The 63261-nt window shown below is 40.4% G+C and overlaps 9 protein-coding genes across 15 annotated transcripts; 3 read left to right on the top strand and 6 right to left on the bottom strand.

Annotated features, from left to right (window-relative positions):
• The first annotated feature begins 9104 nt into the window (after window positions 1–9104).
• Window positions 9105–10728, top strand: LOC121798577 (serine carboxypeptidase-like 50). Its single transcript, XM_042197652.1, has one exon. It carries the CDS (start codon window positions 9159–9161, stop codon window positions 10461–10463), a length of 1305 nt encoding a protein of 434 aa, XP_042053586.1. The 5' UTR covers window positions 9105–9158; the 3' UTR covers window positions 10464–10728.
• A 708-nt stretch (window positions 10729–11436) lies between these two features.
• Window positions 11437–12369, bottom strand: LOC121801094 (F-box protein CPR1-like). The gene has a single exon (XM_042200553.1). It carries the CDS (start codon window positions 12367–12369, stop codon window positions 11437–11439), a length of 933 nt encoding a protein of 310 aa, XP_042056487.1.
• A 920-nt stretch (window positions 12370–13289) lies between these two features.
• Window positions 13290–23938, bottom strand: LOC121799800 (bromodomain and WD repeat-containing protein 1-like). 5 transcript variants are annotated; one of them, XM_042199282.1, is made up of 25 exons: window positions 23379–23938; window positions 21892–22243; window positions 21643–21797; window positions 21117–21356; window positions 20812–20921; window positions 20624–20701; window positions 20434–20540; window positions 20221–20315; window positions 20025–20140; window positions 19792–19895; window positions 19634–19711; window positions 19470–19548; window positions 19199–19367; window positions 18695–18765; window positions 18411–18491; window positions 18177–18247; window positions 17663–17759; window positions 17530–17589; window positions 17220–17274; window positions 16725–17116; window positions 16235–16548; window positions 14692–16144; window positions 14026–14595; window positions 13876–13934; window positions 13290–13739 (listed from the first exon to the last, which is right to left on the bottom strand). In XM_042199282.1, exons 2-25 carry the CDS (start codon window positions 22236–22238, stop codon window positions 13544–13546), a joined length of 5097 nt encoding a protein of 1698 aa, XP_042055216.1. In that variant the 5' UTR covers window positions 22239–22243; window positions 23379–23938; the 3' UTR covers window positions 13290–13543. The 5 variants fall into 5 exon arrangements, with proteins under 5 accessions (XP_042055216.1, XP_042055215.1, XP_042055214.1 ...); XM_042199281.1 differs by having other exon boundaries at window positions 14692–16548; window positions 23379–23444; window positions 23544–23938; XM_042199280.1 differs by having other exon boundaries at window positions 14692–16548; window positions 23379–23444; window positions 23548–23938.
• Window positions 23939–25412: 1474 nt separating this feature from the next.
• Window positions 25413–28271, top strand: LOC121797628. Its single transcript, XM_042196266.1, has 3 exons — window positions 25413–25548; window positions 27012–27127; window positions 27602–28271. The coding sequence occupies exons 1-3, from the start codon at window positions 25444–25446 to the stop codon at window positions 27921–27923; spliced, it is 543 nt and encodes a 180-aa protein (XP_042052200.1). The 5' UTR covers window positions 25413–25443; the 3' UTR covers window positions 27924–28271.
• Window positions 28272–29514: 1243 nt separating this feature from the next.
• On the top strand, window positions 29515–30737 carry LOC121799082 (bZIP transcription factor 53-like). The gene has a single exon (XM_042198420.1). It carries the CDS (start codon window positions 30085–30087, stop codon window positions 30520–30522), a length of 438 nt encoding a protein of 145 aa, XP_042054354.1. The 5' UTR covers window positions 29515–30084; the 3' UTR covers window positions 30523–30737.
• Window positions 30738–35843: 5106 nt separating this feature from the next.
• On the bottom strand, window positions 35844–39474 carry LOC121801093 (DELLA protein RGL2-like). Its single transcript, XM_042200552.1, has 3 exons — window positions 38617–39474; window positions 37507–37590; window positions 35844–37394 (listed from the first exon to the last, which is right to left on the bottom strand). Exons 1-3 carry the CDS (start codon window positions 39472–39474, stop codon window positions 35844–35846), a joined length of 2493 nt encoding a protein of 830 aa, XP_042056486.1.
• A 1503-nt stretch (window positions 39475–40977) lies between these two features.
• LOC121801092 lies at window positions 40978–41710 on the bottom strand. Its single transcript, XM_042200551.1, has 2 exons — window positions 41621–41710; window positions 40978–41553 (listed from the first exon to the last, which is right to left on the bottom strand). The coding sequence occupies exons 1-2, from the start codon at window positions 41708–41710 to the stop codon at window positions 40978–40980; spliced, it is 666 nt and encodes a 221-aa protein (XP_042056485.1).
• Window positions 41711–42700: 990 nt separating this feature from the next.
• Window positions 42701–44783, bottom strand: LOC121801091 (DELLA protein GAI1-like). Its single transcript, XM_042200550.1, has 2 exons — window positions 44689–44783; window positions 42701–44112 (listed from the first exon to the last, which is right to left on the bottom strand). Exon 2 carries the CDS (start codon window positions 43916–43918, stop codon window positions 42701–42703), a length of 1218 nt encoding a protein of 405 aa, XP_042056484.1. The 5' UTR covers window positions 43919–44112; window positions 44689–44783.
• A 2261-nt stretch (window positions 44784–47044) lies between these two features.
• On the bottom strand, window positions 47045–50582 carry LOC121799798 (probable LRR receptor-like serine/threonine-protein kinase At1g12460). Of its 3 annotated transcripts, none has more exons than XM_042199275.1 (3): window positions 50510–50582; window positions 48743–49966; window positions 47045–48654 (listed from the first exon to the last, which is right to left on the bottom strand). In XM_042199275.1, the coding sequence occupies exons 2-3, from the start codon at window positions 49912–49914 to the stop codon at window positions 47184–47186; spliced, it is 2643 nt and encodes an 880-aa protein (XP_042055209.1). In that variant the 5' UTR covers window positions 49915–49966; window positions 50510–50582; the 3' UTR covers window positions 47045–47183. The 3 variants fall into 3 exon arrangements, with proteins under 3 accessions (XP_042055209.1, XP_042055208.1, XP_042055210.1); XM_042199274.1 differs by having other exon boundaries at window positions 50048–50579; XM_042199276.1 differs by having other exon boundaries at window positions 48743–49941; window positions 50510–50570.
• Window positions 50583–63261: the final 12679 nt, after the last annotated feature.

The following is a 63261-nucleotide window of genomic DNA, read 5'->3' as shown; positions in this document are numbered from 1 at the left end:
TTAATTTTCTGTAACTCTATATGTATTATTTAATTTTAAAGTCATCTTCTTCCTCACAATAATCATCCACCATTGTTAATGCTCTGCAAATTTTTACTTCTTTCATTAATCTCAGCCCTTTCTATTAATTATTTCAAGATAATTTGTTCTACATTAGCATCACCTTAATAAGGGCTTAACATGATTTTTAAATTTTTTAAAAAATTTATAAATAGAAAAAAAAATGGGCAAGGGCTTAAGCCCTATCCTCTTATAGTGTAGATCCGCCCCTGCCAATGAGTATTGTTCTTTTTTTCTTAATTCGATCTTAAGAATGTTGATTAAACGTGAGATACAAGTCTTGCAGGGCGAAAAATACAAGGAAAAGAAAACAATGAAAATTACACGTTAAACAACTGAACAATTACACGGAAATATGTTGTGGAAAGCAGTAAGCCGAGTCGAGGAGTCCTCTTTCCGCAAGACGAGATACGCCCCGGTAGTCCTCTCGGTTTGGCGTGTCGTCCCCAAAGATAAAATGGCTTCGTCTCTGGAGTAGCAGCACCGCTAGCAACAGAGCTCCGGCGAACGGGAGTGAGGCGGGGGCAGAGCTTCGACGGGAAGTTATGCAGAGAGGGAGTATGCAAAAATGCTTGTGTAGTGTTATCTCTAGAATGCAGAGGATGCATGCCTATTTATAGGTCAAGTCCACCTGCAGGGCATTGATGGAGTCAACAGCCATTATGTGTGCCATGATGGCTTGACTGTAACCGCCGGGGGTTATTGACTGGTGCACTAGCCAGTGGGAGCTGAAGAGACACGACGCACCTGGACACGCTACACGACGGGATACACCATGGACCCGTCGGGGTCCATCGGGGACCTTTTGTCTCCCGTTCTGCTTCGGGGTCCAGCGGGGACCTTTTGTCTCCTGTTGTGCGTCGGGGTCCAGCGGGACCATGACGTGAACCAGGACCCGTCGGGGATAGCGTGGAGTTTGGGGTGGTCTAAAAAGAACAAGCGGGGCTCGAACCACGTTCAACGACCAGCTCCAAAGAACATCCCAAAGACCACCCAAAGACCAATTGCCAAGATCCAAGGCACAAGGCACCAGGCATCCAGTGCACGGTGCACGGGGCATGGGCACAGGACACGGGACACGGGTCACGGTGCATGGTGCGCGGGTCGCGGGCGAGTAGGCGGCGGCAGCGCGCGCGTGTGCGCGCGTGTGGGCTCTGTCACCCGTCTTATTCCACGATAATTATAACACATGATAATTCATCTGATTAAATACTTCATCAAAAAAGTCTATCATCCCCGATGTGGGATAATTAACACTTAGTTAATTAATCCCTTAGTCTTTTCACATTGCTCATTTCTAGCTTTATTGTGACCAACTTTAATATATTATTTCTCACTCACCGGGAATCGGAATTGAGAAAATGAATATACTACGGTCATCTACTCGGAACGTAGATCGACGTTATTGCATTTAATTTCACAAAAATAAATGTCTTGTAACATTTATTATTAGTCAAAAATCATTTGACCAAGCACGATTCCAACAATCCCTCACATGAGTGGAAATTGCCAAATGCATATGTATGCAGACACAAGCTCAACCCTCAAGAGGTATGTAAGCATAAGGATAGGTAGTTTTTGGCTTTGAACCATCCATAGTCAACACCATCGGATACACAGGAGGACTAGTAGCGCGTTGCTTTGAACTATTCCTCCACGGCGTGCACCGAGACAATGATGTTAACACTTAAACACCTCAACCTCATCCGTTCTCACGTTTTGTGTCCATTTCAGGCCTTGGACACCACTTTGGATTCATAAGTGTATTGTTTGAAGCGGACACCACATAGGTGATTCCTCGTTGAGTATCTTGCCATACTCGTTCTTCTTGAGAACATTATCTCAACGAGATCCTTTAGGAATCATTAAAAGTCATAGACTTAACCTCACCACTAGGCAAGTTTTTTTTTTCAACACTCTATTTCTCTCTAGGGAATAGATATAGATGAGTGTTTCACACGAACGCTCATAGCTTAGTTTTCCCATTGAACCAAGTTCTTGGGATCTCCAGTCATCATGGTTGGGTTACCACTATGACAATTCTTTAGTTTGTGGATTTCAAACCCATTCCCTCTAGCAATTTATTCATTTGATCACGATTTAACCCTTTAGTCAATTGTAATCACCCCTGTTGTGATCAAATGTCTCACGGTCTTATGTCGTCAACGAATGTGTTGAGACTTACCATTGTACAAGCCTCTGTTTGCCCTCCCAATAGCGGCTTGACTATCACAGTGAATTAACACTGGAGGCGCGGGCTTTGACCAACACGGATTATCTTCAAGGAAGTTTTTAAGCCATTCGGCTTCTTCCGCGACTTTATCTAAAGCTGTGAATTCAGATTCCATAGTGGATCGCGCTATACATGTCTGTTTCGTGGATTTCCACGAGACAGCACTACCCTCAATAGTAAAGACATATCCACTTGTTGAAAGTGAATCTTTGTTATCGGATATCCAATTTGCATCGCAGTACCCTTCAAGTACCGGGGGGTATCTCGAAAAGTGTAGCCCATGATTTTGAGTATACTTGAGATATCTCAAAACTCTTACAAGAGCTTTCCAATGATCTTCGCTTGGATTGCTCGTATAACGACTCAACTTGTTCACGGCGCAAGCAATATCAGGTCGAGTGCAATTAGTAAGATACATAATGCATCCAATGACCCGTGCATAATCTTCTTGTGAAACAGGCCCACCTCTGTTCTTGCTCAAGTGAACATTGAGCTCTATAGGCGTCTTAGCCGGGACGCCATCATAGGCGTTGAATCTCTTTAATACTTTCTCAACATAATGAGATTGTGTTAATGTGATTCCTTCGGATGTTCTTAGAATTTTCATTCTAAGAATTACATCGGCTAGACCCATATCCTTCATGTCAAAGTTTCTCTTTAACATGGCTTTCGTGTCGTTAATCACTTAGGTGTTACTACCATGATTAACATATCTTCAACATAGAGACACACTATAACATATCCATTATCAGTGTTCTTAATGTAGACACATTTGTCACATTCGTTAATTTTAAATCCATTTGATAACATCACGTTATCAAATTTTAAGTGCCACTGCAACGGTGCTTGTTTCAATCCATAGAGGGATTTAACCAGCTTGCATACCTTTTTTTCTTGTCCAGGTACTACAAAACCTTCAGGTTGTTCCATATAGATTTCATCTTCAAGGTCACCATTTAAAAATGCAGTCTTAACATTCATTTGATGAATCTCAAGATTGTGCACAACAGCAATCGCTAGAAGCACTCGAATTGATGTAATCCTTGTTACAGGTGAGTAGGTACCGAAGAAATCGTACTCTTCCTTTTGTTTAAAGCCTTTGACTACCAGTCGAGCTTTATACTTATCCACTGTTCCATCGGCCTTAAACTTTCTTTTAAGGACCCATTTGCATCCTAAAGGTTTAGCACCTTCAGGTAGATCAACCAACACCCACGTGTGGTTTAGCAAAATTGAATCAATTTCGCTTTGAACAACTTCTTTCCAATGTAATCCGTCTGGGCCTGCAAAGGCTACTTTTATCGATGTTGGTTCTTCATCCAACATAAATGCAATATAGTCAGGACCAAATGTCTTTGGTGTTCTGATCCTGCTACCACGTCTTAGTACCGCATCGTTTGGATCATGCCTTGTTCGCTTGGGCGATTCAGGCTCTTCATCCACTGATTTAGAACTAGTGGCTTCATCCTCAATTCTCGTCTCAGAATTGGGTGCAATATTTTCCTTGTCTTTGCGAGGAAATATATTTTCAAGAAATACAACATTTCTTGACTCGATTGTTGTTCCCACGGTCACAGTTGGTATTTCAGACTTGTGGACAACGAATCGATATGCACTACTATTAAGTGCATACCCAATAAAGATACAATCCACCGTTTTATGACCGATTGTAACTTCTTTGGGCGGAGGAACCATTACCTTAGCCAAACACCCCCACACTTTGAGGTATTTGTAGGATGACTTCATTCCCACAGCTCATAAGGAGTAACATCCTTACCTTTGCGTGGAATTTTGTTTAGGATGTAGTTGGCTGTCAAAACAGCTTCCCCCCACATGTTCTGGGGCATCCCCGAACTGATCAGTAACGCATTCATCATCTCTTTGAGAGTTCGATTCTTGCGTTCTGCAACACCATTAGATTGTGGTGAATATAGTGCAGTCGTTTGGTGAATTATACCACTTGCGTTGCATAATTCCTCAAACGGGGCTACGTATTCACCCCCTCTATCACTTCGAATCATTTTGATTTTACATCCAAGTTGATTCTCGACTTCGTTCTTATAATTTTTGAACGCTTCTATTGCTTCGTCTTTACTTCTTAAAAGATAGACATAATAATATCGTGTACAATCATCTATGAATGTGATAAAGTATTTTTTACCACCTCTCGTTTGCACCAATTTTAAGTCACATACGTCCGTGTGAATTAATTCAAGGGGTTTCGTGTTCCGTTCAACCGAATGAAACGGTAACTTAGTCATTTTCGCCTCAAGACAAGTTTCACATTTGTTTTGAGTTTCTACTTCATTTGCATTTAGTAAATCTAATCTTACTAATCTTTTAATGACATTTTGATTTACATGTCCCAATCTATTGTGCCACAAGTTAGAACACTCAGTCAAATAAGAAGAAGTAGATGCATTCTTATTATTAGCCAACAACTTAGGAACATGGCGTACAACTACACTAAGCTTGAAAAGTCCGTCGGTTACAAAGCCTTTTCCGAGTGACTTTCCAAACTTGTACAAAGAAAACCTATCAGATTCAAATACAGGTTTAAATCCCTTATTCACTAGTATTGATCCTGACACTGGGTTCTTGCGGATGTCCGGGACGTGCAGCACATCCTTCAAAGTGATGGTGACACCGGACGTCATCATGAGAATCACGTCTCCAATGCCGAGGACTTGAGATGAGGCTTGATTCCCCATGTTGATTTTCCTCTCTTCAACAGCGGTGTAGGAGGCGAACTTGCTCTTATCGGCACAGACGTGGGCAGTAGCTCCAGTGTCGATATACCAGCCACCTTTGTTATCAACAAGGTTGACTTCTTCCGTGACCACAGCAACAAGGTCATTTTCATCCCAGTCCTTGAACTCTTTTTCAACAACGTGGGCAGCCGGCTTCTTCTTCGGCTTGCGGCAGTCCTTGGAAAAATGGTCAGGTTTGCCACAGTTGTAGCAGTTGCCTTCAACCTTCCTCGCAAGCTGCTTCTTCTTGCCCTTGTCCTTTGCAATTGGACGGGAGCGTTTGTTGGAGGGACCGCCCCGCTCCAACAGATTGGCCTTAGCAACAGATGGGCCATGGCCCTTAGCCAAACCATCGCGTTTGCGCACGTCTGACTCGATGCGCAGCTTCACGATCAAGTCTTCAAGATTCATCTCCTTTCGTTTGTGCTTAAGGTAGCTCTTGAAGTCCTTCCAGCCGGGTGGAAGTTTTTCAATGACCGTGCCCGCCGTGAAGGCTTCAGGCAGGGCCATTCCCTCGGCGGCGAGGTCGAGGATGATCAGCTGGAACTCTTGCACTTGGTCCATGATCGGTCGTGAGTCGACCATTTTGTAGTCCAAGTACTTGGCTATTACAAATTTCTTAGTATCCGCATCATCACTACGGTACTTCTTATCTAGCATTTCCCACACTTGTTTTGATGTGGGAATAGTACAATACACGTTATAGAGACTATCATCTAAAGCACTTAAAATAAAGTTTTTACAAAGATAGTCTCCTTTGCGCCAGGCGTCATACTCGACGTACATCTCGACACGTGCCTCGTCCTCGCTTGGCGGGGTTGGCTCGTTCTCCTTGAGAAAGTTCACGACGCCCAACGGTGTTAGGTAGAACAACATTTTCTGTTGCCATCTCTTGAAGTCCGTTCTAGTGAACTTCGACGGCTTCTCGGCGGGTGGCATCATCCTTGGTGCCATTGGTGCCGAGCTTGTCCTATGAAAGAGACCAAGTCCGTTGCCCCCGTAGGAGCTAACAATTGGTTGGGGCACAGTAGCCCCCACAGTTGAGTGGAGCATGGAGCCCCCCGCATTTGTGCCGACCCCGAAGGATCCAGCACCCGTGCCGACCCCGGAGGATCCAGCACCCGCGCCGACCCCGAAGGGTCCAGCACCCGTGCTGCCCCCGAAGGAGCTAGCACCCGTGTTGACCCCGAAGAGTCCAGCACTCGTGCCGTGCCCGAAGGCCCTAACACTCGACCCAATGAAGGATCCAATGGAACCACTAAAAGTGGAACCGACCGATCCACTCGAGGTGAATCCGGTAACCGTCCCGAAGGGGTTGTCAAACACCCACGGGGTTGTTGATGAAGAAGTTGAGAAGCCAGGGGTCGGAATCATCAGAATTATAACACATGATAATTCATCTGATTAAATACTTCATCAAAGAAGTCTATCATTCCCGATGTGGGATAATTAACACTTAGTTAATTAATCCCATAGTCTTTTCACATAGCTCATTTCTAGCTTTATTATGACCAACTTTAATATATTATTTCTCACTCACCGGGAATCGGATTTGAGAAAATGAATATACTACGGTCATCTACTCGAAACGTAGATCGGCGTTATTACATTTAATTTCACAAAATTAAATGTCTTGTAACATTTATTATTAGTCAAAAATCATTTGACCAAGTACGATTTCAACAAAGAATTATAAAAGCCTCAACCTTGACTCCACCCACCCACCTCTCTCCCTCTCCACCATTGACATAATTGTAGTGGGGATGGATCACATTTCTTTCTATACTTTTATAAAGTCATTTTTGGCATGCTCCCTCAAAATTTAGCCAATAATTGCAAAAATGTCAATGTGTATGTTCCTTTAATTAATTACTATGAGAGGACTCAACCACCATGAGGGGTGATGCCTCTCCCTTTTTCTAGAAAAATTAATGCATGGTCCAAAACCGTCGGCTCAATCTCATGCTGGTCAACTTCAAAATCATTATTTTATTATTATCAACCAAACGAAATATTTAACTGAAAACTAGCACATTCTCAATCCATGAATTCGAAAATTCCATTTTCATTAAATTCATCAATCTTTCATTGAGAATTAATTCATTATAGCTGCAGTTCACGATTTTCTATATTTCAAAATAATTTTTTAGCGTAGGATAATATAGTCCTTTCTGGTTTTTAACTGGGTTAAAGATTAAAGATTTAGAAAAGAAAAAATTGAATAAGAAATGCATTAAATTTTTACTTACAACATTTTCAATGAATTTTGATACTCCCCCAGTCGTCCCTGAAGAGTATGCACTATTTCTTTTTTTATCCGTCCCTATAGGGTATGAACATTTCAAATTTAAAAATCTCTTCTCTCTAATGAGACGAAACTCATTTTCCACTAACAATACTTAAAAAACATTTTCTATATCTCTCTCTTACTTTACCAATAATGCATTAAAACTCGTGTCGAACTCAAAATTCATACTCTTTGAGGACGGAGGGAGTATATGTGAATTGCAGCACGTGTAAAATTCATTCCTTCAAGTAAATTTCAAACTAGTGACTTCTTTTCTGGAAGATATATACTGTACTAAGAATTACGATGCAGTTAATGAGGCCATAACATTACGTAAGTTGGTCAGCCCCCATTCTTTACACTTAATTAAATTTAATTCCAATTTATTGACTAATAGAACATGCATGATTGCATACCTTTCTTTAATTTTTTCCTATTCTATGTTTTTTTACAATCAACACACTCTAGTACGTCACCACTGCCGTCAATCAACGATTTTTTTTGGTTTATTTCACGCTGCACGATTTTATTAAACATATTTGTACTAATCTTATTTATAAAATACCCTCGTCCCCAAAGAATATGCACTTTGAGGTCGGCACAAGTTTTATCGTTTTAATGTAAAATTGGTGAAGTAAGAGAGAGATAGAAAGAAAAGGTAAATAAAGTATTGTTAGTGGAGAATGAGTTTTACTTCACTAGAAAGAAAAGACTTTCCAAAATTAGAAAGTACATATTCATGTGGGACGGACTAAAAATGAAATAGTGCATATATTTTAGGGACAGAGGGAGTACATACTAATTTTCTACATATAATTAGAGTTGAAATGCCTTTCAGTTTTCTTAATTAATTAGGATTTTAAGATGAGTGATGATAAACAACAAAATTTTGTACAACCAAAATAAGATTATATTAATGATTTGATGTATTAATTATATATTAAAATAATAAATATAAGTTAGTGGACAAGTTAAAAAGACTTATTAGCCTTTAATCTCATTTTCAATTTTTTATTTTTATATTTGAATTACCTCTTTATTGCTTTTCAAATTTGAATTAAAGTATGTATTAGTTATATTTTAAAGTTCCAATAAAAGTAAAAAATTTATACACAAATTATTAATACATGACCATAATATTATGCACATTCCATGTACTATATATACGTTCATATATTTTAATTAAATGCATAAATAAATCATTTTTTCTCAAATAAACCAGTTTTTAGGTGTACTAAATTTGTTAACATAAATTTACTGTTTTAAGATTGAGAAATATTGAATATAATAATTTATTAAATGTAATGAAAAACACTTCTACAGTTTTACTTACAGACTCTACACATTACTTTTCAATATTATTGTTCATTATTTCATCTGCATTCCCAAAGCCAAGTTGTTCATCAACATCATAATTTATTCTTTTTATATTTATTGCTTCGATACCGAAATCAAAGCAAAGATTTTGACATAGTACTATCACTGATTAAATGAAAAGAAAATACATGTGAATTGCCACTATTTTCAAAGGTCAACCATCTTATGCATGTGATTTCACAAATCCATTTTTCTTTATTAAAATCAATTTCCTACAATAAAATAGTCAAACCAGATCATAACTCAAAACCAAGACAGATTTTCCAAGCCTACTAAACTCATTTGAATTGTCCCAAACACTAAAAGCATACCAATTCATTAACTCTATGAAAATAAAAAAAAAAGTCAGAGACATGAAGAAGTGAAATTAAATTTGCTCTTTTAGCATACTCTATAAATTAAACCATACACCACACTTGTACCTCACTACACTCTCTCATATCCATCATCCATGGCTTCTCCACCACCACTCCTCCTCCTTCTCCTTCTCCTCATCCTCATCTCCTCCGCCTCCGCAATAACCTACCCGGAAGAAGCCCTTCCCACCAAATCCGGCTACCTAACCGTTAACTCCACCACCGGCTCCGCCATCTTCTACACATACTACGAATCCCAATCCCCTCCCAAAAACACACCAATTTCTCAAACCCCGATCTTGATCTGGCTCCAAGGCGGGCCCGGGTGCTCCTCAATGATCGCAAACTACTTCGAACTGGGCCCATGGCTCGTAAACCAACAAGTAAAGCTCGAGCCGAATCCAAATTCTTGGAACAAACAGTTTGGCCTACTTTTCCTCGATAATCCCATCGGCACCGGTTTCAGTATCGCTGCTACATCTGATGAAATTCCCCGCGACCAAAATTCCGTCGCTAACCACCTTTACGTCGCTATCACAAAATTCATATCCCTCGACAAGTCGTTCAAAACCCGGCCCATCTACATCACCGGCGAGAGCTACGCCGGCAAATATCTGCCGGCGCTGGGCTACTACATCTTGAAAAAAAATGCAATCTTGTCTTACGAAAAGAGGATCAATCTTGCCGGTATAGCCATTGGAAACGGCCTAACCGACCCGGAAATCCAAGTCCAAGACCACGCGATCACAGCCTTCCATTTGGGCCTGATCAACGAAATGCAAAAGGCCCAATTAGAAAAATTACAACTAGAAACCGTCTCTTTCATAAAGAGACGGAAATGGAGCGACGCTTCTGACACAAGAGCGGATGTGCTGGCGACGCTGACAAATATGTCGGGCCTCGCCACACTGTATGATGTCAGGAAACTGGCCCCCTACCCGAATAACGTGGTAGTCAGTTTCCTGAACGACGCGGGTGTGAAGCGGGCCCTACATGTCCCGGGCAACATCACTTTCTCCAAATGTAGCACCGCGGTGGCGGAGGCGATGCACGAGGACATAATGAAGAGTGTTAGGCCGATGGTGGAGTGGCTGGTGAGGAGGACGAGGGTGCTTCTGTATCAGGGGCAGACGGATTTGAGGGACGGGCCGACGTCGACGGCGGCGTGGGTGAGGGAGATGAGGTGGGAGGGGATTGGGGGGTATATGGGGGCGGAGAGGGAGGTGTGGAGGGTGGGTGGGATGCTGGCGGGGTATGTGCAGAGGTGGGAGAGGTTCAGCAATGTGGTGGTGTTGAATGCTGGCCATCTTGTGCCTACTGATCAGCCTTTGAATTCTCAAATTATGATGCAAGATTGGGTTTTGGAGAAGGGCTTGTTTGGTGGTGGTACAAAAGCATGATTGAATGGTATTGTATTGGAAAATTAATTACATTGAGTAGTGGGTGTTGGTAGCTTGAATAATAAGAGATATAGATTGTATGGGATTTTTGTGGTGTTTTACTATCTTGGAATGGATTTGGCTTGCAATTGTTGAATAGATTTGTAACTTTAGTAGTGGCTTAGAGTTTGTTATGACTTATGATCATGACTAAGCTTTGGATGAATGAATATTTTGGTTTGTGTACCATTTTGATGTGGGGATCAAATGGAGTAATATTTAAATATTCACAGCTTGGCATATATCTATAGGGTACGGTACTCCTATTAATAAAATTTAGAGTTACAGATTTTAAAACAACTCAAATTTGTGAACACAAACAACATACTGTCAGAAATGTCGTTGAGATCGCATATGTTATTTTGAGACTCTGATTCTTGTCCCATATGATATTGCTAAAAATTTTGTCATTTTTATTAGTACAAATTTGGACAACAATCTCCTCTGATTTACTCATTTTGACATGATATCATAACTCACTGCTTATGACAAATTTTTACATGCTTTAGCTCCGATCCAAAAAGGACTAAGCTCTAAAGCATATAATAACCTTGCCCTTTACCAGTTTATACAAAAAAATCTTTTGTTTTTAAATTGTCTTGCACAATATAATATTTTCTGAGCAAGTAGATTGATAGATAAAGCTTTCTACATAAAAAATTATCATAAAATTCTAATAATCCTATAGAAAGAGTGGTTAAAAAAGAGTTAGTAGGGGCTCGAGCCCCTCCCAACATGTGTGCCCGCCAATGTCCGCGAGACCTAAAACGAGCCCCTCCCAACATGTGTGCCCACCAATGTCCGCGAGACCTAAAACGAGCTTCCTCTGCAATAATGAATTTGTAAGATGATCATCAAAAACCAAAATTGTGCAATAAATCATAAGAGAAGTAATATCGAGAATGAAAATGAGCTAGGTAAAAATTCTTACACATTAATTGATTGGCTTTGAATCCGGTAATGCAAATCTACTCTCAACATAAGAACTAATACTCATATAACCCGGATAGTCATATATCTCAAGTTTCTTCAACTCTTTAGTAATCCAATCATAAACCACCAAATGACTTAAGTGATCACTCATTTTCCTTTCAAGAAAAAGCAACCTTCCATTCCTCAACCCCAAAGGCCTCTCCACATGATAAAGGTTAGCAACACCATACACTCTTCCCCACTTCCCCTCTCTCCACACCCAAAGCTCGAACGCCTTAGTAGAGCCCGACCTCTCGTACCCAACAGCCCCCAACGACGAGTCATCAAACTTGACAAGGTGAAAGGCACAGTCCGACCCCTCAATGTTTGGTGGCAAGGGGAAGAACGAGAACATCTCGCTAGAAAAATCAAATGACTCAACCACGACACCCGAGTCAAGGCACGCCATCCGGTAGTAACTCCCGTTGACAAATGCTGAGCCCGACTTGGGGCAAATCATGGAATGAGGGCTCTGGATCTCCTTCCATGAATTGCTTCCAAGCGAGTATAACTCGACTTTTGTCGTGTCATCGAGGTAGTGGCCTTCCTCGTCCTCCCAATAATGGAGCATGTAGGTTATGACTTTGTAGTCCTTGGATTTGAGGTCATACCCGAATCCACTGCCGTGGGAGATGGTCCGGGTTATCCCGGGAGGGCAGGGCACGTTGGAAGGGGGGAGGTGTTTCAGCTCTTGAGTTGTTAGGTTGCAAAGAACAATGTTGCCATTGAAATCATCGAAAGATAGCAAACCACCACAGCTATTGAGAGACATTGATTGGTATTTGTGCATGAAGGAAGGGTTGAAAGTTTCATGGTTTCCATACAAGATTTGGGGAGAAAGAACTGTTAGATGATGGTTGTTACCATTGAAACGTTTCACAACTAGCCTTTCCATTCTACAAAGGAATCAGAAATATGTCATTTTCTTCAACTTCAAGCATTAATAGGGTCAATTCATTATAAATCCACCAGCTATAAGTGAAAATTTCGGAATACATGAACGTGTATGTATTCAGAAATCATGGAAAAAAATAGAAATTTATTAAAAAAATAGGAGAATTTACGTCCATTTAACATTTTTTGCCAAGATGAACGTCTACGTAATTTACACAGAAAAACATGGCTAGCTTATAGGGTATCTCCTGCAATCTTCCTCCAACATCAACTTTGGATTCAAGATAGTTTTGATAATCTATTCATTCTAATTAAAAACTTAATTTTATTTCAAAAATCATATCAAAGCGCACAAATTTATGATTGGAAATTTTTATATTGTCATGCAAATCGAAGAATAAAAACAATATCATGGATTGTTAAAAATTTACTAACCTTCAAATGCAGTCTCATACTGAAATCAAACCTCACGGAATGCTTCGATCCTATCTTGTATTTTCCCTCGTTTTGAAGTTGTTTTGATTGATTTTGTTTTTCATTCTCGCAATTTGATATTGTTGCTTAAGAGAGAGCGGTGAGAAGAGAAACGGCTAAGAGAGAGAAGTAATGGTTAACAAATTTAAATTTTATTTATTCTTAAATTTCAATAATAACAACAATAGTACATTATTTTGTGTTTTTTGTCACATCCATATCATGGTAGTTTTAATTTGAGAGACATTTTTAAATACTGATAAATTTCAAGCGAATTAAGAGTTTATACGTATGAAACAACGCTAATAAAACAAACTTAAGAGAAATAGTAATGACTTGTTTTATTAAAGTTGATATGTCGTTTTAAATTTATAAATTACAGACTGCTGATAATAGTAAATTTTATTCCTCACATTCTTTGATTGTTAGAATCAAATGCTGAAATGATTCAAGACAAAAGTATGAACTAAATTAGAGAAAATGTTTAAGTGTGATCTTTAAATATTTGAGACTATACAGGAAGAAAGAACGAATCGCCTGCTATCAATTTCCAGCAGCAGTCAGTCTCTAAATTTTGGTATTCCTTCCCCTCCAATTCTATAAGATTCCTCAACTGCATACCTATTACAGAGGGAGAGAGATTATATACAAATTTATATGAGATGCTGACTACATTCTCTACAAAACTGTGCTCCGTACGACTATAAAGCTGCTAGGATCTTATGGAACCAGTCCGACAGCCGTCTCAGCTTTGACGAGAGCTCCACATTTTTCCCACTATATGACTCCGCATTCGACAGCATAACTTCAAAATCGTGTTTCAACGCATCCAAACTCCTATAGTAATTGTTCTCTAACCTCAACTCAATGACTTCAAGAGACAAGGGGACGGGGAACCTGCTGAGTGATGTCCAATTATAATACATCCAAAGGGAGCACGGGCGACCACAAACATACATGATATAGTAGCACATGGAACATAAAAGTGTATATAGGAAGTGAATACAGATGAGGTAAATAGAGAAAGACATGCCTGTTAATAAATTTAGTCTTTTGAGAAGCTTGCTTTAGCTTGTTAACCCCATAATAATCCTGCAAAGCCACAAAGGGTGTTACAATTATTTGATCCGTTCTTCTAATAAATAAATTCACTTCTTTCACATGGAAAGGAGGATCTCTCTACCTGAGATTTGTATCCGGACTTCTCCAGCTTGCTAAAAGCATTAATGAGCATTTTTCTTATACGCTCGTCAATCTGAGGCTGCTCCATGTCAGTACAGGAATCGTGGAGTTCCCAGGGACTGTGATTATGTACACCAGGTTCACTTCTGTACTTCACAGCATACTTTTCCCATGGACTGTCTGGGAATTCAGGAGATTTGGCCTTGATGCTTACAACTCGACCTTCCCACCAACTCCCATCTTCCTCACCCTCATTCTTCCACCATACTTGACATTTACTTCTAGAGGTCCAATTTCTTGCCATAGATGCATCATACCTACTTTTCTCAACCAGAAAATCCGGAAAACCAGAGATTTCTGGTAGAGTCAGATTAAATGATTGGCCATCTACATCGGAAGTAGGGTCTACAAATTTAAGGGTCATTCTGCAGCAGCTCTCTCCAGAACCAGGAAGCGTTGCATATTCGAGCTTCTCAACCTTACAAAATTCCACAGCTTGTATGTTCCGCCTAATAGTTTCCCAAGGGCCCGGATTCCTCACCTGCATGTGATCTATGTACTCTTGATGGCCCTGGAGGTAGAGTTCGGTGAGATGATTACAGAGCTATTAAGAACCAACAAATATAAATTTATAACAATGTGAGGAATAAAAGAAGTACGCATCTACCTGTCGCAAATACACAACGTCATCCCCTCGTTGAGGGATATACCGAGACCCTTCCTCATGAGCAGACAGCATTAACCAGGAGCTTCTTCCAGTCTGGTTTGATTTCCTTGGAGGACTATTGCCACAAGTATAATTGCTGCTTCTCTTGGCTCTTGTGGATCTTAATCTAGTGGAGTTTCTGGGTAATGATTTCCAGTCTCCCGAAGAGTTATCTTCGCCTCTGCTTGGAGAAGCCTTGGCAACATCATTCGATGTATCTTCAGAATTATCATGGGGTTCCATAAATGTGAAGTTGCCTACTGATGAGGCTAGATCACGAGCAGTTGATCTCACCCGGATAGACCTGGCCTTACGAATACATTCTCGAGGAACCTCAATCTCATCAAGGTTTCCAGTATTCGACGTGCTTGGTCCCATACTACCAGAGTCCCCTTCTGGATTACTCCGACCTCTTGAAGGCTTTAGCCTTCTATAAACGGCTGTAAACATCCTTTTAGGTGAATCCAATTTTGGTGAGCCTTCGAACTCAGACTTGGATGAAGATCCATTTATAGGACCATCTGATCCTAGTCCTCCATATTGATCTTTGTTTTCAGAGTAAGGCATGTCTATTTTGTCTTCGCCAGAAACTGGTACATCCAAATTATTTTCTGCATCCTTGCTTTCACATGGCATGGCAGTATCTCCTGCAATTGCTTTTCTGGGATCATTATTAATATCTATTGAAAGACTGCTAGGCTTATTATCAACAATATCTCTTGAAAGACTACTAGACTTAATTCGCAACTTTGTTGGGATTTGAACACCATTTTCCTTCAATTTGAGTCCATTCTCAGTCTCAGTCTCAGTCTCATTTATGTAGGCGACAGAAGGAATCGTTGAGCCATTGCAAACCTCATGGCACTGACTTGAGGAAGCACCACCATCGTTCACCTCATGCAATGCCAAGGGTCCCACGACATTTTCTGCTCTCTCTGAACTTCCAGGTGCACTAACCTCGCAAGTTATCTCTGTCTTATCTTCTAAACTTCCTTCATGACCTTGGATCCCAAAAGTTGGGTGCTCTGAACTATTGTCCTCTGGAAATGTTGAAAGGTCATTTGCAGTATTTTCTGTGTGAATTTCGTGATGACGAAGTGGACCAGATCTCGAAAATAAACCTGATGCTGAAGATTCTCCAATCTTCAACCTCTTAGAGGTGCGAGATCTGGCTCCTACCCAAGTAATTGAACCATCTTCGCATCCTCTAAGAAGATCCATATGGCTTCTCTTCCCTTTATGACCATCAACACCAACATAGTGACAGTCCTCTTCAGAATATTTATTTGTGTTGACTTCCTGAAAATTTCTCGATGATGAGCTTGCTACAGCGTATTGCCCATTCAACCCGATGTTGTGTTGGGAAGCAAATTTAGTTGAGTCGCGGTTTGGTAATTTCAGGATCAACTTCTTCCTGTTTCCAGGCAAATGAGATTCAGGATGAGTTTGCTCTGTGCTCACTGCATGGTTCAATGATATTTCTTTCCCCTTAAGATTTTCATACCGCTCATTTGGCAAGGATGCATCTGATTCTTCACTTTCAAAGCTTGAGTCCTGCAGTGCAGATTCACTTTCAGATGAATTGTGATCAGAGCCATTTATATCTCCATCTGTAGATGCCCCTGTTATTCGAGAGAACAAATGAAGTGCGTTTCTAGCAGCTGCTCTCTGAGGCCTTGACTTTGATGAGGACTTCTTACGTTTAGTTTTTTTTCCATTCCGTGATTTCCTAGTGCGGTTGTTCCTAATTGAACTATCATCACTCTGGTCCAAATTTCTCCGCTTCACACGCCTCCCGGAAGATGTCATAATCTCCACCTGAAAAGAATAACAAACAAAACAATTAAAAACCAAAGTGGCCACCCAAGCTCACAAACTCACATTCAGCATTTTACTTTCACAGCAAATACGTCACTTCACCCATCCTAAAGCAATAAGATTTGAAAAATAACTCAGAAGTCCTGGTCTGCATTTAGCAGAGAGATCACCTTTACCTTCTGCTTCTTTCTCTTGGATCTACGATGGTCATCTCGGAGCAAGTCCTCAACCTCACTGTTCTCGGAGCTGCTTTCTAACTCATCAGAATCCAAATTTAAACTTGCTTGCTCCCATCCAGATGAGTCGTCCTCTGCCATATTATATTCTGAATCATTATCATCACTACGAATCTCAACTGGTGGTTCCCAATCCATTGCATCAACAAACTCAGGTAGTGGAACTATTAATGTCTCCAAGTCTGCAATGGGAAGCATTTGGAAATCTGGGTCCAGAGCGAAATCTGGCCCAACAGCAAATCTTAAAGATGATGGGCGCCACTCAATTCCAAGAGCACCAAGCCGTCGTTGTTGGTAAGTACTCTGATAAGGTTCCGGATATGGTATCATACCTTATGCAGCCAAATAGAAAGAAACACGGTGAAAAGCACTACAACAATAAAATACTCATAAGTATATTATAACAAAAATGTACTATCAGAGAGGTCAGTTTACCAGAATCACACAGGAGATCTTGCATATTTCTCCGATAAGGAGCGAGCTGTGTTTCCTGTATTAATAAAGCAAGCATCACTCAATTAGCAATATAACAGTCACATATGATACATGTATTTGCGATATGAATAATGCCCACATTTAACGTCCATCAACAAAAAAAAGTTGCATGTTTTAAGGATTGCGAAAATGAGTAGAGGTTCCCTGGTAACTAAGGCAGAGTCAAGATTGAAGTGGAAAAACAATAAAAAAATATATTGAAGATAATAAGATTCCAGAAGATTGCATAGTAGAAGTTGCAGACACCAACCTGGTCAAGAACATTTCCATGTGTGTCATGAATAAGAGGCCTATAATCCCCTAGAAAGAACTATTTATGAAGAATACAGTCAGTAACTGAATCAGTTGAGGATACACAAAAAAATGTAAAATATATACAGTACCTGATCATATTTAGCATCTCTCTGTGATTCACCTTGACCAGTGCTCAAAATATATAATTGGCCAACATCATCAGACAGAATTATAGATGTCCCATCTCTGGATGACCAAAGAAAATCACATTCCAATCAGCATTTAGTAACACAGAGATGGCTGCAGGTTGTTTCATGTTTGTCACAAAACTCTAGATTCGTTGAACATAATGACAAAGCCAAAAAACATCTTCTCCAATTAATGAATTTCTAAATAAAAAAATATTTGACAACTTAACCTTGTTCAAACACACTATAGAAGTAGTAACCGGAATAAAACAAAAAGAAATAGACCAGAAACTTCTGAAGCCATCATAGCGGGCATTAAGGTATTGCAATGGGCATATGCATGTTACTTGCACAAAAGTATCTTACTTAATTTCACTCATCGTCGATGCTCTTTTTAACGATGGATCAGAACTCAGAATACACACAAAATGAATAAAAAACAAGATTTAAGTTTCTTCTAGGAATATTAACTCACGATGAAAACTTTCCATCAACTAGCTTGAATGGGCCAATTTCATATGTGCGAATTGGTGTACCTTCCCATATCTGCAGATATAAGGCAATAATAACATGAGCTGAGGTGTGAGTAGTTGGTAAAAGGAGCTTTGTGAGAAAAGATTACAAGAATATATATATATATATATATATATATATATATATATATATATATATATATATATATATATATATATATATATTTCAAACTCACATCCCATAATATTGTTTTCCCATCATATCCTGCACTCATTGCTATTCGAGGATTGAATGGGTGCACATCCAGTACATAAGTCTAAAATGAGGAACAAGATTCACATAAGATAACCATAAAATGCCCAATAGTACAGTACAATGACAATAAAAGTCAATATAGAACGAAAAGGATGTAAACAGAACACAATACGACATGAGCAACTCAGAAGCCTGCTGCAGTCAAAATACAACAACATAAGCATAAATATTATTGTTGTGGGAAGAATTAACAGCATAACTTACAGAATCAGTATGGCCAGTCAGTGAATGCACTAAGCTACCATCAACAGCATTCCATACACATATCCTGCAATCTGCATAAAAATGAAAATCCTGCATAAGCGACAATCGAACGTTGAGTATCTAGAGTGAAGCAGTACATCAACCCAGACTTCTTTAAGGATGAAATCTACTGCTTAAGAGCCAACTAAGACACCCCCAGAACAAATAAAATGAAGAAAGATGGAAAACGTCCTCTCTTAGGAATCCAGTCTAACATATATTCAAGAACAATTAGCTTAAACAACTTGAACAGTGACAGTGAGCAATGAGGATACATGAAGTCTTAAGCCAAGAACGAGTGAACATAATTATGTGAATTAATACATAGCTTCATGAATGTCTTGAAGCCATTTCATTGAGTTTGTGATGAAATCTATCAAATAAGAATTCATAACAAAATTAATAGCACCAGATACTTGTATTTTCTGATTCCACAATACAAAGTAAACCACATTACTAACATACCCATGATAGCTGCGAGAACAAAACGATTATCTAAACTCCATGCAATCATATTGACACCCCGAGGGGTAGGAAGAACTCTCTGACGTGGACCTCCTCGGGGCGCTTGAGGGGAAATTTGAGGTGGAGGAACTTTAAGGTGATATGCTCTAATCCACCTTCCAGCTTTTCCCTAAGAACGAGGTGCAATATGTCAAGTGGGTAAATAAATAACCATAACGAACTAAAGTTGAACAACACCAAGATGATACAGTTTAAATGGCTAGAAACTCACATGTGATCTCCGTGATCTTGGCATCCAAATGATTGCACTGCCATCACGAGAGCAAGTAACTATATTATCATGATTGAACCTGCAAATTGAGCAAAAGGAAAATCCTTTAGATATAAGAGAGCACTTTTCAATAAAAATGCAGTATAAAATTGGGAGACAATAACCATGTATTTTTAAATTTTGGTAATGCATCTTCCTTTGAGGTATCTGATGAGGAAAAACGAGCAGCCACTGCACAACCACTGCATTTCAGAGGGAAAAAAATCACTAAATAAAACTTGATAAATAATCCACACAAGAAAAGTTATCAACTCAAACAAACCTGAACTGTACATAATTTACATCATTCTCATGACCAGATAAGACATCTATCTCATGGTTGGGTTGCTCGGAATCATCAGTGCTGGGTTTACAGGCATTCCACACCTGAAAAGATCAGCCACCCGTAAGGCAACAGCAGATGTTTCAAGAATATTCATGTCAAGTATATTGAGCTCAATCATATTGGCCAAAGTGGTTTTCAATGGTAAGGCCAAAAACAATTTATTTATATACCCTTGCAAGAGTGTCTGAGCTGCCGGTCACAAAAACGGTTCCGCTAGCATTAAATGCACAACAGAAAATCTGGTGGGTCTGTTGAGTGATGCTGGATGTAGGAACATTGTTTCTCCCTACAGCACTCAAATTATTCCACAAATGTAATACACAGAATCTTCTCATAAAAAATAAATTCATATAAACATCAACAAACCAGCTAAAGGCTCAGGAGGCTTTGGTGAATATGTACGTGGTGCGGTATTGGAATATCTAGCATCCCAAATTCGACAAGTTCCATCATCAGAGGACCTGTCACAGAAATAAAATAATGATCAAGGTCAGTGTAATGTAAAAGGTGGGATAAAGCAATTTACTATAGAAGACTAATAAAAGGCAAAACAATCAAGATCATTAAATATGAACTTACGACAAAAGCTGATAGAAAGCGCCTGGTCTAGGACTGAAGGCAATAGCGGTGACAGCTCCTGTATGACCTCGTAATACAGAGATCGGTAACCCATCGGGCAGGCGCCACTGAAATTATGGAAAAGGTCAATGATACAGCCAGTATTGAGAAACAATAAGCGTAAAGAAAATAGCTAAAATAAAAATCTTACAACTCGAATTATGCAGTCGTTGGAAGCAGAAGCAATCAGAGTATTGTTCACATTCACAGCCAGGTCAGTTATGTCACCCTTGAAAGAAAGTTATAAATATCAATCCAATAAAAGCAAGAAGAAGAAGAGAGAGAGAGAGAGAGAGAGAGAGAGAGAATGGGACAAAAGGGTAAGAATTTAAGACTCACTTCATGCCCTCGACAGCTGGCCAAGCAATATGCAGTTTCCATTGACCAAATTTTAACAAGACGATCATCGGAACCAGTAATCACATATCTCCCAGATCGATCAAAAATGGCTGCACGCAAGAATATCTTTGAGATTGGTACTCTATATCACTGATCGCTATTTTATTGCACGTTTATGTATAATGAAACTTAAAATGTTTATGTGTACAAACAGAGAAATGAATAGATCTGATGAAAAATCTGATAGAAGTAAGAAAACTGCATAACAATAAAATGCAAAATGAAATCACTTAAAGATGACTGACCACAATAAACAGCATTACGATGTCCTCTCACACTTTTAAGATTTTGCATCTTCTGAACCATAGTGGACGGTTTTGCAATAGCATAGCAAGCAGCACGTACAGATGGCGCACGATGATGCCTAGTAAAACCACCACCAATTTCCCTTAAACTTAATCCATGTACTTGACCAGTCAATTTGTGAGGCCAGCGCATGTAGCTTGGGGGATGCCTACTTTTGTTTTCCCTCCCATTGTGATCACCTTGAGAAAGGAAAAGCAAAACCAAATGACCTAACTGTCACAAGAAAATACAGGTGTGGACAATCCTTACTACATTTACTCCTAAGAACATGCTGTAAAACACACAAGGAAAGAAATACTGTTCTCTAACAAAATTCAGTTGAATAGATGGAAATCATTGATCAGTACTGATTTTTTTTGAAACAAAACCTTGATGTTAAAGTAGCATACCCAAAGGAAAGAGAACTTGAAAACTGATGCATTAAAATTGTAAAAGAAGCATACACTACAAGCTATATATACGTACTGGCCAAAAGTGAAAAAGATCCAGTTCCTAGAAGTGTAGGAACACTAGCTGCATTCACTATATTTTCACCAATGACATCTTGTGTATGAGCAACTGCACCAAGGAGTAACTGTTTCAGAAGCTTTACCAGGTGATCTTTTTCAACATGAGGATGCCTACAAATTAGTTCAATCACACTTGTAAAACGACTCAAACCATAGTAACCCCAAGCAGGGAAAAAATATGAAAAGCTTTAAGAGCAGTAATTACCTTTCCACCAACTTATTATAACTTAGGGGAAATGATATGCCATCATCATTTTCATTTCCACTGGGCAGGCCACTACGTGAATACCATGAATGATATCTTCTAGGTAAAAGTTGGTGCTCCAACAGTTCATTCCAGAACTGCCCATAAGTCCTGTGGCATGGTCCAGCTGAGAGGAAATGCATGATAAGAAAATATACCTCTCTGAGGTCAATATCCACATCAGCTTCAGTGGGTCTTCTCTGCAAATCTGCCTCATTGGCTTTTCCAACCACCTTGTTAGAGAAACTCAAGGATTTAATATTGATAGGAGTTGCATTACCACTGGGGATATATTTCCTGAGAGCCATATGTCCTGAGAAGGTTATATGGTTATGCTCAGCGTTCTTAAAATAGCTAAAACAGTCAGGAAAGTATCAACCGTGCACCACACAATGGTAATCTACTTACTCCAAACAGCATAATGAAAGAAAATATCAAAGGGCGATAATCATAGTAAGGTAATATGGGGCAGGGAAAAAAGGATCAGGACCACTGCGTTCTTAACTACACAACATAAGTGTACATAATTTAAAAGACAAAATCTAATATTCAACAGTGATATAGGAGTAAAAGGCACAATATATATTGACCTCAAATCTATCACTCAATTAGTTGGAGAGGTACCAAAGCATAGAGGATCTGCACCAGACAGTTATTTCACCTCATTGTTATTACGTACTAACAAGAAAAGAGAAAATGGACTAGCTAGCACTGTCTCTGACAATTATAACTTAACTACTTAGATAGAGATTTCCTTATAGCTGTACTGATTCAGTCTATTACCTCACCACTGACTTATTATCTTACATTATTTCAAGTTCCAAAAAGTTTGTACAATCATAACCATTAATCTCTTGGGATCTTTGGAAATGCTATATCACTGAACAGAAGGATGACTGCAACGTCTTTAGCATCAGTGAAATGTGCATCCACTAGTAGTTAGTGCAAGTTCTTATAAATGCAACACATGTAGTTACCAGTGTTCTGTCAATCAGTTTAGCTTTTTTTTTTGCGTTCACGCCTCTTTTTGGAGAAGATATCAATATAAACCTATTGGGCCAAAAACTACTCATGTATGATAAGATTATTGGCCACAATCTAATAGTACTACATCTCACATCTCTACAACTACACAACCAACAGCTAGTAAGTAAACCAATCAAACCCGGGCCATATTACGTCAATTAATCACTGACCCTGGACCATGCTTTTGCTAGAAGCTCTCACAAAAGAATAGCATACATGGCCAATTCGGGTATATTAAGCAAAATAAACTTAACATGGGAGCATCCACAAGCATAAGAATGATAACAAACTACTACACTAGATACTTATGCCCAACAAAAACTTAAATTCCACACAATTACATGATCGAGATTGCTCAAATATAAATAAATCAAAAACATAAAACTGAAATTAACAAATAACCTAACAAAACGTAATTGTACCTGTCAAGTTCTTTAATCACTCTATAATTCCAAAACCCAGAGCAAACATCTCCCATGCGGATCACACTGTAGCATTGAGAAACAAAACCCTAAAATGTTTAGCTCTCCATGCTCCAGAATCACACAGAAAAACAAAACACGCAAACATAACACAAAAAACATCACTCAATTTATAATCCATTCTGCTCATGTAAAAAACGCCCCCGCCGAATTCTGGACACTAAGAACGTTAAATACTGAAGTTCCCCTCTTTTCTAGGGTTCGTTTGATCAAATATTCACCCGTGACGCAGTGCCAAGGCAGATGGAACAATGGAGCTTGCAACTTGAAACAAAAATAAGAATGGGGATCGAATGTGGCACGAATTCAGGCAATAAAATACAATTTCGACATCGTATTTTATACCAGAATCAAAAGGGGTTCAGGAAAAGAGGAGAAACACATAAAATTGAGGTCGGTTTATAAGATTAATTGTTAGATATTGGTGGGAGCTCTGAGTTTTTGCATAAACACTGTGTAGTTTGCTTTTGTGGGGAAGAGAGTTTGGAGAGAATTGTAGAGAGAGAGAGAGAGATAAAGTCATAAAACGAAGCGTTTGCGTATATATATATCTAGACGCCCACTCTTCGAATCGAGAAACCTTGAGTGAAGCTGTGATATTTACAACTTAGTCCTCCTACTTTCGTATACTATATTTAACTCCCTAAACTTTTGACCTTAACTGAAATTATTCCCTCTCTGATTAATACTAGTATTATTTTTCTATTTTAGATTTTAATTATTCACATAAATTAATCATATTTTACTTTTACTAAGTTTTTATCTGTAATAAAATAAATCACATTTTCCATTATAATATTTCATTCTTTAAGCTTATCAGTTATACATATTCTTTTAAACATATCAATTCCATCCTTCACTTATTAGGTTACACCAATTATTAATTCCATGACCATTAGCTTATATCAATATCAATTATTCAATTCCATCGGAATAATAATTTATTTAAAAACAAATATAAAAAAGCTAATGGTATTTATGCAAGATATTATTATTCTTCACGTATACAAAAAATTGAGGTGAAATAATAAATCATCATTGATGTCTCATGTCAAAGAAAATCTATAACGATAAAATGAAAACTTTCCGTCATCGAGATAATGAGATGTACTTTCTCGTTAGTCGATCATATCTTATTAGGCTTGTTTCAATCAAGACGTTATCTTCGTATATTAGGATAAAAAATTTATTCTCTTTTTTCATTTTGATTTTCATTCACAACAATGGCATCTAAAATTCCGTGATATATAAAAAATGACTATCTTGACTAATTGATGTGATAGACTAAATGTTAGGCATGCCCAATCATTATTAACTGATAACTCATTATTAACATTAAATAACTGATAATTATTATTTTACTGTTATTATTCTTCTTAATAATTTCAACTATTTTAGTTTTATTTTCATAGACTAATAAAATAGTAGTACTTATAAAATATCAAAATACGTGAGAATCGTTCAATTAAGAAAAAATATCTAGGAAAAAAATAGGATTGGGAAAATAAAGATCTTGAATAGTTATAAATTTTATTTTTTCTCAAGATTCTTATTACTTTCCTTGTTAAATAGTAGAACGACACATAAATATAAAATTTTACAAAATAAAAATCAGATCACTCTCCAAAGCTGCCAAACAAAGACGTTCATAAAGAATTGTACCATAGATAAATGTAGTTAGAGAAAATCAGGTAATTGAATGCGTATATATACGTATTCCGTACATATTAGAATTAACAAATGCTACTAATTCCGTACATATTATAATTAAAATCAACTTTAATAATTAAAGAATTACTAATTCCGCTCATTACATTATGGCACGGCCTATTTGCCAACTGGATTAGACCCGGCCCATTTATCAACTAATTCCGACCCGGCCCGCATTAGTCAACGATTCACGAATCACGATCACAGCCCTATTTAATCTCCGAATTCAGCTGAGTATTTCAGATAAATAAATTGATAGTAGTAATTCCGAAATCCCCAAACAAGGCCTTACGAGATGGCATCGCCGGTGATAACGCCGGAGGACGTGCTGGAGACGCTTATGAACGATGGGACCATCGACGCGATCCGTTTGAAGATAATCAACCAGCTAAAAGCCAATGTAAGATTTTGGCATGTTTGTTCTTTGATTTTTGTGATTTAAGGCATGAGGTTTTGTAATTGACGCTTCTACTATTAGTTTATTCGTGCATTGACGAACTCCGTGACTGCTAAATTGGTAATTGTTTTGGATTTTTATTTCTTTGGGTGATCTTTCGTTCGCGTTTCTAAGAATTTTTAGGGAAGCTCTATCCATGAGCAGTTAGTATTTTTCAGTGAACCTCTTTTCAAAGTTTTGGTATTTGTGAAGTGTTATTGGGAATTGCGTGAGCTCACATCTCGACTAATGAATTTTTTTATTGCTGAATGGAGATATTTTCCCTCATTTATGTTTTGGGAGTTGAGATGGAACTAGTGATGCATGGTTGTCAGTGTTATGGAAAATACTGTATACAAAGGTGGTTTACATTTTGGTGGTAAAATGTGTGGATACTTGTGTTTTCGAATTGCTTTTAGTATAGTGCTGGAGTAGAGTGCATACAATACTTCTTCTTCCATCACGGCATGTTCCCTTGAGAAGTGACGATGGGCAACTCTTCTTATGATGTTGATGGCTGAACCCCCAACTGCTCTCATAAGCTAGCTCCGAGATTTGCACCCAACCTTATATCTAGAGACTCATTTATCCATCCTTGATGTGGGATGCAAGAATTAACAGGCATCACATCCAGGCATATCATATATCGTAATTGGTGATATGCGTATTCTGTGAATAATGTCTATAATATCATGGGGTTTACTGGGAGTTTATATGATTGTTAGGGAGCTTATGTTATGATAAATGAGATGTATCTTAAGAAGCTTGTAATGTAAATTTAAGCTTGAATGAACTGTTTTTTGGCCGACTTATGTGCATCTAGTTGTTCATCCCAAGAATTTGTACGTGTTGCTTGGATGCATGTAACATATGGAGGATGACTGATATGCATGATTTTCTTTATCTCCTGCTTTTGTTCCCTTTCCTGTTTGCACTTATGCTAGAGAATGAGGAGCTCCTGTGCCTTGTCAGTCATTCCACAAAAGACTCTTATTTTTCATTTTTTTATGTGTCCTTCCTTTTGTGTCTTAAGTTGAAGAAATTAATGCATCTCTATCTCAACAATTCATTAAGACTCCTGAAAAAGCTTCAACAGAGATATAACAACCCCCCTTCCCAATTCTTAGGAAGTTAATTTATCTTTATCCAACAAGAATATTTCCTCAGTTGTCTGACTCTAAAGTGGTATGAGCTTGTGACATGGTGGTTGTCAACATACTTAATGAACTGCTCAGATATCATTTGCATGTGGCGTGACCTCCATTTTATAAGTGATATCTACTTATTAATCTTCTTGTTTCAGTTCTCATGGATGTTTGGATGGTTTGTTTCTTTATTTCATGGACATGGAGATTGTTTGATTATTAACTTTATTATGAATCGGCAATCCATAAAATAAAAAAGTCATTGTCTTGGATTTCTTGCAGGAGGAGCTAAAGAGCAACACAATAAAAATGGTGGAGCAGAGTAAGGTTCTCAATACTGCTGGTGCTGAAAAACAGACAAAGCGAGAATTGTTTGATTCACTACGACAAGAGCTTGAGTAAGTTACTAGTACCCATCATTAATTTTTTGCATATGTAATTATTCCTGGAGTGCTTTTAACTTTTAAGCCATAATAAATTTTGTTGTGAGCTTGCTATTTTTAGTGTCCATAGTGGGTTGATTTACGATAATTGTTGATTTAGAGCAATCAGTCTAAGGCAAATGAAATTTAAATTGCTTGTTTAAGAACAACTATCTTTTGTTGTCTAAATCCTCCTATTCATTGGGTTTTAATCTCTAGAAGGCTTGCATGTAGCTAGCTACTTCCTGCCATTCAAAACATTGAAGTTTAGCATTGTCAATGGATTTTCAGCTTGCACTATCCAGATTCAGCATGATGCTTTATTATGACAAAGCATATGCAAACTGGTATGTCCAGTAGTTTGTTTCTTGGAAACCAGAACACATAGTTTGTTTCTTCGGAACCAGAACATAATATGTAAGAGTTAATGTGGTTGGAAACTATATGCAGGGCTCCTGTACTTGAGAAGGCTTCTAGATCAGTTTGGGACTTGATCTTAGATCAAAATGGCTTGGGGAAGGAGATTAATGACACTGTTGAGAGAGTCTTCTGTCAACTGAGCGGTTGTGAACCTCCATTGTTTCCTATGTCTAGCTCTGAAGCGCAGCCAACGAAAGACAAAGAGGTTAGTCCTTCTTCATCATCCAAGAAAAGAAGTTTTAATGACATCAGCACAGAAGAAGCAAATGGCAGTGCACAAGAGTTGGGCAATGGCTCAGCCGTTCCTGAGAATGTTACAAATACAAAAGGACCATCACCTAGTTCCAAATAATAGAAATGACTTCACGACATGGATCTGGCTTAAGTTTGTGTTGTCGAGAGCCCGAATCAGAATTGGTTCCTCCAATTCTAATGCCATGTTTTGGCATTGGAGATTGGACCATTGGACTTGCTTCCATGATCTCTGTGGAAAGAAACACGTAGAGTAAGTACTGTCGATATGGGTCCTCCTTGATAGATTATCCTTACAATATTTGGATCTTCTTTGGATGTTGTGTTATGTAGACATTGAATCTTGTATTAGTGATCCCAATATTTTGTCAATCTTTGTTTGCCATCTAGTTAGTAAATGACTTGTAACATTGGATAGTCCAAGAAAATCCTAAAGAAAAGTTTTGAATCCAGGAGTCAAACATGCTATTATTACATCCTAGCCGATTTCCTTATTTTAAGGTTGTATATGTCCAGCTGTATGTACTTGACTGGCTGGTTCAAAAATCTTCAATCATGATAAACAGAGGGAATAAAAAGTGTAAGCCCACCACTGTGAAAGGCTTTATTTGTTTATTTATACTTGATTTTAAAAAAATTAAATTAGTGCACCATGGTTGTGAAGCTTTTCACAAAAGTTATTGAGATCGGTCACTTTACAATTTTCATCTTTGTTTACTCTCTAATATAATCATTGCTTTTTTTTTTGGGAAAATTCTACGTAGTAGGCCTACCTGTCATTCTTGAGATAGCCAAATTGTTTTCTTGATCTCCAAAAACCTCACCCAATTGGAGACGTAACTTATAACCAAATCAATATTAGTTTGACACATTATTATCAAGATGGCTATGACAATAATTCATCAATTAAAATTCTCTTATCTACTTAATGATTTTATATTACAATAATACAACAACTAAATGCCCTTATCTTCTTATTAATTTATATTGGCAATAATGCAAATACCAAACAAGTTGAAAGAATTGCTTGGAATTAGCTAGAGTTTCGTCACTCAACTACAATAGTTAGGCTCGCTAATCAAACTATAATTTTTCGCTAACGAGATAATAGCCACTATGTCCAATCTTTTTCGATTTGATTTATTCTACACTTATTAAACTAGCTTGAGCTCATCGATCCTTACATTTTTTTTATTCAATTTGCAGCATTTAATTAACGATGAATTATTCAGATTGGTTATGTATGATTTTTTTTACATTCAATTTTTGTAGTAATACACATGTTATCTGAAACTCATTTATAATACTAATGATAGTCCTTATTTTGAGTGTAGTCTTTCATCTTATGGATATTGCATCTATGATGGAAATACAATGTGAAATAAAGATGAAAAATACAAGAAAAGCAACAATATCATAAGTTTGTTCTAGACATCAAATATGTGGCTACTCGGTTTTCTTTCTTGAAAATATTAATCAACAATACATTACAAACTAGATAGAGATAAAATTTTGGCTCTCCAAACTTTTTCTTCAATTTATAAAACCTTATCCACATCACAAAGTCCATTCAATTTAATACTTCTAGTACAATGCACACACTCACACATACACAAAGATATCAATATATTACATATATTTTGTGTGTTATCGTTATCCATATGTGGATTAGTCCACCATTTCTTACCAATTGTATATGCCCTTAGCTTGGAAGATTCCTTCTAGCTTCAAAATTCTTGTATTTCTATCAACCTTTCTCATTATATAAACCCCATTTAATTTCTCAACCCTTATCAGTTATCACCCTCCATTGTTCCTCATCATTCACAGTTTTCTTAATCCAAAAAAACCCAAAAAACTTATTACATCATTCAATTTTATACCATATTCATACTTCATAGACATGATTTCCATGCAAAACTCCATTGTTTTCATGCAAAAATCTTCTCTTTTTCTGCTATGAGTGGTGTCATCTCAGCATTCTTGTCTAGAATTAGACTTCTCCAATCATTTTCAGTAGTTTTCTTATACTGGTTTTACGTTTTTTCATAAGCAAAACGTAATTAATCTCAGCATCTTCTTACACCACCATTCCCTTAAAAAACCAAGAAAATCTAGTCCATTCTTGCATCACAACAAGTTCAAAAATCCCAATAATTTTTTTTTTATTTTTTTCAAGAAAATCTAGTCCCACCTTGCATCACAACAAGTCCAAAACTCCCAGAAAAAATAAAAAGAAAAAGAAAATTAGAAAAATAGCAATGTCAGCCATAAACATAATCTCGAGCTCATCGGAGGAGGACAACAAGAAGAGGAAGAGGAAGATCTCGAACCGGGAATCGGCGAGGCGTTCGAGGATGAAGAGGGAGCAGCACATGAAGGATTTGAACGACCAGATCTTGTATTTCGGGTCCAAGAGCGGCGATCTCACGCGGAAGATCGACGAGATAGGGCGGCGCTACGCGGCGGCGGAGGCCGAGAACAGAATCTTGAGGCTGCATGGGGAGGAGCTGAAGAAGAGGCTGCAGTTTTTAGAAGAAATGGTGGATTCTTACAATAGGAATTCTTGCATTGATGTGAAAGAAGATGACGATGGTGATTGTTTTGTGAGGGATGTTTTGAAAGACTTTGATGTTGAACGGCCATGGCTGCAGCCGGCTTTTCAGTCTCAGGCTGTTGATGGGATTTACCAGTTCTGATGAGGGAGGAAACACACAGATGTACGTGTGGGTGTGGGTGTGTTTTGGTGGGGAGAATGTTGATTTATCCATGGATGATGATGACTTGTAAAATAATGTAGAATGTGCCTTTTGCAATTGTTGTAATTTTCTTGTTTTTTCTAATATACACTTACTTCATTTCGATATGTTTTTTACTTTTCAGATTATATATAGTGCCATTTAATTTGGCATAATTCTTTTTGAGAATCACTTTTCATTACTCCTATTACATTAGTCACACACATTTACATTAAATTTCTTTTTAAATAGAAATAAGTTAAAGTCAAATGGTGCGGGCTGGATCGTTATCAAATCAACTTATTATCATCTCAATTCAGTATGATCTAATTTAAATCCGACATGTTAAGAAAACTCTCAACCTGAACACGAATTCAAACCCAAATGACCCACACATGACACAAATCTGTTAACGATAGATACAATTTAGGTTGACACGACACGATAACGACACAAACCTAATATTACACGTTAAAATCTTATCATAATTTAAACGCAAAGAATAAAATTATAGTAATAATTTTTCTTAATGGGACTCAACCCAGCCTAATCTGAAGATTCCGAACCCAACCCAATGAATCGACCCGATAAGTACTTAAATTCAATAAAGCTTAATCCAAATTTATTAATAGTACTCCGTGTTTATATCAGATTTTTGTACCGTGCCAAAATTTGTCAGCCTATATAGAAGTTCTAGTTTCAAAACACAACATAAGATATTTTCTATTCTAGTTCGATGTGCATTTTGTATACATAATTTAATTTTCAGTAGCTATATGTTAATTTAATGTGTGTACATCGGAAATTAAATGTAGTGTCTCCAAAGAAAATGGTAGCTCGGATCTGGCCGGATAAAACGTTTGTTGATCAGTTTAGTAAGTATATATGGGAACTCAATCAATATCTATGAGGGTGTACTATTACTAATTCATTATCTTGTTTTGAATCGACTGGAATGACATCATGAAATGATAAATCTATTGCATCTTTAAAAATAATTTTTATCATAAATAAATACATGGAATAATTTTAGTAGATGAATCAAAATGGAAAAATATAACTAGTTTTAGAGGGAGAGGTTGTATGGTGTTTCCATGCGTGAAAGAGTATGACTACTTAATTACTTATATTTAATTAACTTATGTTATGTTCGTCACATGAGCATATGGTTTAGTATCGTGTTTATCATGTCTCATTAGTAAAATTAAATAAATTAATTAGTAGCTAGTCGTGATTTCAAACACTACTGCCATATTAAATTAGCTGTATACTACTTGTGGTCGGTATGGTAGGTTTAAGAAATCTATTTCAAAAACTTTAATCCTTTTCATTTTGGACTACAAAAATATTTCTTCATCAATACGCATTTTCAATTCTCCACATAATCAAGAAACATTGTATTGTCAAAATTCATATTGCTCCAAATGTTATTAGAATTCCTCGAAAATGAAATGAAAAGCGACATGTATAATTTGTTTCTAGCGATCATACTTATTCACCAAATTAGCAATATTTAGAAGCAAGCGCCAACAGCAACGTGGACTATTGGATGACTGCTCAATAATTTCGGCCTAATTTGGTAGTACTACTATAAACTCTTTTCCCGAAAACAATAATTTAAGTATTATATTTAGGGTTAATAGTTATTTAAATCGCAATATTTGGTCAATTTCAAGTACATCACATAACTTCTGAAATTAAAATATTAAATTATAAATTTTTTATTTTTTTTCAATTATCTCATCCATATAAAAAAAATGTAATGCTTTGATGATGTTGGAAACAACATCAAATTAGAATAAGAAAAGAAATCGGAATATAAAGAAAAAAAATTAAAGTTTTGATATAATTGATCATAGTATTAATTTTTTCTCCTAATTGGTGGAAACTTTTTTATATCCTGAAATTTAAAAAACACGTTATTCACGTGGAAGGGAGAAATAAAAAAAGAAACTCATATCACACTATATATTTATAATGGATCGAGTTAGGGGTTGGCCCATTACATAACTAATGTCTTCTTAATTATATTGAAGTGTGAAATGATCAACAGAAAAAAAAATAAAATTTCAGAACGTTTTTTAAATGCTGATATCGGAAAAAGAATCCCCAACCAAATGCATGACCTGTGAGACTTGAGAGGATGTTATTAGGAAATGGGATGAAGACAATTTCTATTATATCAAGAATAGAGTAGAAGACTTCACCAAGTTCATCTAACTTTTTTGTACGTGTTAGCAATCGAGCACAATCACGCTTGATTAACCTGATATCTAGTTGGAAATAGAACAATAAAATCCTATATAGAACAGCTAAGACCATCAACGTCCATGTCTCAATACCGTCTCTTAACCGTCTCATTCCTTAACTATTCATGAGCCACACTACACTTTTTACCACATCTCTTAACTAAAAGACAACACATACATCCCTTTATCTCTTAATTATCTCATCCCTTAACTATTCATTCAATTTCATTTTTTATTTTTATTTCCAACAAATTCAATTAATAAAAACACACTTCATTAAATAAAAGAAAATTACAAATTAAAATCCTAAAAACATAAAAAACACATAATTAAAATCTAAAAAAAAATAAAAAAAGACATAATTTAAAACACTAGAAATTAAAAATTGCACACTTAAATTTTAAAAACTACTCCGCCGGCGAATCATCCCCCAAAGTCGGTGGCGGTGCACCCAAGCTAGATGGAGGCGGAATACCAAGTTGACTCGCCAGATACTCAATGTCAGCGTGATGGGCTTGAAATTGGGCAGGCGTCATGCGGAAAGTGTCAGCCATCGTGACGGTGAAGTACATGAACATTAGGGTGGACGGCGGCCTTTGGGAGCCCGCCTGACTTGATTCGCCTCGGCCCCTCCCTTAGCCGCCTTGTTCCCTTGCGGCCGACATCGTGTACCGGAGGAGCCCCATGCATCGGATGTCGGGAACTCAACCTCTTGTGAGGCGTTGCCTTCCCCGCCCTCACTATACGAGTATTGGCCACCCGCTGTATGCTTCGTGCATTTCGAGCTCGAGCCCGTGCTGGAATCGACACCGCCAGCCCACCTATCAAGATGTTTGACCGTTTGCCGGTGTCGGATTTAAAGACTCGCAAAGCCGCTCTCAGCATGTCGGATCCACTGGCTCCGCTTTGGTATTGCTCCGCTTCCCTCTTGTAGATCCCACAAAATATTTTAACATCTCTGTCGGCTAGCTCAAAATGAGCGCGAAGCATCTTCAGGTTGCGGCTGAAGGCTCCCGTCGGCTTTTTTGCGTTGTATACGTTGGTGACCTTATCCCAAAAACACTTGCGTGTTTGTTGATTCCCGAGGATGGGATCGTTCGACGTGCTGATCCAAGCTTCGAACAAAGACATCGTCTCTGCTGTCCTCACGGTCCTCCACCGCCTCCGGAGTGTGTTCCTCCTGAACATCCTCCCTAATTTGGGATAATCCCTACGTTTGCATGTTCCTCGGACTGGGGGATGATAGTATGCATCAACTGGAAAAGATGGTGTTTGGTACGCCGGCGTGGACGAGCCTTAGGTGCCCGGCGACGAACCGGAACCGGATCCGGAAGCACCCAAAACATTGTACATGCCCCCTCAGTCGACAAACGCGTTCAAGTCGTAGCCGGCGCCCTCGCCGCCGGAGTTTCCTTCACCGGACAATTTTGCAGAAATTCGAGAGGAAAGAGAGATTATATAGTGTTTGTGAGAGTGTATAGTGTTTGTGTGTGGAAAAAATAGTGGGGGGAATTGTGTGTTGTGTGTGTAGTGTTGTTTATAGATGAATGTGGGGGAAAAAAATTTCAAAAAAAAACGGTAAAAAAACGGCCGAAAAAAATAGTCAATTTTTTTTTCTGATTTAAAAAAATATAATTAAAATAGCCTAAAATCGACGCTCACTCGCAGAGCTGGCGAGTGGGAGTCACGGCCCAACCGCTGCTCGCCATGTGGCCGGCGCACGTGGCGAGACAGGCCGCCAACCGCCCCTCCCCCCGGGCTAAGAGACATGACAAAGCTTTCACATCGGTGTCTCGATGCGGTCTCGTCTCGCCGGGATGAGACCGAGCCCGCATCGAGACACCGATGCGGATGCTCTAAGTATTTCTTTCATTGTACATGTTGTGACAGAATAGAGCAATTGTATAATCGAGACAAACATAAACGTAAAGAGACACAAAATTTACGTGGTTCGCCAATTGGCTACATCCACGGGCAGGAACGGAGAACAGATTTTATTCAGACTGTTTTCAGATTGTGGCTACAGATTTCAGATTGGATCTCAGATCACAAAATTATGTGTCCTACTCCCATATAAATAGGCACACATGAGATTCTATCCCAATTCGGAAACATAATCATATCCTAATTAGGAAACAGATTCAAGACATACTAACAAATCTCCACCTTAATTTGAATTCTCCCTTGCAGATGCATCATTACAATGCCAGATACCGAAACTATTTCTCCCAGTGAATTTGTCGACCTTCACGTTCAGAGCAAACATCTTGATAGATTAACACAGTAACCCTAACAGATGCGGAATTCAAAACCCTAGTCCGAAACCAGGCTCTAGATACCAGTTTGTTGAGACAGAATAGAGCAATTGTGTAATCGAGACAAACAAGAACGTAAAGAGACGCATAATTTAAGTGGTTCGCCAATTGGCTATATCCACGGGCAGGAACGGAGAACAGATTTTATTCAGAGTGTTTTCAGATTGTGGCTACAGATTTCAGATTGAATCTCATATCACAGAATTATGTGTCATACTCCCATATAAATAGGCACACATGAGATCCTATCCCAATTCGGAAACATAATCCTATCCCAATTAGGAAACAGATTCAAGGCATATCCTAATTAGGAAATAAATTCAAGGCATATTAACTGTACATGTCCCTTCAAAAAGGGATAATTCATATGTGTAAATAGTTACAAAACAAAGAACGGAAAAAGAACGACAACTCCAAAAGTCGAATTTGATTGAATTTTCAGGCCCTTATGGACTGGTGATGGGGTCATTCGATCTCCACCCACCTTATCCGGATCCGCCATTGCTTACATAGTTACATACATGGAATAAGGGTGTTGGATATAAAATGGAATTGAAAAGCGCATGTGAATTTGTCTACCTATTGCGTTTCCAATGTCAGATTTGCTAGTAATATCATGAAAAATGTATTTCTGATTAACTGCATAAGCTGGAAGTGTGGAATGGAGATGAATTGAGTCTTGAAACCAACATTCCCACACTCCATGCTCTTGCTTTAATTATCTAAACTTCCACACAGACAATGAACATATTGGTGTCTCCTTCCAGCTAACAATGAGGGAATCTCCATTGAATCCAATTGTGCAACAATCTCCACACTCAAATCTATCAAGAATCATTCTTGCATGAGTCAGAGCCACTTGGCTCAGCTCCATTTCCTCCATCCCAAACCTTCCAAGAAAGGCCCTCCACACCTCTATCCCCACGATCCGGTGCCCCCTCTCGCCCCCCTCAGCCGCCACAGTGTTCCTCACTACCGGGCTGAGGATATTCGCCTCAATAAACGACCTCTCAGCACCACCATTCCTCAACAAATCCCCCAAACTGTCGAAATAAGCACCACAGAAGAGAAGAGACTCAACAAAACGGTCCACAAAGGCCGGGGAGTTCACATTCCCTTCGGCCTCAGTGATGACCATCACATGAGGATTGATCCTCCTGATGATCCTCATCAAGACATCTAGCTCCCTTGGCCTTGAGACGAGCTTCTCCAAAGCATGCGCGCTGTGGACTATAACTGCCTCGTCATCATCAAGATCGAAGACGCTTATTTGAAGATTGAAAACATCCTCTAAAGTTAACACATTGAAAGAGAAGTCCACATTCAAGGAAGTGGCTATAGCTCTAAGCCTCACACCGGCCTCCTCAATCACAGTGCTCGCCTCAATTGCTATGGCAGTTATCTTGAAATGTACTGTGCAAGCTCTGGCTGCAGCCAGAGCTTGCATCAGGACGGTCTGGTGGACCCCACAACGGAGTTCAAGATCAACAACGTGCACCTTTCTATAACCGGATATGCATTCCACCATTGATTGAACGGCAGCAAACTGTGTGATCTGGGAGAAAGGCAGCTTCTCGAAGAAGGCAGCTGTGGCAGAGCTCGGGGCTGTGGGATCTCGTGGAGTTTCCATTTTATTCGTGCACTTTCCTCTTCCTCGTCCGATCTTTTCAAAGAGTGCTTGAGTGAAATAGTACACTAATCTTTGTGTTTTGTTCATTTGCTTAAAACTTTGCCTGTGGCACTCTTCAAGAAGTTTGCTTGCAGAATCAAACTGATGATTATTCACTCTCTCTGCAGATGAAAGGAGGTCCTGCACGAGACGAACATCCGCAGCATTCTCTTTGGAGAGGTCTACAAATGCATCTGCATATGGATGGCTGATAGCATAAAGTTCACTTGCACATGCCATCGTGGACTGGACGAAGTTGGCTGCAGCGAGCTTGATCACATGATTGATCGACATTTCTGAGGGAGGCGGCGCCTTCACTTCAGGCTCGTTGCTCAGTCTAATCCTACTTCTGCAGCCCCTCAAAATCTCCATAGATGCAGGGGGAAATGCATAGGACTTCTCCTCCTCATTTGCTTCAACAAGTGGTGAGTTTTGAGAGTTGAAACCTGACAATTTTGCTATCTCCTCATCACAAAACTGAAATGGTGAAGAAACAATGGTTAGATATAAATCATCCAAAGTGGCAACTTGTGCAAGAAGATCTTTCTCTTCGTTCGCGGACTGCACCAGGCTTCGATCAGCATCGCCTTCTCCGAATGCCTGAAATTCAGAACAACATGAAATGGTTTCATACAAATTACTTGAAAACCATCTACAATCAATTTGTTTCATATTTTGTTCATCATTTTGCAAGAAATAGACTTTTTGTTACCTCAAAGGAATCAAATTCATCTTCTGTGGACATCTGAAATGGAGGGGGCACTGGTTTCTTCATCAAGTTCAAGCCTTTGGAAAACTAGAACAATAGGAATCAACATATATCAACATTTCATTGTTGACACAATAATTCTTTATTTAGCCGGTCTCAGATGTCACAGATTTGATAACAAAAATATCAGACAAGCATATCAAGCCAAAAAAAGGTTATATATTTATTATGATTTTTACAAATTCAATCAATGACAAGAGACAACAATGAGCTTAGATAAGTTAATAAACTATAGTACAAAAAGTTCAGCCAAAATTATTTTGAGCACACCATTATAAGTACTATGCAGCTAGACAAGATATTATGATATCATTAAGAGTTAACAATGGGAGAAAAAAGAAATTTATGATTTTAATTATTAAAATATCTTAGTAAAACAATAGGACTAGACAAAATACATCTGAATTTCCCAAGCAAACAGAGGCTTGGTGCAATGTATTAAAAGGATCAAAGTGAGTGGTGACAAACAAAATATTCTTTTTTACTGCAAACTCCAAGGTAAGAGATATAGTAGTTAACAACATAATTATTTTTGAAGAAGTTAAGAGAAAAACATCAAGATATGTACAATGTGGGATGTATAATTTTGTTTTCTTAAATGAAAAAAGCTTAAATGAAACTGGCAAAGATCATACATTTCCAAAAAGTAGTTTCCAGAAGCTATGAAGAAATTAAAAACACAATAGGTATGAAAGACTAAATTGATCACATTTTTTGGAACATCCATTCAGATAGTGAGCACTTTATGAAATAGATGCAAATGAACAATGCATACATTAGTTTATTGAGGAATAGAAAAATACCAACAAATGAAAAATGTACCATAAAATAAATCTCAGTGTTTTCTCTAATGAAAAAAGCTCAAATTAAAATTTAATCAAGACCTCACCATCTTGAATCAGTTAACCAAAACTGGCAAAAATCATACATTTCAAAAAGCAGTTTCCAAGAAGCTATACAGAATGCAGAGCAACTAAGAAATCAAAGAGTATCTCATATTGCTTGGAACTTCCATGCAGATAGTGAGCACATTGGTGTGTCTTTCCAGTTTACAACGAGGCACTTCCCGTTCATACAATGCGTGCCGGAATCCCCACAGTCGAACCTCTCAAGCACCAGATTTACGTGGCCGATGGCTAATGTGCTGAACTCTGTCTCCACCATTCCAAACCTCTCAAAAAACTTTCTCCACACATTTATACCCACAATCCGGAACTTCCTCTCCTCTCCCTCGGCGGCCACAATGTTCCTTATGGCAGGGCCAAAGAATCCTATCTCGAGACACGACCTCTCACCATCACTCTCCAAACAATCCTCCACATACTCAAAGTTAGCTCCATAGAAGAAGAGGGCCTCAACGAAACGAGTCACAAAAATTGGAGAGTTCACATTTGCTTCAGCTTCAATCATGATCATCAAACTAGGATTGATGCTTCTGATGAACTTCATCAAGGCCTCCAGCCGGTCTGGATCAGTGATCATATGCCTTAAGGCGAATGCTGCGTGGACTACAACTGTTTCTTCGGGATCCAGATCCAAGGCGTTTTCTTGATGATTTAGGACATACTCTAAGCTGACCACATGGAAGGAGAAGTTCAGCTTCAAGGACTCAGCCAAGATTTTTAGTCGAAAACCAGCCTCTTCTATTGAAGGATCCGAGCTTGCTGCTACAACAGTTATTCTAACTCGTTCAATGGGATGATCTGATCTCTCTGCTAGATTTTGTATCAAGATCATCATTTGCGTACCACAACAGATATTTAGATCAACAATATTCACCTTTCTAGATCTTGATACGTGGTCCGCCACTGAATGAATGCCGGTGAACTGAATGACCTGATTGAGAGGCAGTTTCTGGTAAACTGCAGCTATATCAGAGATTTTGGCTATGGAGGAGTTGTGTGTAGACATCACCAAACCGAACCGGCCCGGCTGAACCGGCCCGGAACCGTCACCGGCGGTTCCGAACCGGAACCGGAACCGTCGGCGGCGGTTCCGAACCGTGACCGGAACCGGCGGTTCCGACGGGCCGGTTCAGGTTCATGAAATTTGCGAACCGTAACCGGCGGTTCCGAACCGCCGGTTTTCACCGGAACCGGCGGTTCCGAACCGGCGGTTCGCCGGTTCCGACACCTTTTCAGGCTACCACCGGCCTAGACGTAGCCTTTTCAGAAACCGGGTCAGAAACCGCCGGTTTTTGTCAGAAAACCGTTGACGAAACCGGTGGTTTCTGACCAAAAACCGGCGGTTCAACGAGTAAACCGGCGGTTCCGGCGGTAAACCGGCGGTTCCGCCGGATTTCAAAAATTTGAAATTTTTTCTTTTTTTTTCTTTTTTTAATCACATTTTTCCCCTATAAATACCCCCCTCATCTTCATTTTCTACTTACCCCATTCTTGTGTTGATAAGAATTTCTCTCTCAATCTCAATTTCTCTATTCTCCATCCTCTTTCTCTCAAGTTGTTTACGTTATTTGCGCTCATAATTTACTCACGTTGTTCTTGTTTACGTTAATATCACATAAACACTACTCTCTATTCTCTACTTCCAATTTCCATAATATCATGTCTTCATCTCGTCGTGGTGGTGATCGGGGCAAGGGAATTGCCCAAGATCAAAGTGACTCTCGTCGTCGTCGTGCCCCTTCTAGAGCACAAGTTGCGGAGGAGGTGGGAAGGCGAGCCGCTCTTCGATTACAACCCGACCAAGACTACTTCCCCGACGAAGAAGAGTAGGCGCCAATACTTCCGATCAAGCCAAATAGGTAAGCAAGGTAAGAGAACTACGTGGACTTTGATTCCAAAATGCAATTGAGCATTGAGGATACGTAGGCATCTCAACTTATATTTCAACTTAAATTTTAAATTTAAGTTTAAATTTATGTTGAGCTCAAGTCCTTTTCATTTATTTCTTTTTTCTCCCCTTTATTTCGAATATGTAATTTTGTAAATTGTAATGAAGACTTTAAGTCTTTTGTAATTTATAATTTTGAAGTTGTAATTTCTAATTTTTATGTTGTAATTTGTAAATTTTAACTTGTAATTTGTAATTTTAAAGTTGTAATTTGTAATTTTGAAGTTGTAATTTGTATCAATAAAATTACATTTGTACATCGCTTCATTCTAATGTTATTTACGCAAGTTTTTTTACATTTTAAACTTGAATTACAATTTACAAAATGCAAAAAAAAAAAAAAAAAATCAAAACGAACCGCCGAACCGGCCGAACCGGCCCGGAACCGGCCCGGAACCGGCCAATCACCGGCGGTTCCACGGTTCACTTGAACCGGCGGTTCCACGGTTCACGAACCGGAACCGCCACACCTTGGCCGGGCCGGTTCAGGTTCATCAATTTATTGAACCGGAACCGGCGGTTCCGAACCGTGAACCGCCGGTTCCGGAACCGTGGTGACGTCTAGTTGTGTGGCGAGATATGCAACACGTGTTTGAATCTCCCGGTTTTGCGCTCAATCCTTTCACAAAGAGCTTGGTTAAAATAGTACACCAATCTTTGTATAACATTCATTTGGTTTAACCTCAGCTCGCTGCAAACTTCAAGAAGCTTGCCTGTACAATCATACTGCTCACTGCAGACTTTCTCCGCACACTTCAGCAAACTCAGCACGAGCTGAACATCTCTAGCGTCGTCTGCAGAGAGGCCGGAGAGGGCGCTCACAAATGTATGGCTAATATTGGAATGGACGAAGGTCGCTGCAGCCAACTCAATTATGTAACTAGCTGACAATTGAGACGAAGATTGAGGCTGTCTCCGTGTCTTATTTTCGACGCCAACGCTCCTTCTGCAGCACCTCGGAACCTCCAAGGATGCAGATGGAAGTGTAGGTTGTGAATCTTGAGGTTTGATCTCAGAAAGTATTTTCATAGTTTCTTGACAATCTTGAAATGGTGGAGAGACCATCTCTAGATAAAGATAATCGAGAGAGACAACATTAGCTTGAACTTGCAGCTCTTCATCAACGGTATCGTATCCCTGTAAGAAGCCAAGATCAGAACAATACAGGATAACTTCAAAATGAAAACATTGCATACTATTATACCTGTTTCTGATTTTTTCTTTCGGCTTCCTTGGCAGATGCATTGCTAGAGCTGGACATGCTCTCTTGCTTGACGTATTCCTCTCTCTGCATGATGTTGTTATTTATAACGAGTCTCCAACAATTCCGTTGAACTGCTTAAAGATTGATGTAAGTTGGAAAAATTTGCGACAGTGACCTTGTTAAAGAAAAGACAACAAAATGGTTTGTTGTCTTGTGTATAATTTCAGTCATCCTATTCTCTAGTCATTATAAGGTGATGGTTCAGGCACTAATGGTTCATTCCTTTTGGTGGCACTTACAATGAAAATTTGGAAGCATCTACTTGTTGTTTTTACCATAGAAACGATGTATTTGTATTAGAAGTAGCTGTCTTTTTGTTTCTTACAAATAATGTAAAGGGATTGGACACAACCTCACATGAGACATTTGATGTTACTTAGGAAAGAAGATGCAAAATAAATTGATGCACAACAGAATATGCACAAATGGAACACAAACAAACTTATGATGAGTGCAAAGCTCATACATTCTATTCTGAGACATGATTTTAAGTTTAAAGAGAAGCCAAGCATAGATTGTTGTCTCAGTGTTGAAGGCAGCATATATGTCCAATAAGACGACTCCAACAAAATAGTAGTCTCCGTTATAAATCTTATTTCAACTATGTCTGAACATAAGAGATGGATTTTTAATACCTTTTGCCGAATCTCCTGCCACAGGGATCTATTTCTAAAGATAGACTGCAATAACACTTGCTCTGCAGTTTTAGCAACAATATGTGTCTAAACAAGATGACAGAAAGAAACTCAGATAAACGAGCTTCCACAATGAATTTTAAGGCAACCATTTGTGCTCCCAAGCAAGTACGGGAGTCAAGGAAAGCGTTTGAGATGCGTTAAACATGACTTTTGTTGATTGGAATAGAATAACCTCTTAACACATGTATAAATAGAATAAAAATACACCATTGTATTCATGAGGCCATGTAACAAAATTTTGAGATAGCTACATATGCAAAACTGCGTGATTTAGTGCAAAATAAAGATATATGTTACCGGAGAAACTGGATACTAATATATTTCAGAGCTTTTCCTCACCTTCGTCATTGCTGAACTTCCAAGCAGACACAAACCGAATTGGGATCCCGTTCCAGCCAATAATCATACTTTTCCCGTTCATATTGAGAATGCAGGAACTCCAGCTAGGACTTCCTTTCACCATCAATCTTTCCTGATGCATAGATGGCTGGCTGAGCTCCGTCTCCACTAGACCGAACTCTGCAAAGTATTCCCTCCACAAATCAATCTTAAAACATCGCTTAAAGCCACCATCTTCACGCAGAACGCCATTGCAGATCACCTCCTGAAAGTAGATCTTCTCCACTATCTTTCTGTACTGGTTCTCCCGTCCCAGACAGGCCTCTAGGCTGTCAACCAAGGCACACATGAGGAGGAGCGCCTCCTTGAACCGAGGAGCAAAATCCACTGCATTGATATCTGTCTCCACATCAACAATTATCAAAACGAGAGGGTTGAGGTCCTTGATCCCTCTTAGTAAAGCTCCAATACCCTTGGGGTGATCTGATAATCGTATGAGACAGAACTCCATGAAAACGGCCACTGTTTCACCAGCTTCCAACTGCAGACGATCCTTCTCAAACTCCCTCGTCTCCAGATGCAGAATCGTCAACACGAAAGGCAAGTTCATGGACTCTGCAAAAGATGACAGCAAATTGCCTGTTTCTTCAACACTATCTGTAGCTGAGCATACAGCACTGATCTTGAGCTGCTTCACACCTCGTCTGGCTAGAGCATCCATCACTAGTATCCAATACGACCCAAACTTTGGCCCAAAATCAATGAAATGAATTCTCTCAGCTGCTGCAACAGAGTCAAGAATGGTCTGAACCCCAGTGAAATTTGAGATCTGGCTGGAGGGGAGTTTCTGTTCAATTTCGACCACATTAACTTTGAGATCCATCACTGCTTGGTCGATATCCACGTGTTCGACCTCCCTCTCAAGATCGATCCTTCCTCTCCCCACATAAATCCTTTCCCTTAGATATTTACCAGAGAGTGTGAGAACTGTTTCAATAGGGTGACCTTCAAGAGAGCCCGAGAGGGCTAGCACAAGCAGCTCCTCGGCCTCATCATAGTGTCGTTTGGCGAGCTTTTCAGAAGCATCGAGCAGCCATAAGACGCGCTTCAAATGCTCAGCATAATCAGATTCCACAAGTTTGTAAACATCACCTCTTTTTTCATAAGTGGACTGAGATACTACTATTTCAGCCATATCCATGATGGTTACAGCAAAGAGGCTGAGATTTCGAACTCAAGCTGTTTCTTTCTTCTGATTGGAGACGATTCAAACGCTTCAGTTTATTCCCGTACCTGTTTAGGAGCGCAAATGGTTCGCGTGGAACATCACTGTTGGCCTCAATGTCATGAAGAGGAGGCTCCATGTGGACTTCTTGAGGCATGTATTTGCCAGAGCTGCAGAGTGAGAGTCATTGTCAAGATATAAGAGTATTTGAAACAAAGCAAGGTGGCAGGGGATTCTGTTTACGTGAACAAGAAGACGGACTCTTATACCATCCACCTGTTTCTTGATACAAACGGTTCAATGAAAAAAATAACCTTTTCTCCACAGCTCTTCTTAAATTTCTTGAAAAGATTGGGACATAAACAGATACAAAGATAGCATATCCCGTTAACATTACGTGAACCAGACATAATTTGATGTTTCTTGATGAGAATCGCCCCCTCTTGCAACAGAAAGGAACAAAGAAGAACATGTTATAGAAGTTGGCAGTTATCTTGAGGGCTACATGTTTCTAGGCAATTATCTTGAGGGCTACATGTTTTTTGTTTTTATTTGAGATGTTAACATTTTTTGGATTTGTGATAAACAATATGCAGGTTTAAGTAGAAAGTATTAGAATTTGAGGGATAAAAATACTACAGGATAAAACTTGCACAGATATATGATAGTAAATGTTGGAATAAATCAACTCCAATAGAAAGACACAGACTTCTGCATCAGCTTAGTTCTCTTCTCTTATATAGTACCTCTTAGTTGTTTGTAGGTCTAAATCTTCCAAGTGGCTTTCGTAGACTGCAAGTCATTAGTGAAAACAGTCCATTCCTGTGGTTTTTGCGCCTGGTAAAATAATGAAGAAAACAGAGAAAATGCTCTTACAAAAACAGTAACAAGTACAACCACGAACTGGGTCAAGATACACCCATGAGTCTTCATCTTGTCTTAGACTCATCCTCAACTCGTTCAAATTGTGAAACAGTTGAAGGCATATGCAAACTGTCAGTCATGCTAACAAAAATTCTGAAAATCTAGGAAAGGAAAGAGTAACAATCAAAATGTTTGCAGAAGAAGTTGAGTCGAACATCCACTCTGACAAAAATTTTAAAAATATTTTTGAAGTTTTGAACGCTGTTCTTTCTGTCAAATAACAATTGTCAACCCCCTAAGAGGCTAAGATTCATATTTAAGAAAAAGTTATATAAACATTAATTGATTTCTTTGCTAAAAGGATAACATGCAATAAAGATTTATGAAGTCAATCAAGTAGTCTTATTCCGTGCAGTTGGAGCCCCCAACCAGACCCACAAAAAGTAACCAAACAAATAAATAACGAAATCGCATGATTGTTGCTCTGTGTGTCAATATCTGTTTATTCTGTTGTGTCATAAACATTTCTTTTTTTCCTTGGCATGTTTAAGGACTGATCATTTTGCATTTGCTTATCACTGGTTACTTTCATTACTGTATCTTCTTGTGGGATTCTGTCCTTTTAGTTTACCTCAGTTATCATAATGATATGATTCTTTGTGAATTTCCAGAGACTAGTTAGGAATAGAAAATATGTTTGATCAACATTTCTGGCCACTATTGGTATTTTAACCACGTATTGCAATATCTCTCACTGTTAGCATGTCTGGACAGACTGAATTTATGGTGGATATGAAATGTGAGGGCTGTGTTAATTCAGTCAAGAATAAGTTGGAGACTGTTGATGGTGAGGATCTTAGAAAGTAATACTGCTGTTCTGTTATAACCAGTTACCCTTAGGTAGCTTCATTCTACAATTTAACAATGATTTTTTGCTCATTGCTCAACTTTTAGGTGTTAAAAAAGTGGATGTGGACTTAACCAATCAAGTTGTAAGGGTTCTTGGAAATTCACCTGTGAGGATTTTGACTGAAGCCTTGGACCAGACTGGAAGGAAGGCCAGATTAATTGGACAACTATCTGTAGCTGAGAATACTGCACTGATCTTGAGCTGCTTCACGCCTTGTCTAGCTAGAGCATCCATCACTAGTATCCTATACGACCCAAACTTTGGCCCGAAATCAATGAAATGAATTCTCTCAGCTGCTGCAACAGAGTCAAGAATGGTCTGAACCCCGGTGAAATTTGAGATTTGGCTGTAGGGGAGTTTCTGTTTACATTCAACGACGCCAACTTTGAGATCCATCACTGCTTGTTCAATATCCACATGCTCAACCTCTCTTTCAAGATCTATCCTTCCTCTCTCCACATCAATTTTTTCCCTTACCATAAAATGCGAGAACTGTTTCAATAGGGTGACCTTCAAGAGAGCCCGAGAAGGCTAGCACAAGCAGCTCTTCGGCCTCATCATATTGTCGTTTTGTGAGCTTCTCAGAAGCATCGAGCAGCCATAAGACGCGCTTCAAATGATCAGCATAATCTGATCCAAAAGCTTCCACAAGGTTGGATACATCAGCTCTTTTTTCATATAAGGACTGAGATAGTACCTTTTCAGCCATATCCATGATTGTCACAGCAGAAAGAAGCTGAGATTTCGAGCTATTTTCTCCCCCTTTGGAACTCAAGCGCTTCAGTTTGTTTCCATACCTATTTAGGAGTGCAAATGGTCCGCGTGGAACATCACTGTTGGCCTCAATGTCATGAAGAGGAAGCTCGTTGTTGGCTTCTTCTGCCATGTCTTTGCCTGAGCCGCAGAGTGAGAGGCACTGTTGAGGTATAAGAGTATTTGAAACAAAGCAAGGCGGCAGGGGATTCTGTTTACAGGAACAAGAAACCGGACTCTTTTACCATCCACTTGCTGTTTCTTGAACCAAACGGTTCAATGAAGAAAAGAACCTTTTCTCCACAGCTCTTCTTGAATTTCTTGAAAAGATAGGTACATAAACAGATACAAAGATAGCATATCCGTCAACACTATATCACCCTTGAAGATAGGTACATAAACAGATACAATGGCACTGATAAAATCTTTAATCCCTTGAAGGGTGAAAAAGAAGTTGGTATCGTTCCTATAAAAATCTTTTATCATTTTGTTACCAGCAATATTTAAGCTGTATATATTGTATATTTCAACGTATTAACATGTTTGTTTGAAATAAATGATGTTGGAAGTATGTATAGTGTGAACATCGATCGACTTTATTTAACAAAATATCACAAGCTCCAAACAAATGAAATTACATTATTACACAAAACACAATGAATTGATCACCTCAATCCTAACTGAATTTAAAAGAATCACTTTGCCAACTTCTGATCAAGAACCAGAGCCGTTCCTTATAGATTCAAGAACTTGAACAACCTCAGACATGCTCGGCCTCCGCGACGGCATATCCGATGTACAAATCAGCCCCAACTTCATCACCTGGATCCCCTCATTCTCTGCAAATCCACTCAAACTTCTGTCAAAACATTTTGAAGCAACACCTTTCTCTACCAGACCTCGAACATACTCACGTAACACCACCACCTCATTTGCTGCTTCCTTACCCACCGGCTTCCTCCCGGTGACAATCTCCAACAGAACAACTCCGTAGCTGTACACATCACATTTATCACTGAGCCGCGAGCTCTGAGCCAGCTCTGGTGCGATGTATCCTACTCCATGGTGAACCTTCGTCAAACCATAGCTCCCTAGCAATGGAAGCAGCTTGCCTAGGCCATAATCAGACAGTTTGGCCGTGTAGTTCTCATCAAGAAGCACGTTGGTTGATTTGATGTTGAGATGGAGAACCGGAGGTCTGCAGTCATGATGAAGATAGGCCAAGGCTCTAGCTGTCCCGACTGCTATATCAAACCTCCTCGACCAATTCAAATCTGGATTACTTCGATCATCGTTCAGACCATGCAGATTGTTGTATAGATTTCCCTTGGAAACAAATTCTGATAGAAGCAATTGCATGTTGGATGACCAGTAGTAACCTTGAATTGTGACAAGGTTAGGGTGGTGCAGGCTTCCCAGGAGTCCGATTTCATGCTCAAATTCTTCTTGGCTATTGATTCTTCCAAGCGCTTTCAGCCTCTTCATAGCTATCATTACCCCTCCTTGTAATGTAGTTTTGTACACTGTTCCAATGGAGCCTCCACCAATCAAGCATTCCTTGTCTAGCAATGCCTTCGTGCCCGCTTCCCAATCCTTGTACTTTGAGGGTAAACTTGAGCTGAAGAGGACCAGTTTCCCGAGCATCACACTAGATTCGGATGAAGCTAATGTAGTGGTAGCACTCTCCAAAACCATGGCTTCGTCTCCTCTTTTCCTGCTGCGAGCCCTCGTGTTGATGATGGTTATGACACAGACACCAGTGACAATTAGAGTGGCAGCAACTATGGCAACGATGGCAGAGGCGCTCAGCTTTGGTTTTCTTGCAGGGTTAGTAAGACCAGCATTAGAGCAAAATGTCTCCAATGGAGCACCACAAAGGTCTGGATTGTGAAGAAACGGGGATGGTCCGAACTGCTGGATGCTTCCAACCGAAGGGATTGCACCAGAAAGGTGGTTGGAAGAGACACTGAAGTAAAGCAAGTTTCTCAAGTTTCCTAAAGTGGACGGAATTGAACCAGAGAGCAAATTCTCTGATAAATCTAACCACACTAAGTTGGACAAATTCCCTACAGAGAGTGGTATGTTACCGGAGATTTGATTCTCGTGTAGATCAAGAACTTCGAGGTAGGTCATGTTGTCGAGGTTATGAGGAATCTCTCCCTCCAAAGAATTACCAGAGATATTCCTGCAAACACATTTCATACAATTGAGAATTATAACAACAATGAGAAGAAAATATATAGCAGTGGAAATGAGATTGGATTCGGACTCACAGCTCAAGGAGAAACCGGCATTGGGTGATCTCATTAGGGATCTCACCAACAAGTTTGAGGTTCTGTAAATCAAGAACTTCCAACCATTCTATACTCCCAAACTCTGCAGGAATCGTCCCATCTAACGAGTTATCACCTAATCTCATCACCAAGAGCTTCTTCAAATCTGCAATACCAACTGGTATGCTTCCATTCAACCCATTAAAGCTCAAATCCAAGTACTTAAGGCCACTGCATTTGGAGATAGATGCAGGAATCTCACCATACAGATCATTTCCTGAAATATCAAAAACCTCCAAACTCCTAGAGCAAGTTCCTACATCCGAAAAGGCCCCTTGAAAACCATTCCAAGAAATATTGAAGTATGTAACATTCATCAATCCTATAACCTCCAACGGGGCAGGCCCAGTGAACACATTGCTACCCAGATCTAATAGGTTCAAACTCCTACATTTTGAGACCTGCTCTTCAACACTACCCGAAAGCTTATTACTCCTCACAGACAGATATGAAATTGCTGGAATTTCACACAATTCAGGAGGCAATCTCCCACTAAGACCGTTGAAAGACAAATCAATCCCTTCTAGATTGAAGCAGTTCTTAACAGACACGGGGATTGGGCCCGAGAGGTTGTTATGTGCCAACGACACGAACCTAGTCTTGTAACAGTTATTGAACAATGCTGAAGGTATCTCTCCATTATACTCATTTCTTGACAAATCAAGAAACCTTATGTTTGGCAAATCTCCAAGAAACTCCGGGATTGATCCAGAAAGTGCGTTGGAGCTTAAATTGATCTTCCGCAATGAACCAATATCACCATACTCAACAGGAATATTACCAGTTAGCTTATTCCCAAACAATGATATAATCCTCAAAGATTTCAATCCAGATAATGCAGGGGATAAGAACCCACCAAGACTACAATTCCACAAGAGAATTTTCACAACATTTCCATCCGAATCACAAGATACCCCACCATAATCTTGGCAGGGGTTTTTACTAGAATCCCAATTCTTCAAACAATCATAAGGGTCATCCCAAATGTCACCCTTGAATTGAAGCAAAATCTCCTTTTGGGTAATGGGAGAGACAAAGATTGAGACAATATTAAGCAGGTAGAAGGCGTAAAGAAACGCAATAGTATGGGAAACTGTACCTAGTTTTCTCATGATCCCAACAAAACAACAGCATTTTACCTGCAAGATCAGCTCCTACTCACATCTGCAGATATACTCAATTTTATCATTAAAAATGTGATCTTGTTTTGTGTGCATAATTGGAAATATGATGGAATTGATTTACATTGATACACATGCTATAAAGATTGCCCTTTTAAGCTGCTATTTGCAAATCTCTTTATTGAGCTTCAACAAAGTACAAGACTTCAAGAAGCAGGGTACCACTGTGTGTCTGTGTGTGTGTGTGATTGAGAGAGAGGGAGAGCTGGATTGAAAGAGAAGGGTGCAATTTAATGTCTCCACTATTGATTATTTGAGCTAGGTGTTCATGTAAGTCTGTATGAGAGAGAGAGAGAGAGAGAGAGAGAGAGAGAGAGAGAGAGTTTCAAGTAATGTGAATACAACGGCAGCTCTTTCTCTTTCAAACACAGTGGCACAAGGTTGATGATGCCAGAAGAAGTAAATAAGGGATTAAAGCATTAAAAAAGTCGAGAATAATAACCCAATCTGTCAGCTAAAATCTTGGCCATTATTATGTTATCGATGAAGGTGTCAGTTTCAGCACAGAAGAGAAAGCATTTACTACCTTCAACAACCGCCCCCACCTCCGCCGCGGCAGATTCCCCGCAGTCACCGGAAAACAGCAACGAACAAAAAATAAGTACCTAAAAAAAAAGTTGGTAGAATTAAATCCGTTTTGTTCCGCATTAAATATTTTTGTCCGCATTTCCATTTGTATTTGCGCACCATCAATTATTTTTCGAATAATAATACTCCAGTTCTTAAACTTTTTAATAAATTTCATATCATGTTCTCAAGCAGTCAAACTTTCATTTATTTTTTACATAGCCCCGCGTTTAATAGATTGTCTAATTATAGCCATAATTACGATGAATTTTTCATTGTTTATTGCCATATTTACAACTGAAATGACGACTTGTCACTCTATTTGAGGGAGTTTACAACGGTAGGAAAAAATCCGGTTTATGATTTTGTTTTAGGGCGTTTATCTGAAAATATTTCACCAATTAGTACCCTTTTTTTCATTTTAAGAATAAAATTACATGAAAAAAATGTGGACAATCAAAATAATGACGGCGATAGTTAAAATTACAATTGGTTGAATGATAGATGTTTGGTTTTGGATAATCAATATGTAATTTGTGTAATTGTCGTGTAATATTTATTGTCACAACGATATTTCAATCACAAGAAATGTTTTACATAACTTACTATTATTAAAAAAAATAAAATAAGGCATACTAAATACTATTATTTACCTAAATGGTGAAACATTTTCAGATAAACACCATCAACAATGAGATAAAATAGACTCTTTACCCATGAAATTTTTAAATCCTAAACTCTATGTAGAATTTAGAACGACTTAATAACGAGGGGTATATTTCTTTATTATTCTCTTACTGGCTACTTTTGAATGATTGAATCTAAAATATATTAAGTACTAGTATAAATTAATTTCCAGAACTATCCAGAAATCAGTAGCCGTTGTACGATAAAAAAAATGGAATATATGTTGAAATTTAAGAAATTGATGCATGCATTAAGTTACAAGTCCAAGAGTGGTTGAAAAATGGGGTACTACTACATTATTTATGGGATGGGATCCCCTGCTGTGGTGGGAGCACAGCAGGGGCTGCTGCTCCTCACAAAAATATTTTAATTTTTTTTTTTTTTTTTTAATCATTTGAATTTAATATTAAAATATTTGTATAGGAGAGGCACAGCAGCCCCTGCTGTGCTCCCACCACAGCAGGGGATCCCATCCCATTATTTATAGCTTTTGCTGCAAACAACATTTTTTATTTACTTTCAACATTCTTGAATAGTAGTAGTTGAGTAGAAGATTTTGTCCCAAAATACTTTTATGTTTTGACAATCGATCGATAAAACGTGTTTATAACTTTACTGTTAATTTGTTTACGTGAGTTGATTAGTTATTGATCGAAAATGAGTCGTGGATATTTTAAATACTATTAGAAAATTCATTCTTTTCATTTAACTATATAAACACATTTTACGAGTATAATATAGCACCATAGTGTAAAGACTCAATTTAACTATATAAAGAACTAGTAATTGCTATCTAAATTGATGTGTATTGATGAATCCGCGAATTATTGATGTTAATAAATGCTGGTAGAGAATGAAGATTATGACACAAAGAATTTACGTGGTTCGATTTACTGAAGTAAATCTACGTCCACGGGAAGAAGGGAGGGCAAGATTGTATTGCTTGATCTGGGATTACAGCTTACAACACAGACTTGCTATATGCTATTTTATCTCTAGAGAGCTTAACCCTTTTCTATCTGATCTAAGTTCTATTTATACATTGAACTAAGATCGTGGTTTGCAGCCCCACTAACAAGATCGTGGGTGAGCAATAACTGCTCAATAACTGCTTCATACCACTAAATAGATCGTGGGTATAGTGGAGGTCGTGGAGGCCTTTCATGAGTCCACTAACTCCTAGTTCGGTCGAATGCTGAGACCGAACTGCTGGACTTTACCGATCAACTCTTGCCGATCTGAGAGGAGAGCTTGACTGGTCGGCTTTTACCGAGCTGTAGGCTGAGTCCGAACTCTTTGGTCGTGCCGAACTCTTTGGTGCCGAACAGATACTCTTTCTTGGGCTCTGGGCTGATGGGTCGTCGCTGTTATTGGGCTTGCCATTAGGGTTTAGTTCATACCCCATCACTACCCCCCCCGAAAAGCGGAGTGAATCACTTCGGCGAGGTGAGTCACTTCGGCATTCTGGATAATGGTAAGGGGGAGGCTGACGTCAGGGGACGTGCCTTGCGCGTGCCTGCATTAAATGCGACAGTAAAATCCGGCCGTTGAATCCTGAAAAGGTGGGATTCGAAACGGCGCAACGATCTCGAAATCTTTCCCGAATCTGATAAGTATGCTCCTTTTTCCTCATTTGAACACTTTTGCTGTTGCGTCTTCTATACTCTCTCTTTTTCGAGAAATTTTCTTCCGCTTTCAAGAGCTTCTTCAGACTTTCTTCATCTTCAAAAAGTAAGAAAAATGTCTTCTTCTTCTTCGGAGTCGGGTAGCGGTAGGAAAGGGGATAAGAGGTCTTCTGGCCGGAAAGAGTCCGGGGAGAAGACCGTAGAGTATTTCCCTAGTATTTTGAGTAAGGATACTGTGATATCCCTACCCGAAAAATACTTTTTTCCTGGGGGGAAGGCGGTGGTACCTGACGGTGATCATAGGGCTGACTCCCCGCCGGAGGGGTACGCCACCGTGTACGAGGCCTGCTTAGAATGCGGGCTTCGTTTCCCCCTCCCTTCTGCCTTTATAGATTTACTAGATTTTTTTCAGCTTCCTTTAGGCCAAGTGACTCCGAACTCTTGGAGGCACTTGTCGGCCTTCGCTGCCGAACTCCGTAGGTTAGGAAGGGATTTGTCTTTGAAGGCGATCCTTAAATTCTTTCAATTTAAGAGGAAAGGGTCTTGGTTTTACTTGATCCCTTTACAGCCCTTTAGAGCCTTTTGTAAAACGAAGTGGCCGAAGTGGCAAAATCGCTTCTTCTACTATGATAGGACCGCGGCTCCTAGTTTTCCCTGGAGAGGGCCGGAGTCCGTTATCCGTCACCCTCGGCCTGAACCGTTGGACGAGCTCGATGGCGAGCTCAACAAGATTCCCATAGTTAGGAAACAATACCCGGAGTCTGAGCTCGTCAAGGGCGACGTCGTGTTCGACATCTCGTCTTCGGACGAAGAGGCCGAGGGTGAGGATTTCTCTTTATCTTTATGCTCTACTGCTTTAACGAAGAAAACCTGACTTTGCTTTCTTGCTTTTTGGCAGTGTACATGCTGAGTAAGGCTACCCGAAAATCTTCGGAGTCCAAGGAGCCGGAGAGGCCGAAAACCACCAGCTCGGCGTCTGATGCCGAGAGGACTCCGAAAAGGCAAAAAACCTCTTCGGATCCGAAGAAGCCGGAGTCGACTTCGGCAAAGGGGAGGGGGAAGGCCCAGAAGCCCCCGAGAGCGCCAGAGAAAGACGTGGTCTTGGCGCCTCCTTCGGAACATATCTGTGAGCCGTTTTTATGGCCCACGGACTTCGCCGAGGTGAATTCTCTTCTTGATTTTCTGGCCTTGCTTTTTTCCTGTATTTTTTGTGGCCCCTTTGTTGACTTTTTTCTTTATTCATTTTCAGAGGAACGATATGCTCTCCAAGCTCGTCGCCGTCGAACTCTCCAAAGCGTCCAATGACTATGCCGAGATGCAGAGGAAGTTGGCGGCTGCTTGTCATCGGGCCGAACAGGCTGAGGCTAACTTTGAGAAGGCCAGAGCTGCTAGGATTTCGGCCCAGGATGAAGCTCAGTTTGCCAAAAACCAGCTCGTCATCCAGCGAGAGCAGACGAAGCGGAGCGATGCTGCTGCCGTGGTTGCCCAAGGGGAGGCTCTCCGTGTTTACACGGAGAAACTCTTTTTGAGCAGCCAGTTCTCGGCCTTTGTCGGTAGCCTGGTAAGGCTAATTGCCGATAAGGGCGAGCAGGGGGCCGACGTCGTGCTGCCTCTGTACAGCCGAGAAATAGCAGCTCGGCTTCAGAATCTGCCGCTCCTTGAGGAGCTCGCTTCATCTTCGGTCCTGCTTTCTGCAGACCGAGTCCGGAGTTGCCGAGCTGATCGGGACGAGAACCTGGAGGCTATCTTTGCCTCCGTGGGACCCGTTTCACCCGCTTCGACTTACAACGGAGAGGGTGAGGCCGAGCCGCCGGAGCTGGAGGCCGAAGTTGAGCGGGCCGGGCATCCGGAGAAGGAAGCCGATCAGGAGGCGGAGGCGAGGCCGGCAGGAGGCGAGGCCGAGGCTGAGGTAGCTCAGGAGAAAGAAGCTGAACCAGACCAAGGAGCCGGAGACGAAGCTGGCGGAGTATGATTTCGTCTCCCTTCTCTTAGTCTAGTTTCTTCCTTGTAAAATGGCCTTGAAGCCCTCCCAGTGTAAAAAATTTTCCTTGTGAATGAAAAATTCTCTACACTTGTCTTCGTATAGCTTTTCGTACTCGCCTTTATTCCTGTTGTATTTTACTATCTGCTCGGTACAGCTGCCGAACTAACATAGCTGCTTTGTACTCAAGGAGATGGAGTTACTTCACTGGAAACGGCTGTACTCTTCGGCTTTAGACGAAGCTGAGAAAAGAGCTATAGCCGATCAGACGAAGAATGACGAGCTTCTGGCTCGTTTAGTGAAGCTGGAGGCCGATAATAAGGACTTAGAGTCCGATAAGAAGGATCTGGAGGCCGAGCTGAATACGACCATTGCTGAGAGGACTGCGTACGAGGATTACATCCGTGTGCGCGGGGGATTGACCATATCAGATGTTCAGAGTCGAGTTGACGAACTGTGGGAGGAATATCATGTACTCCGGAGGGACAATGCGCTGGAGAGCTCGACTTGCCAACAAGTTGTGAAATCATTACGGCGCTGGGCTTCTCGGTACGACATTGTTCTTTCTCGGCGCCCCTCCATAGAAAGATTCCTTCGGCATGTCGTGCCAACAGATGCTCGCACTCCAGATCAAGCCTCTGGTTCCCTTGTTCAAAATCCTACTTCCAGTCATCAACGAACTCCGGAACAGCCGGAAACGTCAAGACGAGAACGGGCTCAGGAGCAACCGGAATCGTCAAGACAGGGACGGACTGACATTCGCCGAGGAGTTGTGACTATGAGCGAGCAAGATCAGCAGATGATTATTGCAGAGACTCTTCATCGCCGAGGTGTTAGGACTTCTCGGGCTCGGGGAAGAGGCGTTGGGTCGAGGATAGCATCTCGTCGACCTGCTTATTCTTCATCTGCTCGGAACAACCGAACTCGGCTTCCAGAGGATTTTGCAGATAGGTGGCTTAACTTCAGCAATCCTGGACAGTAGAATAGTCCTTTGTAATAGCGTAACGCCATTTTGTAGGGTAGCTGAGTTGTATGCCGAACAAGATTTGAAAAATGAAATTTTGTTTTCGCTTCTAACACTGTATTTACAGCTTAGCGAAAAAATTTCATCGTACTTGTCCTCGGTCTTATGAAGTAAACTTCTTTGACCGAACTTGGTCCTTGGTCTTATGAAGTAAACTTCTTTGACCGGACTCGTCTTTGGTCTGATGAAATAAACATCTTTGACCGGACTCGTCTTTGGTCTGATGAAATAAACATCTTTGACCGGACTCGTCTTTGGTCTGATGAAATAAACATCTTTGACCGGACTCGTCTTTGGTCTGATGAAGTAAACATCTTTGACCGGACTCGTCTTTGGTCTGATGAAATAAACATCTTTGACCAGACTTGGTTTGTGTTCTAATTTGGCGATTTTTGTCGCCGGGATCGAACTTTCCCTTGTCCTAATTCGGCGAGTTTTATCGCGTGGATCGGACTTTCCCAGTTAACCGAAGTGGTCTTATGCAGTAAACCTCTTTGACCAGACATGGTCGTCCCCGGTCTTATGAGGTAAACTTCTTTGACCGAACTTGGTCGTCCTAATTCGGCGAGGTTTATCGCGTGGATCGGACTTTCCCTTATTGCAGTTCGTTTCAGACGAAGTGCTTGTTAAGCTGAATTGCGGTCTTGTATCCTCCTTGGAAGCTTGGACTCACAATCATTGGCTTATTGCAGTTCGTTTCAGACGGACTGCTTGTTAAGCTGACTTGTGGTCTTATATCCTCCTTAGAAGCTTGGACTCACAATAGTCTTTAATAATCGATCTAAAAAGGGGATCAGTCTTTAAAGAACGATATACCTTGGTACCACTTGTAAGAGACGACAAGCACATAGAGACAAAACACATAGAGAAAAAATGAAAAAGACGAAAGAAAAAACTTTAAACTTTTTATAAAACGACAAGTAAAAGGTACAAGTAAAAACAAACAAATAAAAACATGTACCCCTATGACCGAACTAGACACAAGACAGACTGACCGGACTTTGTCTCTTACAAGTGGAACTTCTTGAGGTTGGAGACGTGCCATGTTCGGGGTACTTGTTCTCCTGACATGTGAGTCAATTTATAAGACCCTTTGCCGAGGACCTCTGACACCCGATATGGACCCTCCCATGTGGGCTCGAGTTTGCCCAGCTTTTCTGCTCGGCTTACTTCGTTGTTTCTCAAGACGAGATCTCCCACTTGAAATTGAAGCTTTTTCACCCTTTGGTTATAATACCGGGCTACTTGCTCCTTATACTTGGCTGCTTTTATGCACGCCAATTCTCTTCTTTCTTCGGCGAGATCTAGTTCTGCTCTCAGTCCGTCGTCATTCATTTCTGAGGAGAAATTTAGAGTTCGGGGACTGGGTACGCCGATCTCCACCGGAATTACGGCTTCAGTGCCGTACACCAGACTATACGGAGTTTCACCGTTGGAGGTTTTGGGTGTAGTTCGATAGGACCATAGGACTTGAGGGAGATTTTCTACCCATTGTCCTTTGGCTTGTTCTAACCGAGCTTTTAACCCTTTCACCAGAATCCGGTTCGTTACTTCCGTTTGTCCGTTTGCTTGGGGATGGGAGACCGAAGTGAACCGCTGTTGAATGTTCAGCTCTTGGCACCAATTCTTGAACGTCTTGTCGGTGAACTGAGTCCCATTATCCGAGATGAGGATGTGGGGTATGCCAAATCGGCACACTATGTTCTTCCAGACGAAGTCCAATGCCTTTGAGCTCGTTATCGTAGCTAATGGTTCAGCCTCCACCCACTTCGTGAAGTAGTCCACGGCAACGATAAGGAATTTCATTTGCCGAGGAGCTTGAGGAAGTGGTCCCACTATGTCTATGCCCCATTGCATGAAAGGCCAAGGGCTTTGCATAGTGTATAGATCGGTCTGCGGCATCCTTGGGACATTTGCATGAATTTGGCACTTCGTACACTTCTTGACGAGCTGCACTGCCTCTTGTACCATGGTTGGCCAATAATATCCCCATCTCAGAACTTTTTTAGCTAAAGCTCTGGCTCCGATGTGGCTACCGCACGATCCTTCATGAACTTCTCTGAGGATGTAGTCCGTCTCTTCTGGTCCTACGCACCGCAATAACGGCTGGAGGTAAGACTTTCTAAAGAGGACTCCTTCATGAAGTTCGTACCGAAGTGCTCGGCATGTGATCTTCCGAGCTTCTCTCTTATCCTCGGGCAATTGTCCTTGATCCAGATACTGCAAGATCGGCGTCATCCAGTTCGGCGAGCTGGATACTGAATGTACCTCGGCTTCATCAATGCTTCGATGCATTAATTCTTCCGCCTTTGAGTTCGGATCTGAGGCCAACTTACTTAAGGTATCTGCTCGGCTATTTTCCGCTCTGGGAATGCGGATTATCCGAAAATAGGAGAAACTTCGGCTGATGCTTTGCGCTTTGTCCAAATACTTCTTCATTCTCTCGTCACGAGCTTCACTTGCACCCAACATGTGATTTACTATGACTTGTGAATCACAATGGACTTTGAGAGATTTGACGAGCAGACTTTGCGCTAACTGGAGTCCGGCCAGGAGGGCTTCGTACTCGGCTTCATTATTAGTAGTGGGGAATAGGAACCGAAGTGAGTAGGTTACCTCGTGTCCGTCGGGAGCGACAAGTAAAATACCAGCTCCACTTCCCATCTTGTTTGAAGCTCCATCTACGAATCCGCTCCAGCAGTCCGGCGGCTCTACTTCGGATTCCAAGGGCTGTGCTAGCTCGGCATTGGCAGAATTCTTCTGTTCGGCAATAACAGGAATTGCTTGATCGAACTTTGCTTCTGCAAGAAAATCTGCCAAGGCTTGTCCCTTGATGGCTTTCCGAGGTAGATATTCAATTGTGTGCTCTCCCAACTCTATAGCCCACTTGGCGATTCTGCCTGATGCTTCTGGTTTGGTCAACACTTGCCGAAGTGGCAGATCAGTTAAGACGCATACCTTGTGAGCATAGAAGTATGGCCGCAGTCTCCTTGCTGCATTTACTAATGCCAGAGCAATCTTTTCCAGTGGTTGATACCTTGTTTCTGGACCTCTTAATGCTCGGCTTGTAAAGTAGATGGGAAGCTGCTTTAGGCCTTCTTCTCGTACAAGCACCGCGCTGATGGTGTGATCCGATGCCGCTAAGTATAAGAATATTACTTCGGCTTCGGCTGGAGCAGAGAGCATAGGAAGCTCGGCTAGATAACTTTTGAGCTCGTCAAAGGCCTTTTTCTGCTCGGCTCCCCACTCGAACTTTGGTGCCTTTTTCAACACCGTGAAGAACGGCAGTTGCTTTTCGGCTGCTTGAGAAAGGAATCGATTCAGTGCGGCTAGACATCCGGTTAGCCTTTGCACGTCATGTATGGACTTCGGCATTGCCATGTTTTGAACAACTTGGACTTTTGAGGGGTTTGCCTTGAGTCCGTCCTTTGAAACCCAACAACCCAGAAACTTTCCCGAATCTACCAAAAAGGTACACTTTTGGGGATTAAGTTTGAGGTTGACTTTCTTGAGCACGTTGAGAGTGGACTTGAGGTTGTGCTCGTACTCCGAAGTGCTTTTGCTTTTGACGACTATATCGTCAACATACACTTCGACCTCCTTTCCAATCAGGTGCCGAAAAAGCTTGTCTACCATCCTTTGATAAGTGGCTCCGGCATTCTTTAAACCGAATGGCATCTTTTTATAAGCGAAAATGCCGAAATCAGTAATGAAGGCCGTTTTTGAAGCGTCAATCTCATCCATTAAAACTTGATGGTATCCTTTGTACAGATCAAGAAAACAAAAAATTTCAAAGCCTATCAAAGCTTCTACTTTTTTATCTATGTTCGGAAGGGGATAGCAATCTTTGGGACAGTGCTTATTTAGATCGGTGAAATCTATGCACATCCGCCATCCTCCTTCCTTTTTCTTGATCATGACAGGATTGGCCACCCACGAAGGATACTTCACTTCGAATAACACATCCGCCTTCAATAATTGACGGACTTCGTCATGGATGACTTGACTTCGTTCTGCCGCAAAGAGTCTTTGCTTCTGTTTTATCGGCCGGACTGAAGGATCAATATTTAACCGATGAGTGATTACCTCGGGGGGCACTCCGGTCATGTCCAACGGAGACCATGCAAAGACGTCTTTATACTCCTTGAGGAGCTGGATGGTTTTTTCCCGAAGTAGGGGCGTTCCCGCGAAGCCGATCTTAACCGTTCTGGATGGATCGTCTTCGTACAGCTGAACTGTCATCGAGTTCGGCTCCGGTATGACTTCGGTCATCGCCTCTGACTCCGGCTGCTGTGATTGCTATGCTTGGTGGTGCCGATCTGACTGCTCGGCACTTCTAAGCGCAATTTGCAGACATTCCTTTGCTCTCTTTTGGTCACCTCGGATGACCGCTATCCCTCCTTTAGTAGGGATCTTGATGGTGAGGTGATAGGTGGAGCAAACGGCCCGAACTGTGTTGAGCCAGTCTCTTCCCAGGATGACGTTGTACGGGGACCGAGCTTTCACCACGAAAAACTCAATCATCGTACTGGAGCTAGTAGGCGCTTTCCCCACCGTGATCGGAAGGCTGATAATACCTTCAGGGCGGGTGTCCTCCTGGGTGAAGCTCTTCAGGGGAAGCGGAGCCGGACTGAGCCGAGCTGGGTCCACTTCTAGTTTGTCGAAGCACTCTTTAAAAAGAATGCTAACCGACGCTCCTGTATCCACAAACACCCTGTGGATCAGTTTGTTTGCCACTCCGGCTTGGATGACAATGGCGTCTTGGTGAGGAGAGATGGCCGGGACGGGATCAGCAGCCGAGAACGTAATCACTTCGTCCTGCTTCAGCCTTTTATGCGTTGGCTCCTCTCGATTGGAGCCTCTGCGTTCTGACTTTAGGGACGACTTGGTCTTCCCGGCAGGGAGCGCGTCAATAGTCTGGATTACTCCATCATATTGCGGCTCGTCATCGTCTTCGGGATCCGGCTGCCTTTTCGGATCCTGAGGAGCGCAGTTCGCACCACTCTGCTTTTTATTCTTCTTTGGCTGCTTACTTCGGTATTTTTTCAATGTCCCTGCCTTCACAAGAACATCGATGCCTGCAGCCAAGTTTCTGCACTCCTCAGTATCGTGACCGTGGTCTTGATGGTAGGAGCAGTAGTTATCCTGTGGTCGGCGCGCGGCTGATTTCGTCATCCGCTTTGGCTTTTCGAACAGGTCAGAGTGCAGTTCGAAAATTTCCGCTCTCGGCTTGTTCAGCGGTACGAACTGAGCGGGCGGCTTCTCGGGATTGAGACGAGGTCCCAATCTGTCTTGCACCGGAGCCCTTTGAATTCTTTCAAATGGAGTCCGGCGAGGATGCCCCTGATCGCTATGATCGGGCTTCCTTCTGTCTCCTCGGGACGATGAGCTGTCTAACGACCGTTTGCGACGGTCTGCCTCATCGGCCCGGGAGTACTGGTCCGCAATGTCCCACATTTCCTGAGCTGTCTGCGGACCGCACTCAACGAGCTTCCTGTAGAGAGCTCCGGGCAAGATTCCATTTTGGAATGCCGAGATGACAAGCAGATCGTTGAGATCGTCTACTTGCAGGCATTCCTTGTGGAATCTTGTCATAAAGTCGCTGATTTTTTCGTCGCGACCTTGACGAATGGAAAGCAGCTGAGCCGAAGTGATTCGGGCTTCCGCTTTCTGAAAGAACCTCCTGTGGAAGGCATCCATTAGATCTCGGTAAGATCTGATGCTGCCCTGGGGGAGGCTATCGAACCACCTTCTTGCGTTCCCGATGAGCAGCTCGGGAAACAGCTTGCACATGTGGACCTCGTTGAGACCCTGGTTCGCCATGTTATATTGATAGCGCCCCAAGAAATCGTGAGGATCCACGAGCCCGTCGTAAGTCATCGACGGAGTTCGGTAGTTCTGTGGTAGGGGAGTTCGGGTGATGTCGTCCGAGAACGGAGTCTTCAGTGCTCCGTACACGGCGAATCCGATATCTCGTCGGTATGGAGGAGATTGAGTTCTCCTGTGATTCCGGTACCGAGGAGGAGCTGGAATATGTGGGGGACGGGGATTCTTTCTCCTGGGAGATGCGACACTACTGCGGTAGTGACTTTCTTGTGCGGAGGGAGAAGGAGAATCCGTCGTTTTCGTCTCCGGCTGCTTTTGGCTTTTTCGCAGGAAGGTTAAGAATTCCTCCTGCTTTTCAGCCAAAAACTGCTTGACAGCCTCATTCAAATCGGGCTGCTGGGAAGACTCAGTGGGACGATTTTTGGAGCGGCTTGTTCCTTCGCCATGAGAACTGGTGGTGGATTTATCCCTAGGCTGTTTTCCCGACCTATGGGATGGATTGGCTTCCTCCTGGTTCTCACGGGCTGGAATACGGGTATTCTGCGATCTGGTATGCATTTTTTGGGTGGAAAAAATGGATCAAAAATTCGCTTTATCACAAATTTTGTTCTCTGTTTCCCACAGACGGCGCCAGTGATGAATCCGCGAATTATTGATGTTAATAAATGCTGGTAGAGAATGAAGATTATGACACAAAGAATTTACGTGGTTCGATTTACTGAAGTAAATCTACGTCCACGGGAAGAAGGGAGGGCAAGATTGTATTGCTTGATCTGGGATTACAGCTTACAACACAGACTTGCTATATGCTATTTTATCTCTAGAGAGCTTAACCCTTTTCTATCTGATCTAAGTTCTATTTATACATTGAACTAAGATCGTGGTTTGCAGCCCCACTAACAAGATCGTGGGTGAGCAATAACTGCTCAATAACTGCTTCATACCACTAAATAGATCGTGGGTATAGTGGAGGTCGTGGAGGCCTTTCATGAGTCCACTAACTCCTAGTTCGGTCGAATGCTGAGACCGAACTGCTGGACTTTACCGATCAACTCTTGCCGATCTGAGAGGAGAGCTTGACTGGTCGGCTTTTACCGAGCTGTAGGCTGAGTCCGAACTCTTTGGTCGTGCCGAACTCTTTGGTGCCGAACAGATACTCTTTCTTGGGCTCTGGGCTGATGGGCCGTCGCTGTTATTGGGCTTGCCATTAGGGTTTAGTTCGTACCCCATCATGTATGAATCCGATTCAAAAATACAATAGAATTATAGAAATGCAGAGTTTAATTAAGTAATTTCAGCACATATTGTTGATTGCCAATCATTGAAACAATTATAAGTATGAGTGTTATAAAATTATAATCAACCATGGGGCCAACAAACAGAGTGCGTCTTAGTGCTAATAAAAAAAATAATTTTACGCGGAAATAATACTATGTTAATACTGCTACTTGATTTGGATCCTAGCGATTATTGCATTTTGGTTTTGACTTTCAATTTATTTCATTTTTTCTCATTTTCTTAATTTGGTTGGGGGACAAAATACTCTAAATTTTGATATTTTAGTGGCA

The sequence above is a fragment of the Salvia splendens genome, chromosome 4 (assembly GCF_004379255.2).
Source record: "Salvia splendens isolate huo1 chromosome 4, SspV2, whole genome shotgun sequence".
Lineage (NCBI taxonomy): Eukaryota > Viridiplantae > Streptophyta > Magnoliopsida > Lamiales > Lamiaceae > Salvia > Salvia splendens.
This window is presented reverse-complemented; position numbering and strand designations above follow the sequence as displayed.

Coding starts and splice junctions, on each gene's coding strand:
- LOC121799082 (XM_042198420.1), top strand. CDS start 30,085: ATGTCAGCCATAAACATAATCTCGAGCTCATCGGAGGAGGACAACAAG.
- LOC121801094 (XM_042200553.1), bottom strand. CDS start 12,369: ATGGAAAGGCTAGTTGTGAAACGTTTCAATGGTAACAACCATCATCTA.
- LOC121798577 (XM_042197652.1), top strand. CDS start 9,159: ATGGCTTCTCCACCACCACTCCTCCTCCTTCTCCTTCTCCTCATCCTC.
- LOC121801092 (XM_042200551.1), bottom strand. CDS start 41,710: ATGCAGAGAGAGGAATACGTCAAGCAAGAGAGCATGTCCAGCTCTAGC. Junction 41,554..41,620: donor AAAGAAAAAATCAGAAACAG/GTATAATAGTAT, acceptor GGCTTCTTACAG/GGATACGATACCGTTGATGA.
- LOC121797628 (XM_042196266.1), top strand. CDS start 25,444: ATGGCATCGCCGGTGATAACGCCGGAGGACGTGCTGGAGACGCTTATG. Junction 25,549..27,011: donor TCAACCAGCTAAAAGCCAAT/GTAAGATTTTGG, acceptor GATTTCTTGCAG/GAGGAGCTAAAGAGCAACAC. Junction 27,128..27,601: donor TCACTACGACAAGAGCTTGA/GTAAGTTACTAG, acceptor AACTATATGCAG/GGCTCCTGTACTTGAGAAGG.
- LOC121801093 (XM_042200552.1), bottom strand. CDS start 39,474: ATGTCTACACACAACTCCTCCATAGCCAAAATCTCTGATATAGCTGCA. Junction 37,591..38,616: donor TGAACGGGAAGTGCCTCGTT/GTAAACTGGAAA, acceptor CTATTGTTCTAG/TTTTCCAAAGGCTTGAACTT. Junction 37,395..37,506: donor ATGAATTTGATTCCTTTGAG/GTAACAAAAAGT, acceptor TCTGAATTTCAG/GCATTCGGAGAAGGCGATGC.
- LOC121801091 (XM_042200550.1), bottom strand. CDS start 43,918: ATGGATATGGCTGAAATAGTAGTATCTCAGTCCACTTATGAAAAAAGA.
- LOC121799800 (XM_042199279.1), bottom strand. CDS start 22,238: ATGGCTCTCAGGAAATATATCCCCAGTGGTAATGCAACTCCTATCAAT. Junction 19,896..20,024: donor GCTCAGACACTCTTGCAAGG/GTATATAAATAA, acceptor TGATCTTTTCAG/GTGTGGAATGCCTGTAAACC. Junction 18,492..18,694: donor TGACTGGCCATACTGATTCT/GTAAGTTATGCT, acceptor TCCTCATTTTAG/ACTTATGTACTGGATGTGCA.
- LOC121799798 (XM_042199275.1), bottom strand. CDS start 49,914: ATGAGAAAACTAGGTACAGTTTCCCATACTATTGCGTTTCTTTACGCC. Junction 48,655..48,742: donor TGCCGGTTTCTCCTTGAGCT/GTGAGTCCGAAT, acceptor ATGTGTTTGCAG/GAATATCTCTGGTAATTCTT.